The 72,089-nt window shown below is 35.0% G+C and overlaps 1 long non-coding RNA gene across 2 annotated transcripts; it reads left to right on the forward strand.

Moving 5' to 3' along the window:
• Nucleotides 1–14,200: 14,200 nt before the first annotated feature.
• On the forward strand, nt 14,201–55,287 carry LOC125692447 (uncharacterized). 2 transcript variants are annotated; one of them, XR_007376669.1, is made up of 5 exons: nt 14,201–14,248; nt 44,292–44,415; nt 46,655–46,766; nt 50,018–50,168; nt 53,211–55,287. It is a non-coding gene; the product is annotated as an uncharacterized LOC125692447 (long non-coding RNA). The 2 variants fall into 2 exon arrangements; XR_007376668.1 differs by lacking the exon at nt 14,201–14,248 and adding an exon at nt 25,953–26,004.
• The last annotated feature ends 16,802 nt before the right edge of the window (nt 55,288–72,089 follow it).

Consider the following 72,089-nt stretch of genomic DNA (forward strand, 5'->3'; position numbering starts at 1 on the left):
TCATTGCTTAAAATCTTAATCTTAATTCCTACAGCAATTTATATCTTGTTATTATTCAATTGCTGGTGAAGTGCAGGCTACACTGTCTTAAGTTTTATTTCCAGGGACAAAACTGTATAAAACCTGTCCAGATTCTTTACTTCTTTTTTTCATGTCAGAAAAGAAACAGGTAGCAAAAAAGGATTCTTTTAATTTCTTTTAATTTCTGAAGTTCTCACCTCTTGCTACCAAAATGTTTCAGTCAAACATCAGTACACAAGATTTGTCAGACTAACTTTAATATTGCAAAACTGGATTTAATCTTGAAAGTCTCCATGTTTTCAAGGATGTCAGTTTCAAGGATGTGGTCAGTTTTGTTATTCACAAAAACATTACATTGCATAATGGTGCTACGGAATACATCAGGTATTTACCTCAGAAACAGTAGCCCAAAAAGCAAAGGAAAATCAGAGCAAGCCCCTAGGTCACTAAAAACTTTCTCCAAGCTGAAACAGGTAAGAGTTGAAGGAACATATGTGTTCCTCTAGGCCCATACATATTTCGTTGGCAGTGATAACATTATCATGATAAGGATGAAAATTCACAGAAGGATTTCAAGAATATTTATAAGGATTGCCACACAAATTTGTACCTTGTACCACAGTACCTTGATAAGGAACTAAGGTTCCTCGGCCCTAACTTATTTGTAACGTAGAGAATTCTAGAAAGATATGTTCTTCATTATTCCCCTTAAAATAGGGCTTGGGGCAGTTCTTAGTTGAATATTCTTCCTTGCAACATCAGGCAGTATCTATTTTGGTCCACTGCTTACAGATATTTCTAGGGACAGCCACCCCTCCAGAATGAGCTAATCATTCTAATTTCTATCACTACACAGATTTTTAAGAAAAAGGAGAGGTCCAGTAAAATATCAGGGTTGTATCAAGATGCTTTTCAGACTTCTCATTCCTACTGTTCAGTTTCTGTCTCACTTAGCACAAGCTTTCATAGGCCCTGAGCTAAAATGCTTCTCAGTTCAGTGTTTTGGGATTGCTTTCTGTACTGAGGAGAAAGCTTTACTCCCTAGGTATTCCTTTTCACAGGTAATTCTAAGTGATGAATATTGAATGAGCTGCAATATAGAAACTATTTAAGTAGTGTGATTCCCATAATGATGAAGGGGTTAAAAAAGATACGTTTTTATTTCTGACATTTTTAGAATTTTGCATGAAAGATAAATTATTTTTATGGACTTGCAATACATGTATAAATACGTATATCGTATTGATTGCAATCAAGCTTTTCGAAAATATTAGCCTTGACATTTATTTCAGTATAGTTTCAAAAATATTTCTGTGAAAATACGTTATTCAAAAATTACTCTATTAATAGTCTGATATGGAATTTACAGGGAACTATTTTTATTGCATGATGAAAAACCTGTAAGAGGCATTTCATTTATGATGATTGTTATCTTATTTTAAATTCTGTACTTTGGAAAGCTATTGTGCTAATGGTTTTCTGTGGTATCTTTTTATTTAAATAGTGCAAAATGTATCAGTAGAGGCATGGAAATCAGCTCAACTAAAACGCAGACACAGTTTTTGTTCAAAATGATTAAATTTACATCATGTATGAAAAACAACAAGAAAAACTTCAAAATGATTAAACTTTGCATCATGTTAAAAAAAAAAAAAAAAAAAAAAAAAAAACTTGGGTTTTGTTAAGTCATTCTTAGGCTGTACATGTAGCATGGAAGTAAAGAACTTCGATAATTTTGCCTTCAGTCCAACAGATACAATATAATAAAACTGGAAGCAGATGACAGGTATGTTCAAATCAGGTATTAGATGTTCCTAAAAGCAAAATAACCTCATTTGAATTTTATTTAACTGGAAAGCTAATTAAGTGCTTTGGTTGATTGGCCATCATTGGTTATTTTTAAATCAAGTTCACATGCTTTTTTTCCTAAGTGAGGTGCTCTGATTCAAGTGGAATCAAAGCAGAAGAGACCTGTGTTATGCACAGTGATGAATTAGATGAGTACAGTGTGTACCTCCAGTCCTCTAATTCATGGAATTGAAAAATAATTCAGTCCAGTCTGACAATAATGCCAACTAAACAGAAATTTCTTTGGCATAGAATAATTTGGAATAATCAGATCTCTTCCTTGCTCTGAAATATAAAATTAAGCAAACAAGATGTTCAACTATACCATGTTATATGCTATAGCATGTAGTGTTCTGCTACATCTATGATAAGAATACACAGTATGTTTGTAATAGTACAATTTTGAAAAAATTTTTTGTCTAATGTAAAAGACCAAGAGAATTTTTGGTTGAATCTGACCATGCTAATCAACCCTGGTGACACACAAGATAACAAAAAAGGCATATGAAAACTCTTTTTTGGTAGGTGACATAAAAAATTTGAGCTGATCACTTGAGGGATTTATGTTTCTTCGTTTATGTTGCGAAGTAAATGCCTCTATTAGAGAATTGATGCTGGCATAGCACTTTGTTTTATTTATTTATTTATTAAGAATCATCATCTTGATAACGTCAGCGTGAGGGCTCATTGTCTATAGGTCAAAATCTTAGGTATCTAATTTGAGCATGGGTAGGTCTGTTACACTAAGACCAAGAATCCAATGATGAATATGAAGAGTAGAGGAAAAATAAACAAACCACCAAAAAACTATTTTTGTAGCTTTAGAAAGGAGGAGATGAGCAAAATCAAATAACTGAAGGGCACTTAATTGTTTTCCTTCATCTATCTGCACTATATTAAAACAAAACAAAACTTATATTTGGAGGTTTTTGCAGCTTGAAGAAATTTTTTTTTTCCAGGAGTTTAAATTCTAGTGCCTTCTTCAAAATACAGATAGTTACAAATGCTAAGCAGAAAAATGTGATGCATGGGTTTTAATGGCTGTCTTTATGCTTGTGCCTGTTACATATTTGCTTTATAGATACCACAACATCTTGAAGCACCACTTATTCGTGATACAAAGAATTAATCTAACAGGCTTGAAAGAATGGAAGGAGTATAGGTAACAGGGAAGTGTCACAGGCTACTGCCTCTGTTGCCCCACTTTCATATTTAAATTCATGTCCTATATGTCTTACTCTGTATGGTTAGTATAACTAACTCTTTTCTTTTACTATGTTCTTTTACTTTCCTAGTCATGAAACCATTGTGTAAAAAGCAAAAAGCTTTGAGTAATTGCATAGATGTTAAACAAGCTGGGTAGGGGTCAGGTTGGGTTAGTTAGTTATCCTGTATACCTCTGGAAAAAAATAAAACAGCATAACATTTATTTTTGTAAATGAGGCTGCAACTTGGATTTAAACAGATACAGCCTATGCCACTGATAGGCCTGTGTGGGGTGTACTATCAGGAGATGAAAAGCTGTAACAGTGAAAAGAAATTGCATGAATTTCATTATCATCAGTATGGCTCTACCGCAGCACTTAGCAGTGCTTGTATTTTCTGATGGGAGATGATCATTTTATATCATTCATTTTAAAGTCAGATATTGTTTTTCAAACTAGGCAGAAAAGTGAGTTACCACCTCTTGCTTTTATTCTCTCCCATTCCCCTGCTCTGCACCTCATTGCTGAAGAAGGATAAGTAGATGACATGATGTTAGAGGCTGTTGTTTTCATACCAGAATGAAACTCTGGGTGGACATGTCTGTTATGGATCAGATTACAATAGAAATGCAAGAACTTCGTTGCATTTATATATGTGCGTGTATTTTGAAGTTACCTACTTCAATTTCTTTGAAATGTGGAGTTTCCACAGGAGAACTGGGTAGACTTGTGTTGTAGTATTTTGACTAAATGAACAGGAAGTTTCTAATAAACAAAACAGTAACAATTCCCCACCCCATACTGTTTGTTAGCTTAATCTTCCCATGGTTTCCAGAAGGCATGCTGTTATAGCCACACCTCTGTACCCTGACAGCAGAGCAGAAGTTGCATTTTGAGAACAAGCCACGAGTTGGAAGCAGTAGCTGATTTAGCACGGACAAAAATGTGAATATGTCCCAGATGGTCTCATGTATGAAAGCATGCTAATTTACTGTCTGATACCAACCATATCTGGAGTAAACAACACTGAAAGCAGCTTCCTAAAAAAGAGGATGAGTATTCTCAGTAGGTGTGAGCCTAACCTTAAAAGCATATGGACCAATAGGGTAGCCAAGAAACTCTGTAGCCTGCTAGTTTTCACATGGAGTGGGCGACTCAAAGGGATGTGCAACAGCTGTTGAGCCTCATTCTTCTGTGTTTCCCCACCAGCCAGCATCTAATCACATCCAGATTCTGACAGGAATACTAGGGGGAAAAAGGATAACAAGCATCTGTCTGAGGCTTAGGCTTTCAGTATGAGGAAACATCATCTAAGCACACTGTAAAACTCAGAAGACACTCTGTTCTAACAAGAAAAGCAAATGGAGCATCTACCTGTGAAAATATTTGGAAAGATTGAAGTAAGATTAAGAGGGAAGCAACAGGGGAGATGTGGTTTGGATTGCTGGAAATTAGCAAAGATGGGACTGGCAGACTAGAGTAGTAGAGGAGAGAAGAGGGAGAAGTATCTGCTGAACGGTACAAGCAGTGTAAGTTAAAGGTAGGTATCATCTGTCTGAGCCCTCATCTCTTTCTATTTGTAACAGGGAAAATGAGTTATCCATTACTCTAGCGTATCTAGGTCTCACTTGACTTTTCTTTCATATGAGTTGCAGATCACAGATCGTAGTAGGATTTTTTTCCAGAGGAGAATCTATCTTACCGAGTCATCAATGTGGAGTTACTGGTGAGCTTCCTATGGGCAAAAATGGGTAGGTGAGAGGTAAGGTAAGAAGTAAAGCACTGTGAGAGCTTTGAGTCCTGTATGAGAATATGAAAAGATCAGGGTTAAATGTAAATTCTTTTTTTCCTCCCCTCTGTACTGAGGGAATTGTCTTTTTTTTTTTTTTTTTTTTTTTTTTTTCTCCAGTTGATGGGTACATTCTTCTTTCTTACTCCTCTGAAAGCTTTTACTATGAATTCTTTCCACACATATGCACAGCGATTAATCAGTCTTTAAGGAGCTGATCTCTCCCTTTCTACTGATGGCCGACATAAGGTAAACCACACTCCTCCCTGAAATGGATTTAGAAGCGTGTCTCCAACTTTCTCTGAGGTGAAGTCTTCGCGCATTGTATTTTTGCTCTCTTCTGTGGTACTCAGGATTGAACATTACCTCACAGATGTAAAAGGAGTTCTGCTATGAGGTGCAGAATGCAGTGTGTTTTCAATCTCATTGTTTTAAAACACTATAATCATTTAAAAAAAAAAAAAAAAGAAAGCACATAATTATCCCTGAATGATGTGGCACTGGCAAATCTGTTGGGGAGCCAAACTGAGAATAATCTGAGTTTTATGTCTTAAAATAAAGTTCTTAGTTTTTTTGTTTGTTTGTTTGTTTTTTGTTTTTTTGTCTCAATTTCTGACTTGAGCAACATGCAGCTAATAAGTCTTGGTCCTTAGATTAAGAATGACAACTTGCCTCATTGTTCTCCTGTGTTATAAACATACTTAGGTGCGTAATACCTGGTATTTATGTAATTATGTTCCAGGCAGATAGGCATACAAAATAAAGTAAGAGTAACAAACATATTCAATTCAGTAGTTGACTTTAAAGGTTTTTCTGCAACTTTCTCAGAGCTGAAGACCAAAATGTAGTTAAATTATATTTTCAATGTTAATATTACAGTTTTGGGTTTTTAGTGGCATAAAAATATGAAATTGAATTAAAGCAGTACGTAATTATGACTGAATATAATAATAAGGATAAATTATTGATTATTTTTCAAAAGGAAGAGAAGCGATAAATGATACTACAAGGTTTAATTGACTTAAAATATATGCTACAACATTTTCCCACTTAAAAAGATAATGGAAGAATGGAAGATTGTCTGAAACTGAAGGAGTAGTGAACATCTCCGTGCTCTAACACAAAGCCAGATGAATGAAGTAATGACAGCAGATGAAATGAAACTGTCTGCTTATAAGGAAGCTCAGGACAACCAGGCAAATATGTTGTGTGATAGCATAAATATATCATAAAGAGCATACCAACAGATTTCTGAAGAAACAGTGAAATGGTGTTCCTTGATTGTCTGTGGTGTGCTATTTGTGTGAAGTTTCTTTTTATAAATAAGTACTTAGTGAAAAGCCAGCATTTCCCAAAATAATTATTTTAGTTGCTCAACAGGAAAGTCAATGAAACTATTTAAACATGATTTTGTGAGGACAAAATACAATCAGAAGAAAAAACTGTAAAATGAACTTCACCTTAGCTATAAAATGGCTGAATTACAAGCAACTCAAAAAGTAAAAAAGATTTGCCTGAAAGCTGTAAGAGATTTTGTGATACCTACAGATGTGTCAGCCATGAAAGCCTATGATGATGCTACAATTATGCCTTTTGACCTCCATAAGTGAGGGGCTCAGCACCTGGAAATGGTTGCACATTCACAAATCGGCAGGAACTCTGTTCAGTAAAACTCAGAGCTTGTGTAAAAAGGTTGCTTAACTGCAGGCATGATCAAAGCCCTCCCAAAATGCGTGTGTTCTTCATAGTTCAAAATTCAGCTCTTGTTTTGGGTCTGCAGAGTTCTATGTATGATTTAAGCCTATAAATAACCACAGGAGGTTTTGACCATTGATTTGAGTGGTCTTTAGATAAGGCTCTGTGCGCATCAGTGTGCCTCACGCAGCATGTAAAATTCATTTTAGCTTAAAGTTTATGCATAATTTAAACTGAAAAACACCCTGGCAACTCGCCTGTTGTTTATTTTTATCTTCTGTTTACTTCACTCCTCATCTGTTGTCTGTGCCTCCAGGTTTGTGGTGGTGCCTTTTTTTTTTTTTAATTAATTAATTCATATATATTTCTCTTTTCTGGCATTTAGTACTCCGTTGTTGCTGGTTTTAATGTCCTTCCAAAGCCTCCTTTCTTTATTCTTTTCAGTAACTCTTTCTCCTTTTTAAAATCAATCACATTTTTTCCTTATATTCGGAAGACAAACATTTCCTTTTGCCTCTCTGTATCTGCCTAAACAAGCATAAATCCTTTCTCTTCTTTTTCCATCTCCTCAGTCATATTCCAGTAGTTCTCCATGGATCTGAAGATCAACTTCTCTATTCACTATTTGCTAATATCCACTTTCCAATTTCCCTTACTTTTTTTTTGATGTTCATATTTATCTAAATTATTACTTCAGTCCCCTATGGGAGAGGGAAGGATTGGTGAAAAATATCTTATACTTAAGACCACCATTTATAATTCTCATCTCAGAATATTTGTTTAGACCCTTTTGAATTACACCTAACAAATTCTTTCACCTTTGGAACACATTTCACTTCAGTGTTAAGGTTTAATGCTTAAAAACTGCTTTCCTTTGAGATGTACATTACTTACATAGAAGCTTAAAAAGATGACTAAGCAAAATATACAATATTTAATTAATTCCCTTTATCAGGATTCAGCTGCAATATTAAAAGACTTTCTGAAACATGGAGAATGTAAGCACTGAAGAAATATTCAAAATAATATGACTAACTATAACATATAATTTTATATTGATATAACATCAAATGTAACCTGGAAGGATGAATATGATGATCCCATGATTGTCAGAATTCAATGGGATTTTGAGAATTAGGTTTTATGATACTGAAGTTGGTAGTAATTCTAGTGAAGTTCAAAATTCTGAAGTTAGGAAAGCATCAAGAATTCAAAAAATTCTGAAATAATAAGATAAATTTGTTTTAGGAATAAAGGTAATGAATAAATTGCTAATTTGTATATTGCTAAAATTGTAAAAGTATTTGAGCACAAACAGTGGGAAAGATATAGGGTACCTCAACCATCACCTGAAGAGCCAGCTCTTTAGTCCAAGGAGACTCATCCTGGAAACCATCCTAGGAACTGAACCTGTTGAAGCTGAAATACTTCCTCAATCTACACGGGGTGAGAAGTACACTGTGAGGATGACATACAGCCTTCATCCCTGCAACCACCAGGAGGCACCACGCATGCATAAAAGCATTAGTTAGGGGTGGAATTTGGGTAGTAATGGGAGTGGAATATTGTAATGAATTTCTAGAATTGTAATAACCCCTCCTTGTCTTAGAAATACTACAAATATGCATGTATTCCTTCTATAAATAAAGATGTTTACCTGTTTTTGGTATACAGGTTAGGAAGGGGTTATCCACCCTGTACCCGATGTGTGTGTAGCACTGAATAAACATACATGCTTTATAACTACTTTGTGGTTATAGAGTTTGATTCTGCGACTCAGTAGAAAGGAAGTACTAGGCCAGACTGGGACAAATTATCCATATTTCTCTATGTAGGATATGTATAGAAGAATCTTTACGATACAGTAATAAAATTAATCAGTAATCTCTTCTTTTTTTTTTTTTTTTTTTCACATACATCTGCATTATGCTCATAAGATAATAAGCAGTAGTAATCCTGGAAAATTATTTTGCAAATTTCAAAGCTTTTGTAAGCAAATTTATGTGTGAGTTATTGTATAGAAAACATAGAAACACTCAGTAATACTGCAGAGCTCCAGAACTGTCAGCATTAAAAAAAAAAAAATGGCTAGCATACTTGAGCAGACTTGATTAGGGACTGAAGCCCAGTTTCTCAAAGGTGATTAAATGTATAACTCCCACGGAAATCAGTTTATCTACATATGAATTTAAAGTGTCTGCGGAGAGGTGTTTTGATATAAAATTCATTTTACGAGCGTATATATTTGCTCACCATTGTGGTAAGTATAACAAGTTTAAAACCTGCTGCCATCAGCCGTTTAAATTGTTTTAAAATTTAATATTGGCATAAAAAATTACTTAAGGATACCTGCCATTGCTATAGCAGTATTTTTTTTATGTGGTATTAAATTATCTAGAAAACTTATATTGGACAAAGATAATGACACCACACTAATGATTGCTTGATGTTTTCTGAATTTTTTCTTTATTTTCTCAAACGGTATTTCTAGTAAGAATTGTTAAGTATTTTGGCTGAGAAATAAATCAGTAACAATTCTGTCTTGCTTCAATTACAGGAGGGAGAGAAGGTTATTTAATATGTATGTGTACCTGATGGTGAGATGTCAAATGTTAGCCCAACCAGTTTATTACAAATCCTACTTGCTTAGAGAGGTGGGGAAGGGAATACAGGTGATAGAAAAGCAATAGGAAATAAAAGAAAGAAGTCATTGTGGAAAGCAAGAAAGACAGTCACCACCAGCGTGATTTGTAGTGCATCCATTGATTCCCCCCAAAAAACTCATCTGGTCATCGAGGGGGATGGGAGATAGACAGGAAGTTTTCCACTGCAGTAGCAAGCAGGCCCCAGGTGATTCTTTCCTAAGAGCTCTTTTTTCTCATAGGGAATTCCTCTGCCAAAGGTTTATTTGCTTTGGGAGTTTCTCTCTAAAATTTCTTATCTTTGGGAGTTTTTTCTCCTCTGAAGTTCTTAGTTTAGCGGGGACCTTTTATCCCTCCACTTTTCGGTTTCTTTTTTTCTTCTTCTTCTTTTCTCTCCATTAGTGTGACACCCCTGACCCAACAGATAAGCCAGCAGGGAGGTGCCTTCATGTCCATGCACAAGCATTATCACGTTTTGCAATTGCCAGCTCCTTCAATCCTCACCCCAAAAAAGACTGCTCATCCCACTTCTGCTTATCTTTACAATCATATGCAGAAATACCGTGGCATGGTGACATGCATTATTCAGCCCCTTAGATAGTTCACAGTAGGAGTTAGAGTCTTATCACCAAAAAGACCTCACAAAGCAAACTTTGAGTCAAAGAAAAAAAGAAAACAGTCTTGTCTTTCTCAGGTTCTAAATATATTATTGACTTCTTAAATCATTCTGTTAACTTATTCTTTTCTACACAAACATGTTAAAAAGGATTGTTAATATTTACTAATGAATTTCAGCAGAAAGAGCTTACTGCGTACTCCTGTGTTACAAGTTTCCTCTGCTCTCCATCATGAAAATCAATATCCTACATTATGAACAGCTCATATGCAAAAGCAACTGACAGGTGGTGAGGCTGTAAGTATACTACAGCAAACACATAATGAGGTTGGCTTTTCTCACTTTGGTCTTCAGCCACAGAACTAGAATCTAAAGCAATTGCTCTGTTCCCCGTTCTGATTTTTAACTATTTGTACAAAGAGTTAAGGAATTCTTCGTAAAAAAGGAAAAAATGTAAACCTTCTATGCTACAAGAATTAAATATTTATGTCCACTGACTTTTTTTTTTTTTTTTTTAATTATTATCATTGTTACTTCATATTCATGGAAGCATCTTTTCCATTTTCGTAAGAGTGTATACTTTTCTTAAAAGTTTTTGATAGGAGATTGCCTGAAGTCTTGTGGAACATTATATCGTGAAGATGACTGACCATCTGTTCCCAGAAATCTGTGAGGCAGGGGTTTCCCTCTGCAAAACAAAACAAAACAAAAAACAGCAATACAGCAACAACTAAACAACTGTGATTACTCTCTCCAAGTGCACTATATGTATCAAGGTAAAGTTCCCAACAGGAGTCTCTACCAGGACACTTGCTGTTCGGGGTACGAATAAACAACATGATTAGGATGACATAGTTGCTGATGTCAGAAAGTTATTTGAGACCGTAAATGCAAGTACCAGCTATGGAGAATTGCAGAAGGACATTGTGAGGGAGTCTGACCTGACAATAAAACGGGAGATGAAATCAGTGTCTCTGTAAATATTAAGTAATGCACTTGGCAACAACGATGGTGACTTCACATGCAAAATAAGCTTTGAGGCAAGAGCAATACAAGGCAACCTACAATGTCAGGACACATAAAAGGGAAAATTTCTTAATCCATATACCTCTGGAATGTAGTTTTTCTGATGTGACTGATTTTTCTCCTTGATCTTTTTTTTTAGCACCTGTCCTAAAAAGAAACATGATTATCCTGTGTATGTAGAAATAACTGTATCATTTTTATATTGTCTACTTCAAATCACATCCTTAGCTTAGTGGCCTGCCATGTTTCTGCTCTGAGTGCTGATGATTTTGAATCTTCTTTGCCAATGATGATTAAAAAGATAAAAAAAAAGAAAAAAGACAAAAAAATCCCAAGCATCTAATAAATAGAGTAAGAAGAGATTCCTGAAAGTAAGTTTAACTCTTCTTTTATAAAAGTTAATAAATTAAAATAAAGGAAATCAGAAGAAAAGAAAATCACAGGAAAAAAAAATACTGGAGTTGTGACCACAAATTCAATGTTCCAGATGATTAAGATCCTGTAACATGTTGATAACTGTTATAAAATATTTAAAAACATTGACTGTATATTAAAGAGTTGAAAGGCTGCACAGTTCTTTTTGAAGTTTAATAATCTGTAGCAAAAGATCATTAGTTTTCAGGTTGCTTTGGAGCTGACATCAGCATACAAACTTTGCACTAGGGTAAAGAATGTAGATTCACTTATGATGTAATATGTATGGACATACTATATATATATGAATATTATACTTATGGATATATTGTGTGGATTCACTTATACTTTAACAACAAACTGTCTACAAGGAAAATAAATTTTATACCATCTAATTGCCTGTGAATTAAAATACGAATACGTTAAGAGATTTTACTTAGATGCTTATTAGGACAAGTATTTTGATTTGCTCTCTTTAACTTGCTTTGTATTTGTTGCTGTGAATACTTTTAAAATCATAATTAAAAGAAAATTGCTTCGTATTTTCACATCTTTCTTCCTCTTTGATACAAATAGTAGCACAGTATATATTGCTTCCTAAAAATATGTTTTCCTATTGTATGGGAACTGCTGAGTCACAGCCTGAACCTCTGACTGATAACCTGAGAAGACCAATGAGTCATCCAGAGGAGCACAGGTGAAGGCAATTCAGGTTGAGCCAGGCTCCACCCCTCCTAGACCTATTTAAGAGCTGGTTACCAGTGGGGAAGGTTTGGTTGGTTGGTTGGTTGGTTGGTTGGTTGGTTTTTTTTTTTGGTTTTTTTTTTTGGTTGGTTTTTTTTTTTTTTTTTTTTTTTTTTTTTTTTTTTTTTTGAGATGTGCTCTGCTAGAGTTTTGTAAGTTGAGCTCAGGATAGGGGTAAGTTTTCTATTTATTTTCTTTTGTTATCATAGTCTGCTTTGCCTAACTCTTGTTTATCTTGTGATTATAACATCCTAATATTCTTTGATTATACATCTATTGTATTAAAATTGTGAATGTGCTTTGGAAGTTGCCTGTCATTCTTGATGTTTTCTTTCTGCTTTGCAGGAGGAATGTAGACTCACTAGTAGTGAGAGCTTTTCCTCCCAACTATAGCAGTTGGCACCACACTGATATTTAGCAGCAAGAAGCCTTTTTCTGAGAATACAGCTCCCATGTATGTCATCCTGGAGTTCAAGCATATTTCTTTGTTTAGCTCCTCTCCATTTTGTTCCTAATATCTGGAGACATAAGAGATGGAAACGAAACTGAAATGCACCACCTGCCACCTCACTGTGCTCTCATCCACTGTTTGGTGTCCATAAGCATTCAGCAAGCATCACTGAATATCAATAGGAACTCCATTTTCCCCACGGAGGAATTCAGTGACGCACCTTTGCTTCAGATGCACTTCCATATCGGATGCCATGTGCTGCATGACAATAATATGCTAAGGGATATTGGCAGTAAAGTTCAATCTATACTGCCATACTATCAATATCTGCTTCTGGTATCATGGGCCAACATGATAAAACATGTGAGCTGACCGTGTTTTTCCAGCCTATTTTATTTGCTGCTTTTATCTTTTTGGTGATGTGGGAGGAAAGGCTGAGGTTACGTTGGAGAACAAATAAATGAATAAATGCTACTTTCTCCTCTGCTAAAATGCAGCGTAGAGATAAAAGCATGTAAAATGGTATCACATTGCTATCCATTCCTGAGCTCTATTCTACCTTGTCAAAAAAAAGGTTCTGTACTATGACAGATAAATTTGTCTTTATTTTCCTATTTCAAAACATCTATTACATCTCATTATGATTTCCATGTGCATCATGGACGTTCACAGTATTCATAATTTAAGATAAAAATGTTAAAACAAAAACTACTTATTAGAGTTGGTAATCTAATCAGTTGGAGAATAGCTGCCAGTAGTGGAATAAGCTGGTTGTTTAGATAATACTCAGTGAATGAAATTTTTTCCCTCACTGGGTAGTTAAAAGGTATGAATTAGTTTTAGAAAGAACTGAAGACTGCAGTATATCCAAAAGACTGATGTTCAAGGAGAGGAAAGATGAACACAACTTGTTCTCTAATCTAGGGAGTCATATATCCTGAAAAATAAGAAATAATATCTTTTCTTATACTTTACGTAACAATTTTATTGGTATCTTTTAAATAGCATCTACCTGCTCATATACCACATAAAGAAGTATTACAGAAGTCTGATAATTAGAATCAAGTTATCCTTATACTAAACCTTTATTGCTCACTAGAGAATGATATCCGTTAGCTGTGCGCTAGAAAATAAAGGTTGAAATAATGATTTCTGAAATCAAGATTATTAATTAGAACGTGTCATAGAGTAATTGTCTTTTATTCTGTTAAATCTTGTATCTTTGGTTACTTGAATTTCAAAGAGTACAATGGAGATAAGTAGTTAATTTAATTTTCCCAACTGATTTCTGTGCTTGTTACTTGAGTAGTTTCTTATTTGTTTATGTATTTATTGTTTTTGATAGCTTAAAGTTTATGGAATGCTAATGTTAAACAAATTTAATGTAGATGGATTTCCTTTACTCATGCTTTAAAGAAAATTGTTTATACATATGTGTAAAAAATTTTCTATGTAGATTTCAAAAAGTAATTCCAGTCTTGTCATATTCTGTTTTTTTTTTTAAAATATATTTTAAATTATTATTACTATTTTCTAATTTTTTCATTGCTTTTACCTTCTCCCTTTGGACATTGTATGGGAACTGCTGAGTCACTGCCTGAATCTCTGGTTGATCACCTGAGAAGAGCAATGAGTCAGCCAGAGGAGCACAGGTGAAGGCAATTCATCTGTGCTGCCCGAGGGGGTGGAGCTTGGCTGCACCCCTCCTAGACCCATTTAAGAGCTGACTGCCAGTGGGGGAGGATCTCTTTTGGAGATTGCTTCTGCTGGTGTTTTGTGACTGAGCCCAGGATAGGGGTAAGCCTTCTGTTTATACTCTTTTGGTATCATAGTCTACTTCGCTTAACTCTCTTGTTTGTTTTGTGATTATAATATCCTAATGTTCTTTGATTATACGGATGTTCATGTTTTTATATATGAATTTAACAGATTTATAGACATACTAGTTCAGGATAAAACGGTAATTGTCTAAAGTTTTACAGAGAAAAAGAGAGGTAATTTATATTTCTTAATTAGATGTTGCATTTCTACTCACTAGGAGAATGTGAAGCGCTGGAAGAAGTTGCTCAGGCAAGAGAGGATGTTCAGTCCTTGGATGTGTACAAGACTGGGATGAACGGGTCTTTGAGCAGTATAATCTAGGGAAAGCTCTTCCCTACTTGTGGTAGGAGGAGTTGAACTAGATGATCTTTTAAGGTCCCTTTGATTGCAGTCTGTTCTAAAATCCCTAAAGATTCCATCTAACCCTAACCATTCTATGATCCTGATCAATCATAAAAGTTCAGATGGTACCACTAGCTGTATGGTGCTTTATTTAGGTTCTATGTATGGAAAAGAAATATTATAAATAACAAAACATTTAAATCTTTGAAAAAAAAAAAAAAAACAATTTTGTGAAATACATATCTATCCTATCAGTATTCATTCTATTAGTTACACTTATCCTTTCATATTCTATGTTAAAAAAAAATGTTTAATTCTGCTTGTTTAATGAAACTGAAGCATGTTTTTAGATGAGCACAACTAGTTAAATTCAAATTCAGTAGATTTTCTTTACACTTCTCTGATAGACTCATGTGTACTAGGGAAGTCTTGAATTCAAGTCTCTGATGAGGGCTTCATTGATACAAAATGTTTGTTTCAAGCACTAGCATCTGCTATTATCATTCTGATGCAGTTCATCAGTGTTGAAAATTAATGCTAATCACAAGATTTGCTTTGAACTTTCAGAAACATATACTTCTGTCTTCTGAATTTCGAAAGTTCAGGCATTCTCTTATATTACACAACACTAGTCTTTAACTCTAGCATGGACAGTGGAAGGGACGGTGGGAAATCAATACCCTTGAAATAGGTAACTAGGAAATTCTTTTGACTTGTCATTAAAAGCACCTGGGATATGTGGTGTTTAATTCCAATATTAGTGGTATACAAACCTTGTTAAGGTACCAAAATCAGAACAGGTTTTTTGTTGCCCCTTTTGTAGAGTCAGACCTTCCAGCTATTAGCCATCTGGATTTTTGAGCTTTTAGTCTGTTGTCAGCGTGCTACAGATTTCATATTTCACAACAGAATTGGCTCTTGGGCAGCACAGCACGTTAGGTCAAGTTAGTTAGCTTATAATCTGTCCTTAGTCTTATCGTCCTCAGAATAGTTTGTCCTAAAAGCTTCCAGAAATTATCATAAAATATACTGTATATCAGGAAGCATTTTATAATCTCTTTTAAACACGTGCTCACAATTTAAAAAGCAGAAACTCAACATAAACAGGGTTTAAAATGTCCTATGAATGCAGCAGATCCTTCACCTACTTCACTGCTGAAGGTATTCCCAAAAGGTTTGTATGTGCAAAATAGAGTATGTAGCACTGGGTGTGAGACTGTAAATTTTTTTTTTGCTGATTCTTTTTTTGTTTTGTTTTGTGGGGTTTTTTTTTCCACTTTCTCCTGGAGAAAAACTGTGAGCACAAAATTCTTCCGGTTGTAAATTTTCTCCTTCACCACAGATTGAAATACAATAAGCAGTGAATCCATAATTTATGCAGCTCTAATGTGGACAATGACAGCAGGAGCCCTTCTTTCATTGCTTCTCACAAGTGAACAAACAGAACCTCAAACCCATGTCTAATCTGTGTGTTCTTCCAAGGCTTGTAAAACAACTCAGTTTTGTCTGTGAGCATTTGTTTTTGTATATGTCTCTTGAGAATGATGCCTTTATACAATAAGTGAAAAGTTCTTGGCACCGAAGAAACAACAGAAACCAGAAACATTCATGCTGGAATTAAATAGGGGAGGTTTCTTCATTATCAATATCACTTTCTAACTGGGGTGAGTCGTTATCTGGCTGGCCATCTTCAAAGTGTAAATTATGAAATGTTGTATTCAGCAAGCTTCCCAGAGGAAGAAAAAAGCATTGGTATCTGTCCGTCTTAAAAAAGTGGTTCAGAAAGAGCTGTGTTAAATTTATCACGTAAACCTCTGTAGGTCAAATGCAAAGATTAGGAAATTCATCTTAATTTACCAAAAAAACTATCCTGAGAATTACTTGTTCTGGAAAGAGAAGGAAGATTTCCTTTCAAACATCTCAGTTTGTGCTTCAAGTTTTTCTCTTTTGCAAAGAAACCTCAGATGATTTGTTTTTATACTTGACTAATCTAAGCTCAATTTCTCTACAAATCAAAGTTTAGCCTTTTTTTATATTCCACAAATATTCACATCCAATTACTCAGAGTGTATCTGGCCTACTGGAGAACATTTTATTGCTGATAGTAAAAACTGAAACAGAAAGATGAATATTATTTTTTATGTGCTTAATTCAAATATGTCATTTGTTCAATAATTTAGAATAAAGGTTTATGTAGGGGAAAAATGAATATTATTTATCTTTCTCTAACAGTTTTTTACAGCCATCAACCTTGTAGTAAGTGGCTGAGCTCCAGAAATCAATATTTATTCACAGCATATTTAAGCTTCTTATCTAACTAGAACATTAAGTTTATAGAGCTTTGTAAAATATCTGATTTTAAGACTGTGACAAGTGTTTAGTGTGGTATAAATAAATTCGTGGTGTTTGTTATCCAGTGAGAAATCTATTACATGGAAACAGTTGTGAGGGGTGAATCTAACAGTTTCAAGAAATAAAGAAAAAAAACCCTTTCTTTTCCCTAATTCTCTAATAGACTATCATAGAAAATATCAACAAAAAAACCATGAAAATTTCAACATCTGCACATATCCATTGGAAGCTCAGTTTTACTGTCTAATTTTTTGAACTCTAGTTCTAGTATGTTTTTCTGTAAGAATTAGAAGGGATGTAAATAAGGGAATGGAACCTGGATGATAGTTTTCATACAGTTGATATAGTTTTGATAGATTTGATAGGTTTGATTACTTGGAAGAGCAGTTTTAAATCTAACTTCATTTGGACAAATTATGCTCTTATTTATACTCAGGAATGAATTAGTTCACAAGAAGCTGTTTTCTTAGTCGGCTGGAAACTGGGGCTTCAAGTCAACAGATTTTACAGCTTTGTGTACAGTCCTCTGTAAGAGTTGAAGATGCAGATGTAGTTCAAATTTTAAAGCTGTATTTTCTGAACACCGTCTCACTTTCAGATAATTCCACTTGAAGTAGAAACTGATAGTCAAGCTCTCATTATAAATTTTTTTTCTTGTTATTGATGTCTTCTTTTTTTTTTATTGTGTTGAGAACTGCCCTCTCTCCTTTAGTTCTCAGTAGGTTAGCATGAAATGTATATTTTATGGATATGATGTGAATGTATAAGACAAGCATGTTATTAGAACTTGACTTTATCTTGTTCAGTACATTCCTTTTGTTCTTACATTTCCTGACTATCAAAGCTGCATCAGATTTCGTTAATGTGTTAAAATGTTGTTCAGGCTTTTGATCCTCATTTCTTTTTCCCTAAAACTCACAATTTCCAATCTTTCTGGTCTAACATCTGCCTTTTATCTTGCCTTCTTCCCCATTAAAAAATAACCAAGAAAACCAGAAATATAGAAGGTATAAAATAAATATTGCATGTTCTTTATACATAATAACTACATTGATTTTAATAATATGGCTAAATCCATTTCAATGTAACTTCTCATCAAGTAAGCTTCTTAGATTTTTTTTCTACCCTTTTGATCCTCTTAGAAGTCTCCCACTGTTAGCTACTCTTCCATAGCTTCCCGATTCTACATGTTAAAATATGCATCTCTTTCACATAGAATGTGAAATATGTGTCTATAAATATCTAAGGTGTGGGGGGCAGAATGGCAAGGCCAGACTGTTTTCAGTGGTGAGTGGAGACAGGACAAGGGGAAACGGCAGGTAACTGCAGCATAGGAAGTTCCACACAAATGTGTGCAAGAACTTCTTTACAGTGAGGGTGACGGAGCACTGGAACAGGCTGCCCAGGGAGGTGGTGGAGTCTCTTTCTCTGGAGATGTTCAAGACCTGCCTGGACACCTACTTGTGTGACCTACTGTAGGGAACCTGCTTTGGCAGGGGGGTTGGACTCGATGATCCCTGGAGGTCCCTTCCAACCCCTACAATTCTGTGTGATTCTGTGTGAATTTATTTGACAGAATTTATTTTGAAATGAAATATTTCTGTGAATATCCTTTCTTGCTATTAATTCACATTGGTTTTTTGTTCTGTGTCAGTGGTTTATGGGCTGGTTTGGCCCAGTTCTGTGACTAGGGGGATGGAGGGATTTCACAAAATTTGCACCTCAGGAAAAGAGAAACAGGGGACCCCAAAATAACTAAATACAGTGGGAATAATTTCAGGAGAAATAAAGTAATTTACTAAATATAGTATCAGAATGTAAGATAACATACTACAATACAATGTAATTAGAATTGAAGCTAATAAATCCAATATAATGAGAGAGAGTGTCTGAAAGGTGGATAGGTTTCACCATAACACTGAGGTGAGATGTGCAGTCCAGTTGAGCAGCAGGGAGATAAAGAAGAGTGGAAGAAGAGCACATGAGGTGACCTTGCCAGGGGTTATATCTCCTCTTTGGCTACAGTTTGTCCTCTTCTAACTCAGTATCAGCTCAAGGCAGAAGACCTTCAGTTAAAAGAAGACCAAAAAAGAAGGAAAAAATGAACAAGTGTTCTCTTCCTTCTTCAATATCTCTGGGGGGGGAAAAGAAAAAAAAAAAGTAGGACTGATGACCCAATTTAATGGGCATCAGCTCTGAGTTAAAGCAGTCATTGGCATGGACTTTACTTTTGAATTACGGATTGATTTGTTAGGGATCTCATTTTTGAAAATAAGTCTTTCTGAGAAGATACTCAGGCCACTTAAAATCTCCAGGTTTTACAGAGAAATAATCTATGTGGGCTAAGAAATTACATGTAGACTTTTTGTCAATCCCTGCAAAACCGTGGAATTTATAATGATTTTCCCAATATCTTCCTCCAATGGCAATCTTTCTAAATAGATTTCCCTTAAAGAAATATTGTGAAAATAGGGAAGCAATGGTCTTTATAATGAGAAATACTGACACAGATTATTGCTAATACTAATAATTTGTTGTATTTAAAGTGTATTGTCTGCAAGAGAGATATCAAGATTATATCATTTAGACTATCTTTCAGGTTTTATACTCTCTTCTGCATTGGTATTAATTAATGCCATAATTAAAGGTAACGTGATTATCATGGGAGCAAAGGATGATATGGTAGTACAAGGATAACTGGAAATTAAATGAAAGCAGGAAAAAAAATTAAGGTCAATGAAAATAAAGCTAAATACTTGATTACTAACAGACAAAATGATTTTGTTCATGCTTTATTTATCAAACAGTAACTAGGAATCAACTTAGGCAGCTTAACAGCAAGTAAACACTTAATAGTTATGGTTCTAGGGGAAAAAAAAAAAAAAAAAAAAACCAGGAATAGGTGAGACTACTGTGAGGGTATACAGAGAAAAGAATTGTCTGCTACTTCTCAAAGTATTTTTAGCTTTAGAGTTTTGAAAAAGAGAGACTCATATTATAATAGTGAAGGAATAAAGGTATATTATTTTATGTGAATTCTTAATTTGAATTGAGAATTAAAAGAAGCAACCAACCAATTAGTTTAACAAGAAAAAGTCACTGTGTAAGAACGGTTGTCAGACACCCATAGATCCCCTGGAATATCTCATTCTAGCATGCAAACTCCTGGAAGTGTTCTCACTAGTGAGAGAAAGATAAGAGCTTTCTTGTGAGCTCATAGGTGTAAAGAGTCCTTGACAGAAGAAGTGTGAGTAACTTAGCTAGTGGTCAAGGGCTTCAAGGATCTTTAAAGAAAGGATTTAATATTTATGCTAGTATCAGCCTGTGGTTGCATTCATCATGAATTGCTTCAAGTAACTGCTTATGTCTTTTCCTTATTCATGCTTTATTTTTATTGAAATGCGGCCCCCTGCCCTTTCAGCTTGTCTTAACAGTAAAAAGAACAGGCAGATTGAAGAAGCAACCACCTTGCAAAACTTCCTGTTTGCCTCTTGCTAGTTCTCTTCTGAGTTAAAATAGTGCCCTACAGTAAATTTTTGATTTGACACAGGTACCAAGGATACCAATAGCATCTGCTGCTTCTAACAAAGAACTATGGAAATTTTTTTTTTTTCAGTTGGATTTTATCTTTTTAAAGTTCACGTTACACATGAGCGATGTGAATGAGATTATCATTAACATAGCTGGTATAACTCTCATTAAAATAATGGGTTGTCAGTGGGAACTGACACAAGGCATGCTTTAGTATTTGTGAATGAAGCATTCGATATTACTGAAGCACAGACTGCATGAAAACCATTTCTGTGTTCATGGTTATCTTCTTTGTAAAATAGTTTTTGAGAATTTACTATCATGATGTTACTACATAGAGGAATGTAGCTTTCTGATATTAATGAGTATGCTTACATTGCCATGTATCATGATGCATAGTACTAGCTTATGCTTCTAAAATACTTGTGTTTCATGGTAAAAATCTTCTTTTGAGAGGAATTTCACTTTTTCAGATCACTGCATAAGTGGGGATTGTTCTGAAAAATATTTGTTACATGTATGTTTATTTGTTATCGTGACAAACTTGGAAGTAATTCATTATTGCTGATTAATTTACAAACCTAATTCTCATATAAATTCTTTGGCCTCAAAGATAAATATAGCAATTCTTTGGAACCATGAATAATTTGCTAAACTAAGGAAGTTAATGCCTCATACATGTGGTAAATAGAAGAGAAAGCAGAGATGTATCTGCGGCAGTCTTTAAAGACAGTAACTTGTGGGTTGAGATAGACTGGTCTATTAAGATAAATGTTTAAAAGTGAACAGTACAAAATGAAGTGTAGTTTCCTAATTCAGATACATGACAATTAATTAAATAGAAGGAACGTAGAATAACTACATTCTAGTTACACAACTAAGAATGGTGATTTCCATCAGACAATTGCTTGTTATATATGTTTAAAGCCACATTGTCATTTATAATTAAGAGTTTATTTCTCTTTATGTTCAACTTTTCAGTTGCATAGGAACATACCCATTGGGTTTGGTTTTATTAATTATTTTGAGATTATTTTATTGCTCAAGCAGATAAATTCAGTCAATCGATGTCTTTTTGAGGATGAAAATAAAAATGACAGCAAAAAAAGCTCTCTGCATTGCAGAAATTGTAATAGAAATACTGAAATTGTATTAATTGATAGTTAACTTTCAAAATACTTGATAATGTCACTCAGAATATAAAAATACATTGCTTTATATAAGCAAGTTTTGTAATACAAATGTCATGTGGGAATAAAAGTAATATGAAAGGAAAAATATTTTTTTTTCTTCTTTTCTCTTAGGCATACTCAATTATAATTGTTGAATTAGTTTCTTCTAGTTTAAGTTTATAGCTGTTCTCATTTTGTCTTCCTCCTTTATCCACAAGTTCACCTTTTAAAAAATGTGTATTTAGTTTCTTACTAGGTGTAAAATAGCTCTTCTTAAATGCGCTTGTGTACCTTCTTAAATAAGAATCAGGATATCTGTGTTTCCTATAACTTTCTCATTACCCCAACCACTATTTGATAACTTCTTGTTTTATTGAGCTTTCCTTTTTTTTTTTTTTTTGTTTATTAATTTTGGAAAAATGTCACTGCAATTAGAAAAACTCTCTTAGGACACAAAGCAAAGCCTTGCCAATACAAAATTGTAACCTAAAAGATAGTCCCTTGTGCTTTACTCATTTAATTTAAATTGTTTTGAGGAAGGTCTAGCACATTGTGAAATAATCTCAGGAGAAAAATTGGAAATACCCTTTCTGGCATACAGTAAATCATTTTTCAAATTCAGACTACATTGTTCTTTTCTCAATTTGATCTCATTATTTTTAGATATATCCCATTTGTATTCTTAAATAATTACTCTTGCCCCTTGGTGTTTACCTTGTTATTGCTTTTGACAGATATATCTCCTCCCTCTCCACCCACTTAATTGTTGGTTAGTCAAGCTGTAGATATTTAATATTTTTAAGCTTTTCTTATGTGTCATTCCTTCCAACCCATTAATCCTTTTTTTCCCTCCATTTGCTCTGAGTACTTTTCAGTAAGTCAGTGCGCAAAAGCTGGAGCTGATTGTACTTGACGAGTGCTTTCCAGTTCAAATTTGAAATGACAGTCTGATCTTCATTTATCTGAAAAGAAACGACAAATCTATCTCTTGTTCATGTTAACGTTTTGTTAAAACGTGTCCAGTTTGTTGACACTGGTAATGCAAAAATGTTCTGTAAGCTAGTCTCAGGCATTAAGGTCCTGTTGAGGCTTTATCAATGTAATTTAAAAACAGTCCAAACTTCTAATATTCACATTTTCGCGAGTTTCTTGTGGTGGTGGAGAAATAAGTTGGCAAAAGGAGGATCATTACCATTAAAGGATCAGAGAAGTAAACAAATGCATGTTGAAACATGAGAACTGTAACATTTTGCCCCACTTTAAAGGACGTTTTGAGACTAAATGCATGGAAACTGATGAAGATAAAGTGTAGTGTTTTGTCCAAGAAAGCACTGTTACTCTCTGATCATAGTACACAGATTATGAACAAAATGTAGATCCTTTGACAGAAAAGCTTGAAAATAGTAGAAGAATGAAATTGCCTGTATTTGCTAACACAACATCTGTGACTATTTTGCCTGATACTTTTACAATCAGATTGCCTTAATTTTAAAAGTGTAAATTAAATTGGTAATGTGATATATACCGAGAAACAAGTGAGCAGCTCTCATTTTTTCTCTGATTCATTGTTTTTTATGAAATATTACTAATTTGCTGAAAACAGATCTCTGAATGTAAGATATATATTAGCCATTCTTGAAGAAAAAGCTGGGAAGAGATGGGGGAGGACCTTTATCACCAAATCAAACAAATAAAACAACAAAAATGCACAGAAAGGCAAATGTATTTCAAACTCATATTGCATAAACTAACCATTAGGTTTATACATATCATTTTTTCTCACATTTATTGATGTGTTTCATTTTCTTTTCATTTTTTTAGAGGTCTCATGAATTTACTGGAATATTTTGATTTCTAAAAGAAAAAACATACACAAAATTGTAATAAAAAAATAATTAAAAAGTCATTGAAAATATTGTATTTGCATTTAAACCAAACCTAAATAAATAATCTGTATAAATCCAAAATATTTAGGTAATCTGTAGTGATAAAAAAATGGTAAGGGAAAAAACTAAGAAGAATATTCTGTTCAAGAGGTTAATGAAATCTTTGTTTAAGTGCTCCTTTAAGAAGGAACATGACTGCTGAGTACTGAACATGTCTTCAAATTGTCACATCAGTATTTCAGCTTCTTAAGTGTATTAATTCTGAGTTTTTCTTTATTTCTCTTTGAAAGTTTACCTGAACTCTAATTTCCATTTGACTCATTGTTCAGTAACTCCTTAAATTTACTACTTCTGAGAGATTACAAAGGTATCATTAAGTAATGCAAGTTCATGTCTTATTAGTAGGCAATACTGTTGATCTTCATTTCCTCATGCTCCATCTTGCACTGAATTTTAATGTTCCCAGACTGATTTTATTTTATCTAGTCTTTTAGATTTTCACTTTTAAAAACAAGGTCAGAAAAATATAAAAGCCTTGATCTCACCTTGGACTCTTGGCTTTCCAAGGCAAGCTAAGCGTAATGACCATCATTGTTTTTATTCCTATGTTATTTATATTTACATGCTATTATTTTAATGCAAATTAATCTTATCTTTTTTTGAACACTGTAAAGTGTAAAGGTAGCTTCTGGCCTCACGGTCTTTAGCTTATGGTCATGGTTAGTCAGGCAGGAGATTTATTTTTAAGTCCCACTATTTTTCTATCTCAGCCTTGCCCTTCTATGGAAATAATATATTCGAGCATATATTGGCCTTTCATGTTAATGTTTGATGCTCACATTTCTCTTGTGGGGTTCTTCTCCTATGTAAGACCCACTTTGACTTGCCTTTGATACCCATGATTTGTTTATACCTCCAATGAATAACATGTAAAGCCCTGAAAACAGGCAAGGCCTATCAATAATACTAAGCATTCTATAGAACAAATCTGTGTGAAAAACAGGCAGTAAAATTAATATCAGTGTGTTTATTTTTCCCTTGGTTTGGTGATATTAAGCAAGCTTTCCCAAAGCATATGTTGTACTACCTTGTAATTTCAAGCCAATTAAAAAAAAACAAATCATCATCTGTCGTGGAGATGAAATACTGCCAGCTATCTCAAGATCTTGTCTTTAATCTTCAGTGGGGAAAAATGAAATTAATACTGCTAATATGAAGGAAGGTATGAAACTGTAAAAGTCTAAGCTGTGGGTCTTGATATCACTTAAATATAACGGAGGAGAATAGAACTGTACATCTCAGTATGTATGTATGTATGTATGAGAAGCTATATTGTAATTACAAAGTATGAGGAAAAAATGATGTTGATATTTCCCTTCTCAATAGAATAATTACTTGCATCAATATCAGTGGAGTTGCCTCTTTCACTCATTTTGGGCCCTTCTTTTACACAGAAAATATAAACTAAATAAATCATTTGAATTTCTCAGTTGAAGAAATTTTCCTGTAGTATTTCTTATAATCTGTAAATAGCCATGAGCTAGTAGCAATTGTTTAGTCAATACCAAAAAGGAAATTTTCCACTTTTATAATAGATAGCTTTTGTATTCAAAAATTCTTACAGGCATATACCTTCTCTTTGTAGATATCTTTTAAAATCTTATGCTGTTTCCCAGTATTACACAATGATCTTTAGTTATTTTTAAAATGCTTTATGATTTTGCTTTAAGCTTTTAAAATAACGTTAACATAATTTTTCTTGGGAACACTTGGGAAAATTGACTTTGAATCTAACCTAATCTCATTCCTGTAAAGGAAAATTTTCCTTGAAGTGTTCCCTATTAGGAACAGACATGGAGCTGCTATCTGAGCATGGGCTTACACAGTCTGTAAATATCATCCCTAGGGTTGTTGACAGCCATCTGGGGACAGAGGTCCAAACACAGCAATGGCTTCTCTCATGAGATGCACCTTGTTTTCTGTGCAGCAGAACAAGAAAAGCTAATTTTGCTTTTGTGTGGTATGAATTTTAATAGCCTCATCTGTGTGACGCAGAGTCAAGTTTTTCTCATAATATTTGAACATGTTAAGTGTGTGACAGAAATATCATGCTGAAAATTGCGTTGTAGTTTGGACAGTACTTTCAAATGAAGAGAAAAGTTTTATAGTGAGGAATGGTTTGAGATGATTTTAATACATTCAGCCTCTCATTCAGAGAACAGCTGTATGGGAACTGCTGAATCACAGCTTGAACCTCTCACTGACCACCTGAGGCAAGCTATGAGTCAGCTCTGGTAGCACAGGTGAAGGCAATTGACCTGTGCTACTGGAAGGGGTGGATCCTTGCTCCACCTTTCCTGGACCCCATTTAAGAGCTGACTACCACTGGGAAAGGTTCTTTTTTCCAGGTCGTTCCCCTTGGAATCTTCTCAGCAAGCCCAGAATGGGGGTAAGCTATCCTTCAATTCTTCCTTAGTGTGGTTACTTGTTTAGCATGACTTTCTTGTGTAGTTTTTAATTATATCAGCTGTATATTAATTATACAGGAACTGAGTCCATCCTTGAGAGTATGGAGCGTTCATAGATAGAGGCCCTGTAATAAAGATAACAAAGTTTAGTAGAATCTTTCTTCCCTGTTGGATTATGTGCATCTGCAGCACGCTCTCTAAACATTTGTCTGTGAACATACAGGATTACTGACATGAGATGTTGTTTAACTAGCACTAGAAATGATCAGGCCCTCTAACAGTCTTCTGTAGTTGACTTGTATGGATTAATTTGTTTTCTTTAATGTGTGGGACACTGAGATGTATAGCTTGGACCCTGTGCAGCTTTGCAGAAAATAAAAATGCAAGAAACTGAAAAATTTTTTTAGCCAACCCACTAGAAATCTCAGGAAATGAAATGCGTTTAAGGATTAGCAGAAAGCTTTCTTTTTTTTTTAAATGCTTTATTTATTTATTTATTTATTTTAGAAAAGGGGGGAAACAAGGAATATGTGGTTCTTTGTTATCTCTGGAGGTGAGACCATGGTAATTTATGTCCCTAACATGATAGCAGTATGAGAGTAATGACATTAATTTACGTAACTTTAATGATGAAGAGTGAGAAAAGAAGAAAAAATAGGGCAATGATATCATCAGTGAATTTAATCGGACTTTCTCACATTGAATGTAAGGGTGGGAAGAGGAACCCAAAAAGGAGGTTTTCTTCCTAACTCTCACGTCTGTTTTGCCTTGTTGCACAATACAGATTGCCTACAGAGTAGGGTACAATACGGACAGCAACTGTGTTTTCTGCAGTATCTCATTGTCCGTAGAAAGGTGATAAGGATAGTTTACATTCATGTAACTCTTCAGGTGTTTTTGGCACATGGAACAAGGGAGGTTCAGAGGAAAGGGTATATTCTCTGGGTAATGGGGGAATAGACACAAATATAGATGCTTTCATCATGAGGTGAAAGAGGTTTTCCAAGGGACAAGTGAGATTTAATGGAGCTCCTTATTTTTTCAGCATATTTATTTGTAAGGAGAAAATAAATGTTCACAGTAGCTGTATGTTAATAAGTTACAAGCGTGGTGAAGTAAAGGAGAAATACCAGGAACCCATAGAGCAGGGAGTAGGTATGCACTGTAGGTTATTTTTCAATCCGCTCACTACTCCTAAAATATCAGTACAGTTACTGAGATTGCAATTGCTGTATGCCCCACGAGTTATTCAGAAGGATCAGAATAAACCTAGAAATGACCTGAGGGCTTACAAATACAATTCTGAATTGTTAGATGAAAATAAGTCAAAAGAAATATGTTGTGAATCCTGCACTTCTGTTTTGTTTCATTTTGAGTAGCCTGGTTGCTGAATGTTTCTTTCTGAATGATTTTTCTTGTCTTTGTGGCAAGAAAAAAATTAAACAAAATAATTACAATTTGATCCCGCCCTTATCTATTTTTTTCTGACTGAGCATAGATGACTTCAGCAAATAAATAATCCTTTCTACCGTTGTAGCTGTTGTAAGTCATTTTAGATTAATCTTTTTTTTTAATTGCTGCTTGATTGGCAAACTAACACTTTTACATATTCTTTTTTCTTAAAGACATTAATGTGTCCTTCACTTATGAAATGTAATTACACATGATCATGTTGGAAACTACAGGAAAAGTGTCAGCTCAAGAGTTAAATTGACTGTCAAACAAATTACTAACTTTCAATATCATAACCTCTGAGCAAAAATAGCATGCTAGTTCCCTGGGCAATCAAAGTACGCACAAAGGATCAGGTTCTCATCATGACAGATGTGTTATTGTGCAAATGGCTGCTTTTGGCTCTGTGATTATTTGTTCAGATGTTTAATCTTCACACGATAGCCAGCCTTGCAGAAATTAGTTGCAAAGCTGTTTGTACACGCCTGGGCTGATAGCATCATGAGCCTTGTGCTCATTGATCTTAAAAGTGAAACAATGGGCAGTTGAATCCATCGCCCTGACAATGAGGCAGCACCGGAGATGTAAGAGGGTCAGGCTATTGAACTTCCCATGCCAAATGGGACAGACCTAATCACAGAGACTGAGTACGCATTTGCACTACCCAGTGGACCACAGCACAGCAGCTTTGCAGTAACTAACTCAGGCTCTGAGCTGTGCTCATGCAGTTGTATTGCTTGTAGTCTGGGCACTAGATTAACCACAGCTAGGTCAATGAGGTGCTGCAGGATGAAAATGCTTCCTGGAAAACTTTGGCTTCACAATAAGTAGAAGCACCGAGATGTGCTTCTGAAACCAAATACGTCCTCTAACTGCCCTCTAAAAAATCAGGTATTAGAAGGAAATAAAAACTGCCTGAAAATGTGGAGATAATGGTTTGTGCCTACCAACTTGACAATGCCAGTACAAGGAGGAAGACGGCTCAATCAAATGTTTCACGTGGATTGGAAATACCTCTATGTTTTCCCAATAGCTGGCCATTTTTTGTTGAGTACTGTTTGGTGTTGATTTGATTTGGTTTTTTTTTTGTTTGTTTGTTTATAAAGCATTTCATCAAATGAGCTCAAATTGTTTCAAGACAAGGGACTTAGTTTCACCCATTCTTTGATGTAGCTATGCCTTTAGATGTAGGTTTTCCATTTTCAGCTGTTTATGTCTTTCTACTGTGATCCCTAGCTAAGTTACCTGACTTATTTCCTATGAATAGAGAGATTATTGGTTTTGGGTCCGGATATTTGAATTGGTTAATTTATTTATTCATTCTTCTATTTACTCATATATTCCGATACCTGTGATGTAAATGCCAGGATGGTCTTGTCAGCTGAACTAGATTACTGTAGCCCCATCTCAGCATATGTAGGCACAGTGCACTCAGAAGCATTTACCACATTGCACAGCCTCAGCCTCCACAGAGGCAGAATTGAGTGCTGTGCTACACTTTTAGCAAAGAAATAAAAAAAAAAAAAAAACTAAAAATGCTTGCTTCAAAATAAAATCCTGCCATTTGCACCATAGGATTGTCTAAATATAAAACTATTTTTTTCTTGACTACTAATTTAATCCCCTCAATTGTCTAAAGAGATTTAGCAGGTAAACATGCAAGGATGTAAAGAAATAGTCAAAAGAATCTGTGTGGTCCTACACATCCAAATAAAATAGCATTTGCATAAATATGACATGAAATGGGTTAGTCTTAATAACTTAATAACATCTCTAGTACACAGAGGTATCAATACAACATGTGTTGCATAGTATGTGAATTACTTTCTGATCCTATAGTTAAAATTTAATTCACATTGTGCTATCTTAGTCATTAAATAATAGTATTCATAAGCATCAAATAAATGGAAGGAATTATGTGGCTAATCTACAGCTTTTAATTTATGTATTTTAAGATTGCTTCCAGTAACTGTATATTCAAAAAAATACTGTGAAGTAAAATATGCTTTTCAAAGAGATATGCAGTACTTCTGCAAATTCCAACAAAGTACCTTCAGATCAGGATTCAAGCTGTGCAAATCACAGCAGTGAAACATGTTTGTGGTAAACACATGTGGTGATGTATATAATAAATATGTAGACCATTTATATTTTATGTATATAATTTATTTCTAGATGATTAAACAGTGTTGCAAATATTTCTCAAAATAAACAGTTCCTAAATAATCTATCCTCTACTTATCTTTTGATGTGTCTGTGTAACTTTTTACAACGTTGGACTTGATTCTTGATTTCTCCTATTATATGTACTTTACTGTTGTTGCGTCTGATCTACTCCAAAATTGGCATTTTGGAGTTGTGGTATGTCTTAAAGACATACTTCAGGTTTCAGAAATACTATTTCTGGAAGTTATCCTACTAGATGTAGTAACATACAGTAAGTAGTGAGTGCAGGTGCTGCTGTGCTTTGGTATCTTTCTAAGCTGTTTTAAAAAATTCATAGAGAATCTCTTAGTGGTAAATTTCTGTTTATAATCTACGTTATAAATTTGAACTTGGGACTATTGTAAGTTGCTGTTATTTTATTAAAGCAATTCACGTTTTCAAATTGCTAAAACCCATTCCTGAGAATTCTGAGTGCCTCAGAGGTAGGGTAACCTTTTCTGATGTTTATGGTGCATTACTGTAAAGGCTGTAAAGGGCTAAGAATATCCAGATATAAAAGATCAATATCTAATCCCATGAAGGACAGACGCTTTGAATGTTTTTTAAAAACTGTTTTCAGGATAAATGCCTATCAGAAAACTTTTATATTGATACACAGAAATTGTTTTAATCTCAGAATATTGCTAAACCAGGAAATTACTTAGTGGAAATTACACAGTGGAAACTCACCTGCCTGACAGAAAATAACTGTCCTTATGTACGAGGGCATATGCCAACAAGCTGGGAGTCCAGCCAAGATGACAGATCAGAAAAACGAGGTACCGGATTTGCAGCACCCATAAGGCATCATGGCAGAAGACCGCAATGCCAAAAAATTCCAAGCTTGGTCTACATAATTTGTTTCATAGAATGTCATTCTCTTTCCAAGTAAATTGAAAACATGTATTTGAATATAAAGAATATCCATAGACAAATCTCTATTTTTAATGAGACTACAAGCTGGAATATTTTTAGCACTCCCAATGTTTAATATTTACACAATTACATTCATATAAATCTATTTTAAATCCAATCATCTGCTAATTTTATGCCAAATTCTATTTTTAAAGAAGTCGGGGGTAATTTAATTTTTCACATTTTATGAAGGAAGGTGCTCTTATTTTGCAGACCAACCATGAATTTTAGGAGAATAACTTGGATAACTTATTGTAAAAAATTCTTTACTAAATCAATGAATTGCTCTTTTTCTGCCTACAGACTTTTTTTCTCATCCACATCAACAAATAGCTGATAGTTTTAGGAACTTCTTTAGATCAACATGAACTCTAATGATAGTTGCAAATACAGTCAATACATCATGGAAACAGTATAATAAAAGTATGTCTCTTGATTAGATTAGTTGTTATTCTGTTTTAGTAATTATCTTTTTTCCTCGGTTTAAAACTTTTCACTGCTAATTAATGCTTTTCATCTAGTTTCTGTAATTTTCCATTCCATATACTGATAATTAATTTCAGTGAACACTGAAGAGAATATCTGTATCTCAAAAATAAAATGAAAAAATCCTGCCTTGGAAAAAGCTGCTACATATAGATCTAAGAATAGTAGTCACACTGAATTTCTGTATTTGAATGATAGGAAATAACGTAAGGTTAAAACCTATATGAATCGAAATAAAAGCCTGTGAGCCTTCTGCTTTCCTTTATTGGTTTGCGAAGAAATAGACTGGTTTTTCCCCATCTGGTTGATCCATTAGTTGGAGGATTATGGTTTCAAAGGTATAGCCTTCAGAATGTGTAGATGTTTTTATTTTTATTTGGGATGTTTTATACTCAAGGTACAGACATGTTCATTCCTCATTCCACCATGTGTCCTGGAAATATAAACAGTAATGAGAAAACCTATAAATTTCAATCCAAGTTGTTTCTAAGTGATAAGTTGGAAGAGCTCTTCTCTGTAAAACCTTGAAAAGTTTTTCCTGCATATTTTTACCATTTCCTTGGAGATGCATTTAAATTAATCTTTGCCATACTAGCAGTGTTCTGGTCATGACCTGCTATTGTTAAAGTTGCATAACAGCTTTCCTTAGTTGCTCTTTAGTTTCAGAAATCTTTACCATGCAGACTGAAAACTGTTTGGTCTCTTCTCGGGGCTGAATTTTAATAGAAAATTTGAGGAAAATCAGTTTTGCCATTTGCCAGTAAGAGGATAATGAATAAATATGCAGCTCTCTTCACTGCAAAATTGTTGCATTTCACTTAGTCTTTTGTTTGAACAGAAATGCAACGACTTAGACTTCTTTTGTCAGCTGCTAATGTGCAGTTATAGTTGAATTTTAAGGCATCGAGTTCAATTTGTGAGGATCATTTCTTGGTTTTCTTCACTTCAGTCCTTTTATAGTGCAAACGTTTATGCATATAGCTGTGAGGAAAAGCACTGGGAGGGTGATAGTCTTGTCAGAAAAGCAATGAAGCAAAACTCGGGATACTTGGATTTAGTTTTTAATGAGGTTATGCATGCCTTGAATGGACAAACTGCTTAAGGACAGCTTTTCAAAGGCACCTGAAAACTTTCCAAGTGCAACTCGCTTTCTGGAAAATAAAAATAGTAGTACTATTCTTCTGTATGCATGCTTACAAGGCATTTTTGATGCCTTTTGAGGAAGATGGGCATGCAATAAACATTTACACAAATTCCACTGAAATTACCTTGCAAAAACAATACTGATCTGCGCAGTAGTTATAATAATACTGTTGGAAACCTTGTACTTCCTATGCTACCCATTTTACAGCTCGAAGGAACTGAACTACAAATGGCAAATAAGTTGCCCAAAGGCATCAAATGTGAGTAAACTAATAAGGGTGCCAAGATAGCTAAGTATTTCTGTGGATCTCTGTAAGAACAGTGATGAAATAAATATAAGGGACTGCATTCATTATGGACTTAAAAACTTCATCATGAGTTTAAAGCTTCAATTAGGGAAACACCTAAAAACATACTGAAGTCCCACCACAGGCAGAGCTGCATTGAAGTTCAAATCTTTACTGGACTGCATCTTGCATTTAACATTAAATATGAATTAAAGGCTGCTTTTTGTATGAAATGTTCAACTTCCAAAAGGGAAACTTTGCTAATTTAGGAGTGGCTGAAAGCAATGTGATACGTAATTTTATGCAGTTTTAACTTAGTAATCATTATCATCTCTGCTTCTGCAAGTGTGAAAATACCATCAATAGTACTGTGCTGCAGATACCAAAAACAAAACCCACAGTTATTTAGAGCAGAGTATCTGCTATTTTTATTGAAAGTGAAAAATGATTAACAGTTGATATATTTATTTTCCATGTACTGGGAATGTGAAATTAATTCTGATTAGTTCTGAATTTTCCTGATAATGTTAGGACTGTAGGTCTTGGATCTTGTTCTTCTTTTGAAATCTGTTTCCCTTTCATATATGCATTATTGCATACTTTGTTCAGGAATTTTCAGAGACTTTTTAAAACATATACATGAGCAAAAGTTGTCAAGTGTTAGAGTATCATCTGGCTTTGAACTTCTTCAGTGGAAGAAATACCTCTGGTATCTTTGCATCTGTTGTCAGTGAATTCAAATTGAGATGGAAGTGGTTATATTGCTGACAGTAAGGTATCAGAAATTTCCTAAATTTATCCTGCAATGCTGTTCCAAACAGCTGATTAAAACTGAAGAGATTTGTGCATTTAGACAACAGTCATTTTTCTCAGGCAATTTAAGGAAGTAGGAATTATGTCTCTCATGCTGTTACTTTCATTTTTGCATTTGCTTTGAACAGTCTTGAAGTTATTTAGGCTTAAGAAAACAGTGGATGAGTATGTAGAAAACACTAATTTAAAATTTGTGACACGCTGCTTTTCCTTCTGGTTCAACCTTCCAGATTCAGAGGGGGGGAAAGGATATCTTTGGTGGAAAACGTACTGCCAGAGCATTATTGCTTGTATGCTGTAATGTCTGCTTGAAATGCTGTAACAAAATTCTATGTGAAACACTGCTAGCCCTCCATTTCTTTAGGCCTTTGGTAAATGTGTGGTGGTACTTAAAGAACTCCTGTTCTGCAAGAGTCAAGTATAGAGCTGGAGGGGCTTGGATTCCTGCTCTTGACCAGGGACAGTGTTCTTAGTAGCGCTATATGAAGACCATCACATCATGGGATGCCAAGCTTTTTGAATTATTTCTCAAACAGTTATTATGAGATATAAATTGAACTGGTATTTAGGACTGGCTTCTTCAACCAGCTGACTTTTTAAAAAACCACACTTTGTTCAGAGAGAACACTGTAAGATCTATTTAATCATAGGCTAGAGAAATGAAACTTCATAAAAATCAGACTTTCGGCACATCCACGGTTGGAACAGGAGCCCCCCAGATGGATTTATATGACAGAATTTTAACAGCTATAGCTTTTGGCCCTTGTCAATTAACTAGGTAAATTATAATCTTTGTGAAGTGACTGTTCTCAAGCAGTTGCTAGTATATCCTGACTTCAGGACATTTTCTATACCTCCCTGTGACTACTGCCTCTCTTTGTAAAAGGTAGTTAGTTAGATAAATTTTTAAGCTCTCTTCAGTTATTCAAATGTCTTGTTTCTCCTGAGTAGAATAATAGGAGATTTTATGAAACCAGTTTCTGGTGTACACAAGAATCCTTCTTGCTGTCATTTGATCACCCTGATTTATAACAATGAAGCAAATAAGGTTCAAACTAATGTTTTAAAGCATATATTTCCTCTATGTTTCATTTGCATATGTTGAAATTATATATCCTTTATAATAGTTCCAAGTGATGCTTACAAAGTAGAATTAAGATAAAATAGAAACATTTCTCATGCCATTTCTCCTCTTGGGTATAAACAAACCTATTATTTTTTTCCTTTAAATGATTCTTAAGTATGTCAAAAAGACAATTGGATTCTTAAAAAAAAACCAACCAAACAAACAAACAAAAAACAAAAAAACAAAAAACAAACAAACAAAAAAAAAAAACAGTTCTTGTCTGCTTTCAGAGTAGTTTTGTTTTTGCTTGTCTGTGTGGCTTGTTTTATTTTTGACTAATTTTTTGCATCTCTAAGTCATTCTTTACTGTAATGGAGCATTTCCTCACTGTGTCATTGTAAGTTATAACACTAATCCAGCTGAGTCCTCAGAAATGAGTGTAAATTTAGTATTAAAGTTTCTTGGGACTGTAGAACTTAATGAATAGGAAACTTATAAATGATTGTACTCTACTAAGCAGTATGCTTGTAAGCTCTTCGTTCGAAATACCATCCCTTGAGCACAACCTCAAGAAATCTTCTGGGGCTGATGAGTAAAACACCACAGTGAACAGAAGCTAGATTTGGAGAGAAGTCAGAATGTATCTGATCACTTCGGAAAGAGACAAAGTCATTATTCTAAGTGAAAGCCAAAGAAATCTATGAAATAGAAATTGCAAGATAAAACTGAGGGCTTTACTTTAAACCCTTCATCCACATACTTCAGCCCCTTTAGGAAGATAGTGCTAGTTTTACAGACATTGTATTTTAAATTAATTAATAGAAGATATTAAAAAATCACTCTGGCTTTAGGTGATGTTTTTAATGTTCAGCTCTATTTGACACATCTGTGTGGAGCCATGGGAAAATCGCAAATTAAAAAGATCCATAAGATACGCACACCCCAGTGTCTGGGAGAGACTAGTCATTTGGGTAGAGTTTTTCTTCTTTTTTTTCTCCTAACATGCTTTGACCCAAATAGCTTATTTTTCCCCTTTGGTTTAGAAGACAGTGGAAGTTATTTGCTATTTGCAAATCAGGTTATTTGGGTCAAAGCATCAGAGTAGGCCTAAAGTATCTACATGACCTAAGTCAGAATTTTTTGGTTTTTTTTTTTTGGGGGGGGGGGCGGGGAGGGTTGGGGAAGGAGATGGACAGAATTGTTTCTGTTCTACTTCATTTCTATTCAACATGACAGCATCAGCAATATGCCCCAGATGCCTGATCCCAGCACAGCCAACCCCCATCAGGTTTCTTAGTACAGGTGGAATGTGTGTGTGCATGTGTGTTTGTGTCAGGCACTTCACTTTACGAACAGAATTAAAAATTAGTTGCTGAAGAATATGAGATGCAAGTAATACATGTGGTCTTTAATATGCTATTTGATTCAGCATTTCCAAAGTGAAAGCATTATTCAAAAATTATCTTGTACGAGGGCTCTGCCAGTAGGCAATGACAAGTAAAGGTTAATGGTCAAAAAATACTGTAGCTAGCAGAGAGCTGCAGGAGTCATTGCTTAGTCTAGGTATCCTTAACATCTGCAGAAGAGCAAGAACAGCGTATTACTATAATGAAGGGGATAGTTAGTGGGGAATTATTGAAAACACCCATAAAACATAGAGAGAATTTTAACTGGAAAAGATATCACCTATTGGTTAGAGAATTATGAAGCAAGGGTAACATGGGGAAAATGTTAGTGACGTAGACTTCAGAGGAGGAAAAAATATATAGATACGTTGGGCCTCTGCACATCAGTGACATAGATAAAAGTAATTTGGGCTTAATATATGTAGACATAATAAAGTAGGAAAGAAAGAAATTATAGTGAGAGAGCAAATACAATGCATATGTACTATCCAAATTGATGAGGAGTACGATGACTTTTCTTGTAACTCAACAAGGGGGAATCTCTCAAGTCATCTCTGGAAAGAACCTCTGCATTGGATTTGGTCACTGAAGTAGATGTGATTTTTCAGTCTAGCAAAACATAGTTATACATGCCTCACCAAGTATCTTGTAGCTCCCTTACTGCTTTCCTTTTCTTTACTGTTTTCATCGTTGTCCCACTTGTAACATCCAAATAGATGATTTAGACCTGCTGCTCATCTTTTACAATTACCTTCCTCGTAGGCTAAGTAAGTCTGGGAATTTACTTGGAAATGCTGTTTATCCTCTATTTAAAAATATGGAGAGTAGCTGTGAAGCGACACCACTGCTGCATCTCTGGTAACTTTAGGGTTTCTGAATTTACACTGAAGTCAATTTCCTTGTCTTTTCAGTTTTTATTAAGGTTATGAGAAAACACAGCAATTGTGTATGTGAATTTTCATAGCACATGTACTCTGCAGAATATACAGGCTAAGTTAGCTTTGTTTTTGAAATAGGGAAGGAAAAGGATCTTTGTAGTAAGATGCAGAATTTCCATCTAAGTAAATTGTCCTGGTTTTATGATTTTTAGTTATCGGTATTCCACATCATAACATTATTTAGTGAACTGGGAGTTGAAGTTTTAATGCTCAAGTTCTGGGCACCTGTCCAGAAGAGAAGAAAAACTACATTCCCCAGGGGACTTTGTGGTCAGTGAGGTGATATAACCCCTGGCAAGGTCACCTGATGTGTTCTTCTTCATCAGGTTCACCTGCTGCTGAACCAAACTGTGCATCTCTCCTCAGTGTTATGGTGAGGTCTATCCACCTTTCGGACACTCTCATCAGATTTGATTTATTAGCTTCAGTTCTAATTATATTGCATTATAGTGTGTTATCTTGCGTTCTGATACTATATTTAGTAAATTAGCTTGGAATGATCTTCCTCAGATCATTCCCACTGTATTTAATTATTTTGGGGTCCCCTGTTTCCCTTTTCTGGGGGCATGGATTTTGCAAAATCCCTCTGCCCCACTAGTCACAGAACCAGGCCGAACCAGCCCGTAAGCCTCTGACAGTAAATGAAGGTTTTTATCATATCCTCTTATGTATTCCCCTTCCTTCCTAGCCCAGAAGTTCCCAATGATATACAGGAACATTCCTCCCTCTTATTCACTGTGTTTGGATATTGGCAAAATGAGTAGCTTTTTTGCCAGCCTTTGTCCCATAGATCTCAATGTGTTCTTTTGGATTCCTTTGCTCTTTTTCATATCTTTAAATACCTGAATTAGGGTTTTTTTATTTTACCAGTAGAGCAGCATATATAATAGAGAATACATTGGTTTCAATTGCAGTGTTTTGGTATCAGGCATGAAGTAATGAGCAGGAAAGGGCTGTACCTAATATGAACACTGTCAGAGAATGCTTCCAAAGAATTCTTAGATGCATTTAAGCTTTAGAGAGCAATTGTTGAACAGCATGCATACTTCTGCTTAACCATTAGAAACATCATGGATTTAGAGGAAAAACAATCTTTCGCCAGAAACCAAGGCATTTTTGCTTGTGTAAAAGCCCAAAGGTGTCATTTGGCCTTCATTTTTCAGGAAATATAGATGTTTAAAAATTTACTTGTATAAATAACATGCAAAATATGTGCACTTAAACTACAACTCATCCATGTAATATTGTTAATTTTGCTCAGTTTTGATGTTATAGGATGTCAAAATCATAGATAAATATTGCAAGAAAGAAAGAAGAGAAAGAAAATACACAACAAATCCTTATTGCTATCAGCTGATTCAAATACATTTAAGGAAATGGCCCTGTAAAATCAAAGGATTTTTTACAGACTGTTGCAATGTTGCTTTAACATACCAAATGAATCCTCCTTGCTATATAAAGGTTTACTCTGTGATTCAGTAAGTGATTATATTACCTTCAGTGATATTTTTCAGAGCCAGCTGTTTAACATGCATTTCTGTTAGAAAGAACAAAGTATTCAGGATTAAGATGAGAGTGCTCTTTAGTGGCCTCAATAGCTGGCTCATTCAACTCTTCAAACTGTCAGTATGACAGATATTTCTATGTAGTGTTCCCATTAAATATTTTAATCAAGAAAACTACTGTAATAGCACCAAATTGGGCATATAATTAACAGAGGAAAATTTCATATTTCTCTTTCATGTAACTATACTAATTCTCTAATAAATTTCATAAAGTTGACTCATAATTTCTCTTTGGCATTCTGACAAAAGAACAGAATTGTTTGCAAGTGTTTGCTTAATTTCCATTTTTCAAACCTAATTTCAATTTTTATTGCATAATTTTGAATATACTGATTAAAGTGATGCTAAGTCTTGCAAAGCTTTGCCAAAGAAAATGAAAGAAATTACGTATATTTAATTAGTTACAGTCCTGATTTAGGAACAACTTGTTCTTTTTCTAAGGTTGATTTTTTTTTTTTTTAATCAACTCTACATCATTCATTAGCCAACTCTGTGAAAAATAAGGGGTATGGAATTGTCAAAAAAATTTTTTTTTGAATTTAAATCTTAATAAATTAATATATATCATTTAATGAAAAAACAGATTTTTTTTTTTAAAAGCTCTCTGTCCACCTCAAATCTCCAAGATCTGTATTAGATCTTGTACTAGTTAAGTATTAGCTTCAGCATTGCTAATTCTAGGTGACAGTCTTCTAGAGAAATGAAGAGTGAAACATGGCAACATAAGAAATATGTTAATAAAAACAACTAATAGAATTTAACTTCTGAAATTTCTGATCATTAATTTTGGTTTAAATTATATTTTTCAATACATTTTCTATTAACCAGTTTCGAGCTTTGTTTGTTGAAATGTTTTCTGTCATTATAGAGTCTTTGATATACTTAATGTTAGGTACGTAACTTGTTTTCTTTCTTTTTTAAGTATTTTTATTTTCATAGTCCAATGTTTTGTTGAAGTGAGAGGTGTCCAGCATTTTCGCAAGTAAGTCTTAGATGACCAAATTGCGTTAAACTGAATCTCGTGTGTCATGTTACAGCATTACTGGTGAACAATAATTAATTTTAAAAAATGATGAAAACAATATTCAGTTGAAAACTGAAATAAGTTTGTACTATTGTAATCAGAGAGGAAAAGATGTAAAACTTATACATCCTCACAGGTCTAAGGGCATAAACTGGTTAGCAGTTATCTATAGAAACTATTTGCGGTTGAAAAAGGTAATTCCTAAACAATGAAATCATAAGGTTCCTTTTTTTCATCTTTCTCTTAACTCCATGAAGAAGAATAGAAAATGGAAAGTACTCTATTTTCCCCCAGATCTGGTAAACTTTTTTCTGCATTTGAGCAGAGATATCTCAATTTGCACAATACGGAACACTAGCTTCCGTAGGTTCCGCTTGTATGTCTTAATATTTTATTCTTAGAGGACACTAATTAACTGGGTTTTATGTAAAACATAACATGGCCAGTGGTGGCACCACTATAAAGTTATTTCATCTAATTTCCAGAATACCATTCTCAGTTCTTCATTTTTTGTTGAATACATTCAACATGTTTCATGTGTGTAAGTACTATACTAGCTAAGAAGGTAGGATGCATCTCTTTCTGTTTTCTTTGTGTATGTATGCTTTTGAGATCAAATACTTTAGTTCTTCCCTAGTTATTGTGTCAAAGTTTTTATGAGAGCAAGAGCTGGAATCATGACTCTTCATTTAAGGGGGGTACCCACAGCCTTTGGCTAAGGAATAGCTCTCAAGTTTAGTCTTTTTTTGGTGCACTGAATATTTAATTAGTTATTGCAAAGTGGAACAGCTCTCAGGCTGAAATGGGAGAAGGAAAATATTTTTCTCCCTCATGAATATCTTATGGGATATTCTCCTGGAAGGTAAGAATTCTGGTCTTCTCAAGCAGAGAAGAGTGAACCCAGGTCTCTTATATTTCAGCTCAGGGCACAGAATCAAAACTAAATTAACTAGAAAGATGCCTAGGTCTAAATGAGTCAGCCTGTGTGTGAGTAAAAATATTCCAAGCAAGTTCAGTTACCTTACTTTGGCTGAAATGGTCAATAGAAGAACCTGGCTGTTCTAGTGGACAACAGGTTACCATGAGCCAGTAGTATGCCCTTGTGGCCAAGAAGACCAATGGTATCCTCAAGTGCACCAAAAAATCATGGCCAGCAAGTCGAGGAAGGTGATCCTCCCCTTCTACTCTACCCTGGTGAGGCTGCATCTGGAGTACCATATCCCTGGGTTCGGCAATTCAATATAGACATAGAATTTCTAGAGAGAGAGAGGAGTGTCACAGATATCTGGAGCATCTCCCTTACAAGGAAATGTTGAGAAACTTGAGGCTGTTCAGCCTGCAAAAGAGAAGATAGAGGAGATTTCACCACTGTTTATAAATATCTAAAGGGCAGGAGTGAAGTCAGTGGAGACAGACTCTCTTTGGTGTGCGGCAACAGAAAAAGGAGCAATGGACAGAAAGTGTAACACAGGAAGTTCTGCACATACAAAAAGACAAATTTCTTTTCCAGTGGCAGAGCACTGGAACAAGCTGCCCAGGGAGGTTGTGGAGTCTCCTTCTTTGAAGATATTCAAAACTTGTCTGAATGTTTTTCTGTGCAAACTACTCTAGAGTACCTGCATTAGCAGAGGGTTGCCCTAGCTGACCTCTAGCGGTCCTTTCCAACCTCTGTGATGCCTGATGGAAAGGGATCTCAGTGTACTGATGGACAATTGGCTGAATATGAGCCAGCTATGTGCTCAGGTGGCTAAGGAGGCCAATAGTGTCCTGGCTTGTATCAGAAATGGTGTGTTGAGCAGCACTAGGGAAGTGATCCTGCCCCTGTACTCAGCCCTGGTGAAGCCTCACCTTGAATACTGTGTTCAGTTTTGGGCACCTCAGTACAGAAAGGACATTGAGGAGCTGGAGCAAGTCCAAAGAAGGGGGCAGCAAGGCTCTTGAAGGGCTTGGAGAATATGCCCTACAAGGTGCAACTGGGGCTGCTTATTCTGGGGAAGAGAAGACTGAGGGGAGATGTTACGGTTCTCTTCAAATACCTGAAGGATGATTACAGCGAGAATGGAGCTGGTCACTTCCCAGTGGTGACAGGATGAGGGGAAATGGCCTCAAGTTGTGACAGGGTAAGTTGAGGTTGGATATCAGGAAAGATTTCTTTACAGAAAGGGTTGCTAAGCAGTGGAATAAGTTCCCCAGAGAGGTGGCTGAGTCACCATCCCTGAATGTGTTTAAAAACAGTTTGGATGTGATGCTTAGGGACATGGTTTAGTGGAGGGTTGTTAGGGGAGTATGGTTAGGTCATGGTTGGACTTGATGATGCTTAAGGTCTTTTCCAATCTGAGCAATTCTATGATTCTGTGATTTTTTTTCCTTGCAAACCCTATTTGGAGGAAGGACTCCCTGGCAGAGTTATCTGAGGCATTTTTGCACCATCAGGATTTCTAATTGTTTCCTTTAGCATGAATGCTGAATTTTTATCCTACTGTTAGAGATGTAGCACTTCCCCTACAATGTGTAATAAACCTCTTAGCCAAAATAAAGGTGTAGATTCCACTAGGTTGCTGCATCCCAGAGTAGTGGTTAAATTTAGTCTCACTTCTGCAAGTATGCACAAAATCTGGCAAGTTTTATTTTGTATGTACAAAACATATAAAAAGTGGTAGTAAATTTTCAGAAAGGAAATCCAAGTCAATATCTCAGTGAAGAAATCAGTCTGAGATTTTATGAGCAACATAGATGATGCTATTACCAGTGTGACAAGCAAAGATTCATCTTAAAAGAAAAATTTGCTGAGGAATGTTGAGTTCATAATTCACTTTCTTCCCCAAAAGATTAGAAATATGCAAAGCCACATACTGATGCCACACTTGTAGGATAAAGGCCATGAAAGCAGCATTTGAAGTCAACAAATTGGAGTTCATCTTGGGAAGTCATCTACTCTGTTCTCCTGCCTGAAAGTAGGATCAGCAAGCATGTCTGTATGAACAGATGCTTGTTTAATCCGTTTTAAAACGGCTGAAGATAAAAAGACATTCTGTGGCCTCCTTCATCACAATCCTTAGCTGGTTCAAAATGGTTCGAAAGATTTACCTATCCTAATTTCTTTCACACCTATTTACCTATCCTAATTTCTTATTTGGGAAGATATAAACTCACTCCAGAATGTGAGAGTAAGGCTTGGGCCTGAATATGTAATGTGATTCTATAGTTCTGAGGAAGTCCACAAGTTAGTTTTCAAAGAAAATCTGGAGTTGGGATAAGTGTTGTCTTTGACAGAAATAGTTGTGTTCATATCTTTGAACTACTCCAGAAAAGGGAATTTCAGGTGTTTTCCTGGAGTTACCAAAGGATAACAGTCCTTTTGATCTTTTATCTATTACTAGCTGTAAAATAGTTAATAAATGAAGAGAAAGATTAAAAAAAAAAAAAACCCTCATCCATTTTATGAGGTATAAGAACTATGGTAGGAGATATTATAAAAATGCTAGAACTTTACACTAAGAATATTTCATTATTCTCATGCTTTTGTTAGAGTAAGAAAGGATCAAGTAAACCAACTGATGGACAATACATCAATACATCAAGTTCATAAAACAAAAAATAACAACAAAAAACTGGGCCGAATGATCCATTTCAAGACTTTTCAAGGTAGTTTAAGGCAAAACTCACTTTTTCAGTCCTATAAAATTCTACAGAATAAAGATAAGCTATCTTTCTACACCATTTGTGAAATCAATCTATGTTTATTAACAACACGCTCAACTGGTAGATGATATGTCTGTGTCATCAAGCCCTTTGATGGACAGCTTTTTATCTCTAAGTTGCAAATGAATATAGTAACACATTCTAAACTTTGTATATCTGTGTATATATATATATATTTATATAACAAAAATGTGTTTATGCAGCTATGCACCAGAAATTTTTAAAAGTATTTATGTTTCCTTTCTATAAATCCCACTTAAACACATAAGTTTGCCAAACTCTCACTGTAATTCGTAGTGACTGTAATTATTAATTATAATTACAGTATAATGAGTTTTCTCTCTTCACCCCACCTCTCTCTTTCTCCTTTAGTCTCTTCATCACCACCTTCTGAGGAAGCCCAGCAATCTGGTTCAGAACTTTGAAGGTCATTGGATATAATAAAATGCATCTTCTCAGAAGTGTAATAATTGTATTACATCTCAGAATTGTCTAGATTTTCCTGTTTCTCTAAGACAAAAATCTAGATTCTTTTTCTAGGATCTAGAAAAAGATCCTTTTGTCTCATTTGTTTTACTAAAAAAATTTTGGAATAGATCAGCAGCTATATCTGTAGCGCCTTGAAAATTCCATGACTCCATCCTTTTCTAAAGAACTTTATTCTCCAGCTGGATACAAAAGCAGCTTTATTAAGCCTTAACTTCTAGTTATGGCTAAATTTTCCATTATGAGGACTCAGCAGAAATTCTATCCCAAGCAGGCCAAGTTTCTGTTAGTTATTTAGTGGATGAAACAGTAGCTTCACTCATCAATGGAAAAAAATTATACCTTCAGAAAAATTACAAATTTTGCTGTCAAGAAGGAAAGCATGGGGAAATGAAACGGACATATTTTTGCTGATTGTATGTATTGTATTTTTATCTGAAAGAAAATTGGTAACAGAAATAAGTTGGGGAAAAATCATTCTTGCTATGAGACTGTGAATGCCAGAAATGGGACAGCAGGTAAGAAATTTTGGCAGATTTTTCTCAGTCTTATGAGCAAAGGAGTGATGTAGATACTAACAGCTCCTTTTAAAAGTAATAGATTATAATCTTTTAACATAGTTCAGTGTGGATTTGCATAAATCATAGTTACAGTTTCTGCTTTTTTCATCTAAACTACCCCTGTTTTTGCAAGTTTTGATCAAGTAGCTTGCAGCATCCATATCACCCTCCTAGCTGCTGCGTACATGCCTGTGACTTTTCCATTTCTTCCCTACCTCAGGGTGCTTCAAATGGTGCATCAAAGTGTGACAGTAACAAGGTCTCCTGAAGAGCTGTGGGGATAAAATTTCAGAGGTCCTGTTGCTTTTATGTCTGCTGCAGCTGGCTAGGAGTGGAGTAGCTTGGTGAGTGGAGCAGAGAAATGGAGCAGTGAAGTGATTTTACCTAACACTGAAGTGCTGGAATCTGTATTAACATCCTGTGGTCAGAGGGGAAACTGGCAAAGCTCAGCCCAGTGCCCCACATAGCACAGATCTGTCCTACATAAGTCAGTATCAGCGTGAGGGAGCAATCTGTTCTGCTGCTTTTGCTCCAAACTTCCAAATCATCAGACATCCAAATCCTACCACAATTCCAGTAAGGTATCTCAAGAAAGCATTTAATAAGACATGAGCCCCATTAATTTGCATTATTATATACTCACATGTATAAGTTCAGGATAGAAAATCAGGAACAATGCAATCATTTTCTATGATTACTCTATGAATGCTAAAAATATTTTGAGATATATGCTATCTTTGTTTTTAGCTAGTAAGCAGTAATTGCTTACCAGTCAATTGTAGTTATAATATTGTTATTTAGTAGAACTACAATGAGAATTAGAGCTGCATCCAGTAGTTTAGTGAGAAATTTGGTAGACTTTGGTTCACTGTGAACTTAATTATTTTATCTGACAGTTCAAGTAAGCAGTAGATCATACTGACTTTTTTAATTGGTCATCTTGAAGAGAATAAATACAGTATTATGCCACAACAAACACCTAATAAACTGTATATGAAATTTCAGATTTGCAGATTTTTTGTGACCTATCCAACCTCCAAATGGTCTGATACGGTGAAAATATTTTCAAAATACTTAGCATCACATTTTCTTTTGTAACAGAGGTTAAAATCTATTGCCAAATTCAGGGATACAATTCAATTGTGATACTCACTTTTTTTGACTACGTGTTAATTTGTCATAAAGGTGCTATTCCAATCAAGTCTGAAGACACAAGGGAATTTTTTCATTGCTAGTTAGCAGATCTTGTTGAAAGAGTTCTTCATATGTGTTATGATGTTGAAAACTTGATAGCTTTTTAGATACTCCATGTATTCTGATTAAACTAAATATTGTAGTATAAATATTAGTTGATCTTTGCAATGTCACTTAAAAAAATTATTTGGTCACACATTGTAGAATTTTCAAAGGAGTTCATAGTGAGGAAAAAACATGGATTTTCTATACTATTTATTTTTGATAGAATTATTTTATAAGGGATAAATAGTAAAGACATTATAACAAAGGTATTGAAATCGAATTGAGCAAGAGGGTGAGAAACAGTAGTAATAATATGAAATTATTTACTTTAGTCATTAAAAAAAAAGCTGACTTCTTAATGGCTGGTGACAACTCAACTCTTTCAAGGCAAAAGGAGGTAAGTGAATAAATTTTGTTGTCTGTAGTAACTGTATACACCTAAGAAAAAGAATAATGTGCAGAGCATGACTGAGTACTGAAATTTAGAAGTCCCTTATTTGCTCTATTTACTCTCTCTTTAATGCTAAATAAGAAACAACTTTATATTTATTACTGAGAATTATATAACCAAAGTTTTCTGTAGAATTGTCTGTTTAGTGACAATATAGTGAAAAAATACATTTCCGGGATTTACTGAAATTGTGATTGTTTGTTATGTGTTCTGTAACTGATTCTGTTATATGTTATGTCAAAAAGTGAACTGTAGAAACGTCTCATACTACGTGTTGTTTTTAGTAGCCATTTCCAAATAGCTTTTGTCTGTTTGTGTGTATATACCTTATTTAACAGTAGAAGTTTTGGTTGAGTTTGCTAAAATTTGTTTTCAGAATGGCTTTCAAATGCACCACTTGTGTGCATATTGAAAATGTACGCTTGTCATTGGCATTGCGTGTTCTGCTTTTTTGCAGTTTTCAAACACTAAGGTCATATGGGTATTGCTGGCCAACCATCAGTAGTTTATTCGTTGCTTCATTTTAAGTGGAATTGTAAATGGAATGAAATAAAATGGATATGGAGGATTACCAACTGCTGTTGGCTTACAACTACATGCTTAAAGATGTCTTCATTCATTAACAGATTATTATGGTCTGCCAAGGTTGAAAATGAAATGCAAGTCACAGCTTGTACATATATCACTGTAAGGAAAGCATCCTGCCAGTGCTAGTTAGGCAGAGGGTACTTGTAAACATTAGTAGTCCTGTCTGATTATTGGGCTCAATCTGTTTCTAATGGCAACCTTTGCAGTGACAGCATTGTCTCCATCTGTGCTCACATAAGATATTTAAAATCTTATCATTTAAAGTTCTGAAATAACCCTACAGACACAATTATTTACTTTCTTAGGGACTGTTCCAGCTGGTATGTGGCAACCTGGAATACCTGCAACAAGCAAGCTGGCCCTTACCTTCTGCTTAACAAGCTAAATAGCAGACAGTATTGCCTGTAATTATGACAGGTGCGTTGACTTGATTTTTTCGGTTGTTATGGTTCTATGTTTTTTGTTTGTTTGTTTGTTTGTTATTTTGGGTTTCAGTATTCCACATCAAAACATCATGTAGTGTACGGGGCATTAAAGTGTCACTGCCCCAATCCCAGCTACCTATCCCTGTACATTACAGCAGTCACAGGATCTGGCCCTTCCGGGTGGGGGGGGCGCTCTCTTGCTGCCTTGCAGTGGGTGCTGGAGGGTGCTTTCCTAGCCGTTCCAAGCTTTTCAGGTTTGAATCGGTCCCAGAAACTCTCTCTCTCTCATCTTGTCTGATTTATTAATCTCAATTTCAATTAAATTGTATATATTGTGTTATCTTGTATTCCAATATTATAGTAAAATAAGTTTTCCTCCATAGATTGTTGCCGCTGCTCTTTTCCTCCCTTCCTTCCTTCCCATTTTCGTGGGACTGGGGTGGGGGGGGGGAGGGTAGAGGCCTGTCGCCCCTGTCACGGACATAGATTGATCTGATCAACTCCGTGACATCGGTTTATTCTCTTGAACTATCTACAGTTTTCCTATCCAGCGTCATAGTGAATGATCTCATTTCTTCACCTTTCAGAGAGAGAGCTGTTAAGTGTTAAGTGCAAAAAGCTCAAGGGAGTTACTATATGTATGTCAGGAGAAAAGTGAAGTGGGGCTAGGTGTAGACAGGTAAAGCAGTAGGGGGAGAAAAAGAAATACAAAGAGGGCAGTGGTGAGAGCGTGCTGAATAATCCTAGAAAAATATGAGGCAATATACGTGATGAAAGCATGTAGAATAATGTTTTTCCTTATTTTTTTCTCATGTGTTATTCTTGGTATACCATTTTAATCGCATGTATGTCATGATTTCATTTCAGCTTTGCTAAGTTAAACTATTTATGGATTTCGCTTTCTTTTTAATATATTTTTCTAATCTAAATCAAATAGGTGAAGTCTGAAAAGATCCAATAAAGAGTGGATGTACCTGTATATTTTTCATGCATTTTAAATGTTAATGTCTGATGTAGTGTATCTTTTGTCTTCTAAAGGGTATCTTTGTAGTAACCGTGGAAGTCAGGAATGATGTGTTACTAAACAATCAAATTATTCTGTAGAATATAGGTAGGAAAAAAATAGGGAAGTTTGCTGCTTTCCAATTTTTACCAGATAAAATTTGACTAGCTTTTGGACTGATGTATTCTATAGGAAGTTCTGATCCTTTTGTCTCGAATAGATTGTGATACATTTGCAACTGGAATCCTTCCATATCAAAGCTATATTAACTTATAAAAGAACAAGTTATTTCAGTTAACCGATCCCAGTAAACTACCAGCACTTCTACTAGGTTATTGATCTTCCAACATAACTGGTCAAATAAATTCCTGCTTCACGTGCTGCTGGTTTCTTAAGAGAAAACTGAGTACTAATAGCAAGTATCACATCAAAATAACCTAGCTGGGTTTGTTATAAATTAAGCAAGCTATGATTGGTGGGGTCTGTGGCAAGCTGAAAGACATGAAATAGGTCTTTAACTGGCATTTCTGCCATGAGCAGCTCACAGCAACTCAGGCACAGGGAGCCCTGTTTCATGTTTGTATACCAACTGATTTAGTAACTCCTTTCTCTTTTATGTAAGGAAATAAGGAAGATATTTTGCTCTCCCAGGAAATACATGGAGATGGTAGCAACTATCTGTATAAATAGATGGTGATCACTTGCTGTGACCAACATGCAAGTTGAAGTCAATGTTTATGTTCAAAGGCTAAAAAGCATATACCAGAATAGGACAAAGTGAGATACATGAAGTGCATATAGAGCAATTAATTAAACAAACAAAAAATATCTGTGTATTTGTCAAGATAAAATTTGCTATAAGAACTCTTTACTGATTCCTCCATCTTCTGTCCCAAAGCAAATTTGAGTTGCAATTTGAATAAAATTATGAAAGAGAGAGAGAACACAGAGTACAGATCATCTGACTGATTTTGGGTACCTATTTTAAGACTTGATCAATTTCATCTTAAGCATGATTTTCCTCATTTTGTTTACTCGTAAGAGTTTAGTGGAGTAACTGAAATAAAGTAACATGCATGGCAATTGTTTCCGTTCCAATAAATATAGTTTTCTGTGCCTCTTTTATGTACTGACATGAAAACTTTCTCACAAGATGAAAAAGTATTGTTTCAGTATATAATGTCACCACTAAAGACCTCATCAGAAAGATTGGAAGAATGTTATCAAAGATTACTATCTGTGGACTGGAGACACCTCATTCTATGAGATAATTCTTTCAGCAATACTCACATGTCCTCATTTGAATGTAAATACAAACATCTGAGTCAGTTATACAATACTTGGAATTCAGTTGGTAACAAAATTATTTCAAATTTCTGTGAAAGATTTTTATATTCCCTTCTCTTACAATGATAGTTGGTTAACGTTTTCCTCTTCATTAACATAACCCAGTAGGGGAACAAAAAAACCAGCACATTCTGAATTAACATAATATGAGCTTTGGCACACTTATTGAATGATGCAGAAAACAACAACACATAAGGAAAAAAAGAATGCGCTCACACCTGTTTGGTATGCTTGCACCAACATTACAGATATGCTAAAAAAATGTATGTAAAGATGGCTAAAGTGCCTACATACGCTCAGCTATATTCAAATTACTTTGAAAGCCTGGAATGATCATTGTTGAAAACTACACCATTAAAGCATTTAATTAAGATTTGTGACTCGCTTCAGTTTTCATTTTATCCCTTCTGCTCTAGAAAATTATGAGCTGCATATCAAGAGCCCAGTGGAGCTCAGGAGGCAATGACTAGCAACCATTTCAGCACATTTCTTTTGCATTAAGACACCACTGACTTTATGAAAAAAATGATTAAGATACCTCACACAATTTATTACATTTTGTAACAGCACTGCAGTTGACCTATTTTTCTTCAAAATACTATGTTTTACAAGGTTTTGAGAAAGAAATGTTATTGATTATTTTTCAGGAACTCAGTGTTTTGGGATTTCGTATGTATTATATATTCTGAGGTTTTTCTTTTTTTTTTTTTTTTTAAATATAAGTGACATGTTTCTAACTTTCTCATTTTACATCATCTGTCGGTGTTAGTTGTAGTGGAAAATCTGCTCTTGTATCTATCTGCTACACATAAAGTTAAGCAGTGGGAGAAAGAAATATGCAGATATATCTGTTCCTATTGCAGTTACAAGTTACGGTATTTCTCTTTTTTTAGGACGTCTCTTCCCATGATCTGCTGAGCTCATGAGAAACTAAGGGACAATCGTGAAAATGTTGGTTGGAAGGTGTCCAGCTCGACTGGAGCAAGTCTCATACCACCAGTAGCTCAAAGAAGCCATGACTGTTTCCCTAAATCTTCAGGAATGGTAAATAATCCATGTGTGAGTTTCATAACCTACCTCAGTAGATTTTTCTTCCAAATGTCTATCTTCCAATGCCTAATTTTCCATGATACACCTTGTTCCTGCAGCCCTTCTTCCTAAAATAACTCCTCATAAGTTTTGAACACTCCCATAATATGCTCCAAATGCCCTGTGTTATGCTTGCTCCTTTTTTCATGAGACCTGTGAAAATTTTTTTCATGTCTTCTTATCAGTAGAGAGACTGGACCTTGCAAAGTGTATAAACTAAAAATAATGGGATCAGATAACATCAGAACACAAGTTGTTACTGGTGCAACTTAGCACTGATGTTCCTTCTTTTTTTTCTCAGACCTAAACAGCAGGTTATAGAGCTCAAGCAGAGGAGAAGAAAGGCAGGGTATCATATTTCATTAGCAATCCCTTAAATTTACCAATGGGACACTCAGTTATTTCACAATCAAATAAGGATTTTTCAGAGTCAGGATCTTTTCTCACTTTGTAAATCAAAACGTGTTAAGAGATAAAGCTTTCTAAATTTTATATAACAAATTCTGCTGCTTGTATGGAATTGTACTTTCCAACAGATACTTTTGGGATAAAATATATTCCAAGTAATCTTTTCATAATGAACATTAACTTCATTTGGATAACGCACTAGCATTTTTGTCCCATAAATATGACTTACAAATTGTACAGTATGTTCTGTGCGTGTACATGAATTTGTATTTATACTTGAATATAATGGATCAGAGTTAAGTGTTTGCAAAGATGTGCAAGTAATACTGGGAAAAATAATAGAAATTTAAAAACTCGTATACTCCGAGAAAAACTAATAGAGCTACAAATGAGCAAACATATTCATGTAATCATAATTATTTAGGCAATATTGTAGAATTTTCTTCCCGATTTCTTAGAATATGATCAACCACCTCAGATGATACTAAGTGTGGGATTGTTCAAAAATTGCATCTATTATTTCCGTTTTCTGAATAACTATTAAGACAGTTCTGAATGGGTCTTTTTCTCCCAAGAACCCATATAACATTAAGATTTTGCTTTTATGAAGAAACACTGCCTTTATAATCAATAACATATGGAAACAATAGTTGAATGGAAAGAAAAATTCTGGATTCAGCTTTTTTTTTTCCTAAAAATCCAATAGAAATCCAATCTGTGTTTCTTTGCACCAGAAAAGGGAGCTAGTCTAGTACTGACCTTATTCATATTTGCTTTATGTTAGTGTGCCAATTATGACACTATCCTGTTACTGTGGAACCAGTAAGAGGAAAATTAGGCCAATTTCTGCACATAGGCAGCAATTAAGAATCTATTTGGTAGTATCACATCTGTAATTAACAAATCTATGTGAGATGTGGACCTGCCATTCAAACTGAGCTCATAAAAGCTGTGAAAGAATAAGAATCTGACTTCCTGCTATCGGTTTAAAAAAAAAGTCACATCAGGCCTGTGAGGGCAAACAAACAGCAGGAGTTCGAATGCATTTCATGATTGTGGCATTGACAAATGACTTCCACATGCTAACTATGGTAGTAAAACATTTTTCTATATGGGACCTGCATAGATGAAGATTAGTATCTGTATGTGGAAAGGGAAGAAAAGGACCACAAATAAGAATGGTGTGAAAGAGAGTAATACTTTGCTCTTAAGGATCTAGAAAAACAAAGTCTGATTGATAGGTATGAGAAACTACACAAAGAAATTACTGAGCTTCTACATGACTATTAAGAAAAAGGAAAAAGATTCATAATGATCTTGTCACCTTGCAGTTTATTTGTAATGTAGCTAATCTAAGCAAGACAAGCTATTTGGGCTTCATTACAGTCAGTAGACGATGATATGCACCCTAAAAAGGCAGTGTCATTTCACCCACATTAGAAAACAGAAAATTGTGGTCGCAGTAGTGGAGAAGTGGAGTAAAATAGGAGGATGCAATCCTGATAGGAAAGTGAAACAACCAGCCACAGGAAGAATGCATAGAAAATGGTTGAATTATGATAATGGTTCTATATTGATTTTACAGCATTCTGCTAAGGAATCTTAGATTTTTGACAAGAAGGTTGTCAGATGCTCCCCCTTCAGCATCAATTGGATCATCACTTTTGAAAGATAACCTCATATGAAGTACTAAGTATAATTCTTTGTATTATACTTATTATATATGTAATTCTGAACATAACAGCAAATTTTGCTGAAAAATTAATGCAGATGTAATTAAATCACTAAAGAAAACCTTTTTTTTTTAATGTTATTTCCAGACAGTTTTAGACGTTCCAGTTGTCTTACAAAAGCAAAACGAGATACTATTCAGCATGACTGTTTTAATTTATCAGTACTGATGTATAAAGAGCACTGTTTGTTGTGGGGATTAGCTGTTGTCCCATTTCACTTTGTGTTCTGAATAATAAATGGTTATGCAAGCTGCCTTCAATATAATTTGTCATATAAACTGTATATAATTATTAAGATAAGATAATATGTGACAATATTTATGGAATAATATCCTCCCAATCTCTCAGCTGCTTCTAAATGCTAAGGGCCAATTAGATGATTTTTGCCTCTGAGATCTGGTAATCATTTGTTGACAGATATTAAATGATTCAACTGTTTTCTCCCATGAAAGATATGCTATTTTTTGGTTTTCCTTTTTTTTTTTTCCTTCTTTTTTTTCATGTTAATATGGATGCAGTAGTTAATTAAAGCTGAAGACATTGACTACATCCAGTATTTGAACTGCAGTACACTTCGCTTCAAAACTATGACCAATTAATGCATAGGGAGTTTTAAAATTAATTGCAAGCTTTACTATCAACATAGTATTTTACTTCATTAAAACAAGATTTTGCTATCCAGCTGCTTTGATCTGCAGCCAGTGCTGTAGTCTGGTCCACAAAGAAGCGCATACATCACAGGAAAGACCTTCCAAGACATTTACTGAGGCATATGTCTTTTATTGGAAACTTGTATTGCTATGTAGTGTAGCATTTCCCTAACAGCTCATCATCTATACTCCTTTCCTGTGGCCAGTTGCAGATGATTCCTACGGCTGGAAAAGGGATTACGGCTGAAGAAAAAGAGTGGTGGCCTGTGTCACCTGTTCCAGTTTCAGTGTGCCTAATAACTGACGAAACCAACAGAACTTTTGGGCTCTTCTGACTAGGAATGAACATGGAACAGAAGGTGGATGGGAGAATAAAGCTCATCTTTGTAATGCTTAGTCTACAATTTATACAGCTGACCCAAGGTATGAGGTGAAGGATGCATAGCTGAATGTCAAATAATTTAGTGCAAGTCAGTAATAGTCATATTCCATTTTCCTTGCCACATCAAATCTTACAGAATTTAGCTTAAGGTAGTTTTGCAGCTGAGAAACTTCAGCATTCATTGTTCCCTATTTATTTAGGTTTTTATTCAGGATTTTACTCAGTTTTTATTATCTACTGCTGCCTATAAAAATAGAGTAAACTGAATACCTTTGATAGCTTAACACATAAAATTTGCATTTCAGGTTCATTTCAGTTTTTGTCACATATTTGTATGACCAAATGACGATACTTGCTATGTTTATAAAATCAATATAGCCTCATAAAGGAGAGATTTTTTTTCATTTACTACAGAAGCTGTTACTGTTCATTATACAAAAGAATTATAAATGTATTGCTTTTTCTTACTGCTGGTTTTTCCCTTACATTTTTCTTTTTTATTTCTCCACCGAAATTCCTTTCAACAGAAGAGAGCAGAGGTATGTAAGATATCTAAAAATGTTGCCAGTTAAGCAAGAAATTGTTAGTAGGCTTTTTCTGCTTTCTGTGATAGGATCTGGTCCATCAACTTCTAAATACTAGGCAGTGATTCTGAACACTACTGATGAATTTCATGTCCTGTTAAAAGGGCTTTTTCTGCCAAGTCTACTTATTGGTTTGCTTGTCATCAAAATTCAACTGAGGATGTGGAGATCCTTCTCCATCTAAATAAAAGGATTAAAATAGTCACTTTAGCAAAAGATCAAGTGATTACAAGTATACAAATTGTACCCACCATAATCCGAGGCAGTGATTTGACCTTAAAGTACTGTATCCCACCAGGTTTGATGCTGATGGAATACTGAATGTTCATACTCTACAGGAGTATGCTTCTACAGGAAGGTTCACGAACATCTGCTTCTGCCATTGTGGGCCAATATAATTAAATAAGAGGCATTTCTTTTGGAGCAGCTTTATTATATCCTGGGACGCCTCATAGCTTTATTTTTCCCCCCCAGTTTCTAATAGAGAACACAACAGTAACATTCTGGAAGTTCCAGCAAAACAAATCAGTCTGTCTCATGTCACATGTTGATGGGCTGAGTTAAGAGTTGCCATTAACTTCAGCTAACAGAAATGTGGTGCAGCAGGCACCAGCCACGCACCTGCTTGATTTTGTTCCAGACCTCCCACAAGCTTCTCAGCTCTGCTTCTGACATATGCTGTCTTTCCACTGACAAAGCATCTCCTTGGTTTTGAGCTACAGTGATACCAGCCATCCAACTTACAAATTCAGATACATTGTCTGACTAAATGCATGAAAGAGAAGTTGTGTGTGAGTTAATTACTCCTAGAAAATATAATGTGGCATTTGACAAGACAAGGCAAAAAAACTTCCTATTCCTAATGATGTATTTCTGAGTCTTCTTTTCATATGATCAGAAGGGATTTAAGTTACTAAAGCATCGTGATGACCTAAAAGAGAATTAAGTAGTGTTTGTAAGCTGTGGTATTCGGACTGTTTCAAGTTTGAGATTTATTTGTTGATGTTGATGTTTTGTTTTTATTTTTAAGTGCTATGTTTTTGAGAATCAAGCAAAGCATAGGGCTAGATAAAGATCCAAGAAAATATACCTTTCAGAAAGATAGGGATTTTTTTGTTGTCAATACCATTTTTTTTCCTGCTGGATACAAGCTGGATATTTTCAAGCTATTGATTTATATATATGCATGCATATTGATTTACATTTGTACATTTATACGTATTGATATATATAAATGTATATACGTGACTACAGACCTAGTTTAAATTGTTTTCTACTTGCTAAGTATTGTTCAGCTCCTGCTAGAAGTAAATTAGCAAATATATTAAATAGGTCATGTAAAAAAAGAGAATGTGTAATTTCCTTTTGCCAGTTTTTAGTTTTCATAATACTTATTCATTTTTCAATTTACATTTATACTTGATCTGTTCTTCGTTGTTGTCTGACTTACTGTTTTATACTAAATGCTAACAACAGCAAAACTTTACCTGTTTAAAAATAAAGTGAGAAAAAAAAAGCAAAGATTTTCTTGCAAATACAAACATATCATATTATTGTTCTCAATTTACATTGACACCCACTGAGAAACTGGAGGTGAATTTAAGTCATTAGTTTTTCACACATGTTTTTACTGATGCTTTTAACTTTCCCTGTTTAGCCACAGCTACTTGAGATGCCTCCCACATTCACTGTAGAAAGCACACTGTTAACTAACTTCTTGTTTAAATGAAAGGCTATGCTGACAATTAAATGTGGGATCATGCATGCTTCAGTGCCATACCTTATTATAATCAACGTGAGTAGAAGCAGAGTGCTGAAATTATGGGTTTTAGTCTGCATCTGCATGGCATTATTATGCTTATCAAGGTGAAAATGTCGACACTGAAGAATATAATTGTGTACCTTAAGCTGCAGCAATATTTAAACTGAATTCCTGCCTCCACTATTAATGCATCAGAGCACTACTCTTAAGAGACTCTATAACTGAAAGCACAGCTTTCAGTTCATGAATTTATTTCATTTCTTGCTTTTTTTTTTTTTTTAATTTTCCTATATAAAGATTTTGTTTGTATATTAATTCAATATAGATTTTCTGGTGCATTTTTTTTTGCCTTTCAACAATGTCAGAGACCAGAGAGAATAGCGTACGTTTCTATATTGCTCCACTGCCCTCCAGAAGGTCAAGTGTGAAATGGGTTCAGAGACATATTGACAGTTCATGCGTGAGCTGAAACAAGTTAAGCTAGTTATCAGTAAGTTGGATCTGTGGCTGTAGTCTTCATTCTTATTGTATCAAATAAAATAAAATAATAAAATAATTCAGCAAATTATCTATGTTTAGTATATTATAATTTTCACCTGAACGTTGTTTCATACAAATTATGCATGTTTTACGTGTTGATTCTAATGTTCAATCATCTTGAACATTTTGAACTGTTATTCATTTATACCACAAAACAAATACGGTTTACTTAATACAGTATATTGCTTTTTTGAGTTTCATATACGTGCGTTGCTTGTAAGCAAGTCACTTTAAAATTATTTGTTTAGATGGAGTATAACGTTTCTCTTTACTCAAAGAAGAAAAGAATGTTTTGCCTTCTGGAATCACAGTGACTCTCTTGAGCAAATTAGAATATGCGTAACCCATAGCATAACCCACAGCAATGCAACATAAATATCAAAATCCAGACCCCTGCTTGCACGTAAGTTTAAATGTCTCAAATTTAACTGCAAACCCTGTAGCCCTTCTCCTCTTCACCACTCTTTTTCTTCTCAACTCTTCCTTCTTACCCCAATTTCCTTTCATAAAAGAGTTTTAGCTAGAAGTCAGAAGGTACTCTATAAATAAATTCAATAAACAGTTTGAGATTATTTCTGTTTGAATTTCTTGAAGAAAAGAATTTGCACATATTTCAGTACTATGAATGATTATTTTTAACTTATTTACTTAGTTCTAACCTACTCTTTGGCTATTCTCAATCTGATTTTACCATGAAGAGAATAACAAAGGCCACTTAAGTTCTTTCTTATTACATATATGATGAAAATTACCTTCTCTATTCCTTTGTTTAAGAAGGAAAAAAAAAAAAAAAGCTAGGAAACACATGCGTTGTAATGGAAATACTATGTCATATCTTAGACCATGATTGACCACCTGGTGAGAACCCAGCGGAGCTCAGGTGCATGTAGTGTACTTCAGTGACCAGAAGAGGTGGAGCCAGGACCCACACCTTCCCAACCTCATTTAAGGTTTGGCAGTGGAGGCAAGGGTGTCTCTTTGGAGATTCTTGTGTAACTCTGGTCTCCTGCAAGTAAGTAGTTTCTTTCTTTTGTTTCTGTGCCTACTGCTGTCATGTTTCAGCAAATTCTCGCTGTGTTTAGGGATCTTGTTGCTCTGCTGTCATAGCTGCATTTTCTATTTCCTCACAATCTGTTTTTTAGAAAGCTTCAGTTTTTATGACCTTTGCTGGTAAAATTAATCATAGCTACAGAGAATGTTTCACTTACTCATGTTTATATATTTTGTAATCTAAGTGAAAGAGCAGCCCACTTGTGCATTTGTGTAGCTTTAACGTGCAGTACTAACCACAGTAGTGACGGAAGGCTGCAGCTACACAGTAAGCATAGGCAGAGATTGAGAAAATTAGTGATTCTAGATTTACTCTGGCATAAATTGTGGAAGTGAGAAAGTTATTTGTACCACTCAAAACAATTAAGAAAAACTATTTTTCTTTGAAGCATTGAACTTTGGCATGCTTGTCAGTTGTAAAGACCCAAGTTTATACTTAATGTGTGTAGTTTATGTATATATTCATTCATACACAAATAAAGCATGGTGAAAGCTTCATTATACTGTTTCCATCTTATGGCTGTTTCTGTCTGTAATTTTATGTTATAAGGACTGAAAGATCTACTTAAAGATCCTTGCCTCTGTATGAGGTAGCTGTTGAAGACAAAAAAAAATGATGGCTGCTCACTGACTCTCTTACAGTGGGCTACTTAGGTCTGGACCCACAAATTTCAACTGTTGGCATGTTCATTCTGCAGAAAGAAACAACCTCTAAGACTAAGTGAGAGAGTCAAATTAATATTAAATGCTATACTAATAAAAGTCATAAAAATGTATTGTTATTTCACAGAAAACATGTACTGTGAGTTCAGGAGATTTGTAACGTTAATGGGTCAGTTTAAGCATCACAGTTTTGTTAATTATAAACGTAAAAGTTGCTGGTTGAGTTCGTTTCTAGTCTTTCTTATGTTGATATAAATCTAAGAGTTCTGTGAAACTGATGAAGTAAAACTAATATGAATCAGTATTTTAAAATGGGACTGATTCTTATTACGTATTAGTATCAGAATGGTGTATTTCCACAGATTTTTATTAGTTATATGTCAAGGTCAGATTTTTTTTTTTAAATCGCTGTAAAATCAACCCTTTTGCTGCAATGACAGGTTAATCCTTTCTATTGCATACGTGCAAATATATGTGAGAACTTATTACAAGTTTTGTAGTTAGGGCTTGTGTTTTTACATTTTCTTATTTATTCCCTGTATAGGGCTAGAGTTCTGTGTGCAAGTCAAAGCCCATATTCCTGTACAGGCAAATCTTATTACCGGCCACCAGGAGTACTAAGCTATTTGGGACCAACGCACAGAGTGTTATAGATTTCAAGGAATCTCAGGAGACCAGCCGGGCCAATCCTCTCTAAAGTAGGCGAAGCCACAGCCAGACAGTTTTTGAGTATCTTCAAGGAAGGAGACTCCACAACTTCTCTGCACACCCTCTTTCTTTCTCACAGTAGTATTTAACCACGTGCACCTTTTGGTTTCCTACTAAAGCTACAATTTACAAAACTGTAGTGCACAAAGGTGTACAGATGCATCCACAAAATCATTCTGGCAAAATCCCCACATTTATGAGCCAGGCTCCATTATAGCAACTGCTGCCAGTAAGGACCTTGGTTTTCACCAGGGCAGAATGTCCTCAAAGATATTGACTGTCCCCTCCAACTGGTCATATGTAAAATGTTTTGGAGTGTAAGTTGCCTATGTTATAATGCAGAGTGAAGAATCTCAGTGTCACATAGCTAGAGGGGAATTTTGTGCAGCATATTCCTGTAAGTCTGTATGAAGGAGGTAAGAGAGGGGAATAGGCTGTGACAGTGACATTGCTTTGAAGCTCCTATCAAGTGCAAATAAGGCTCATACTAAATAAGGCCCTGCTAGGAGCTGTCAATTGTTATTTGTAGTGTTTAGCTTACAACCAAAAAATCTGTTTTGGTTCAACTCTTGCAGCTATCATAAAAGCATCAGAGTGATGATTTAGCTCTGGTACAGGAAAAATAAGTTTGCATGATTTTCAATTTAACTTTGTTTGGTTTGATTATGTATAACTAAGATTTTAAACTATGGAGGTTTTTTCTGCCAAAGGATTGGACCTCATAAATTTTTATCTAAACCCTTCACTTTCTTCATTTATGTAACCCATCGCCGCCTTTCCTGCTCCTCTTTTGATAATGAAGTGCTGACAAGACATGTTTGATTGTCTTTGGAAGAGAGAAGATCAAACACATACCGAGTATTAAAAAGAATTAAGAATGTCCTTAGGGAGCAGAACTGCGCAGATCATGAATTCACTTGTACTTGTGAACAGACTGTCAGTCACCATGAAAAACATTTTGGGGATGTCCTGCCACTAGAAAGTAACAAGGCTTCTGGTGCTGCTGTGGAGGAAACTCTTCTGGGAGGTGTCAGGACTGGCTCTTCTCAGAAGTGAGGAGCTGAGTGTGGCATGAAGGAAGGGAGAAATACTACTTACAAACACTATATAGCCTGTTTTTATGCTTTGCCTTCTCACATGCAGAGAAAAAACTTCCTTCTCGAGCTACAGCAAAGGTGCAGAGCCAATACTCTCATTTTTTTTTCTCCAAAAGTGCACTCTTTCTCTCTATCTTTCTCCTGATTGTTTATTGTTCTTTCATGTGATTTGACTGTACTATTGTATCTTGTTTTATTCTAGTTAAGGCTATGCTCCAGAGAATGAAAGAAACCAAAATAAATTGTCAGGCCTGTGAGATATTATGAAAACAAGTTTGGGAATTAGGCCTTCATAAGCGATGAAAAAGCAGGTAAGGGACTTGGTTTACAAAGTCTGACAGAGACAGCTGTAGAATTACTGAGAGATGTGTAAAGCATTCTTGTAATACTTGTGTTTTACGTGTAACTCCATATAGAGAAGGCTGAGCATCGTGGGGATGGATTGAACTATCAATTAAAACACAGATTTAGTCAATATATATCTGGAAAGGATTTTTCTTTTCCTTCAGAAAATAGTACTTATTTGTATGAATTCGATCAAAATGCTTGCATTTACTGTTCTGTGCAGGTATAAATTGAAAAATCTTCCAGAAAACTTTATGTCTGAAGCTAAGGCTTCACTGGTATTTTTGAGTTTGGTCACTCTCCTTTGTCTTATCCATGTTAGCTTACATTACAAAAATGTTCATTCACCCCTCTATTCCCACACTCAACTAGAACTATTCTGTAGTTGACAGAACAAAGTAAATGTAGACTTAAAGAAATAAGAGGGAATGTAATAAAAGTAAAGTTTTTCTTGTGAGAAAGAACAAGAAAAAGAGGTCAATAGTCTTGCATTATTCACAGAGGGTCAAACTCTGGTTCATTAGCACAGTATCTAAGTGGTCAGTTTATTCTGATAATGCAATTACTTTATGTGTGTGTACACATATACACACCAAATGAAATATTCAGAAAGCTTAGAAAGAGAACATTACAGCCTCAGAGACAAACGTTTATCTTGAACTTGGAGGGGGGAAAAAAACCTTTAAAAGTTAATGTTCTCGCTTCACTGTTTGCATCAATACCTGCCAAGTCAGTCATTTTCATCAGCAGATAATCTACATACATATTAAAAAATGAAAAGTATGCCAACCTTCATCTTTCCAAGCTGAGTAAGGCAGCATTTCCTTTTAAAATGAATGAAACTTTGACTAGTGCTTGACTTGAGCTTAATTTGAAACAAAAATTTCTCTGGCATCTTGCAAGGAACATAACTTCCAAATGCTAGCTGACAGGCAAATCAGGTGTAGCTTTGCTCCTTCAAGGTTATCCTTTCCGGGATAAGCTTTCTATTTGGTATGCATGCTTACAAATGCACCCTTTGAAGATGCGTTGTTGTCTTGTTTCTGCATGATCTTAAGCTTTCTTTAAACTCTAGTGAAGTTTGGGTAAAAGAGTTCTAATCACCAAAGAATGCCTTTAAAGGCTCGACGTTTTCAGTTGTTAGATCACCTTGTAGAAGCTGCAGTGGAGAATTAAAGCTCTTGTCCAGTAGTGTATAAATCTTGATTATGTTTACAGGGCTCAAAGCGAATATGAAAGGCATCTAAGGTTGGACTCTGACTTGTTCTTGTGTCAGTCATCATAACAAAGTCTAGTGTTCTTTGTCTTCAGCTTACAAACTCATTTATTACTGATAGACCAAAGCAAAGTAAGGAAACAAAACATTTTATTATGCGCAAGTTTCTTATAGTAGAATAATGCATCCAGAAATGCTGAGGAATATAGCAAATATTTGCAAGTTTGGCTAACATTTGCCTTCATATCTGGCTGAATTGATCTTGGTGGGAATACATTTCCCAGATATGAATTATTACCCCTTCTGACAAGCAGGTCTCATAAACATGTAGCCTCTCCTTGTCAGATTTCTAAAGAAAAGCAGTTGATACAAAATAAAATTTCTGAGCAAGTTAATTTAAAGTGTGTTAGAAGGAAAAGTAAGGTTTCAGCTGAAAAGAATGAAAACAAACAAAAAACACTGTTTTTTTTTTGTTTTTTTTTTTTTCAATCCTTTCTTCTGGAACTCCACTTGTTTGTCACATCACTTCAATAAATCTGATATTGGCATTACATTGCTAGCATCTTTGCAGATATTATTTTTTAAAAAAACTTCAATGTAGAAATACATTGGTGAACGTATTTGGTATAGGAACCAAAAGGAATTTTAAAATTTCACAAGTCACTAACATTTTAATTGCTCAGTTCACTCAAGTTTGCTTTATCTCATGTTGTCATTTGCATCTCTGTGAAGAAAGTATTAAAAACCCAAGTGGAATGTTAGAAGGTAAGATGATTCTTTTCCTATGGACATTGTACTTAACATAGTTGTTTTAGTATGTTATGAACTACTGTGCTTGTTCATCAAAACACGTGCAAATGAATGGCAGAGAAGTATGGATGATGTTTCTTACGTATACCAAGGACAATTTCAGATATTCTCCAGCTACTTAAGTTGTTTGCATTATGAGGCATGACCAGAGTCAACTAAGATTATGCCCTGTGGAACAGTAATATAAAAGTTTAGAAATCAATATTGATTTTGTTTTAAGCCATAGCACCACTGACTGTTAAACATTTCTGGGCTTGAAAATTATTCTGCCTTGATTTGGCTTGTGTCCACCCCCAACTGTTTGTGTTGGGGCAGGAGAATTTGCATGTGAGGTGCAGGGAGAAACATCCTAGTAAACTTACATTGTGGATGTTAGCCTGAAACATAAGAATGCTTCTAGTGAGAAGATGATGGAATTATTCCATTTCCCAAGCCAGGAAACTGTGGAGAACATAATCTATTTTTCTGATGGAGTGGGAAGTCACTTAATAATCACGTAAGTCAAATAAGGTCATCTATTACAAACGATTTACTGTGAACAAAGCACTTCAGGATCCCATATGAAGACAAAACATTATTCAATTTAGGGGAAAGCTATAGAAAAATTTTATATTGCTAGTATAATGCAATAATACTTTTTTTTAGGAACTGGCTTGTAAACAATTTATTGAATCAGCTTTGTAGTTAAAACCCTTTATTTTCCACGTCAAACCTCAAAGGAATGTAAGAAATAGCTTTCTTAGCCTTTACTACTAGCTTCAATTAATTCATTTGACCACACAGTGAAATAAAGCAGCAATACTCACTAAGTAGGCAGATGCTTAAGTAATTTCTTTCAGCTGACTTGCTGTGGTGGTGTAAGGGGGATTTGCTCCTTCTAATTCATCCAGTAGGAGACACATAGCTGCATTATGAGAATCTTGGCCCAGTTCCTCCTCTGGGGACTGCTGTTTACATTAAGCACTGTAAGAATTATCATCTGTATGGTGATACATAGTATACTGCCATGATGACAGTGCTTTTTTATGCTTCCTAAGATATTGGCATTACCAGTGATGAGGCTTCACGATCATCTTAAACTGATCTAACAGTGGGTGTCACCTTAAAGTGTTTCTCTCTACCCGGTAGACACATAGATTACTACAGTTTCTCAGCATTAGCTGCCTGCGCCCTTACCTTGAAGTTGAACAGGACCATGCTCAGACAAAATGTATTTTGTTCCCCACAGTTTTAAATCAGCTCTGCAGTCCGCCTTTTCGTGTAATCCTGCCAGTGCAACTCCGAGTACAAACAAGAATGAAGAAGGCAACAGGCAGGTGTAGAAACAGTGAGTAGGAACGCCTTCGTACACTTTGTCTCAAATCTTGGTTACCTCCAACGTGTTGGGCTGCAGTGCTATCTGTACTATCTTTAAAATCTGCTTTTCATTCACAAGACCGGAGGGAAAAAAAAAAGATTACAGCACAGAAAGCTTAGAAAAACATTTGAAAGTATAATTAGCTTAACAATTCACAACTGTTTTGTCTTGCTGTACTCGGTAATTATCATTTAGATACAGAACAAACAACACTGTATACTTGCCTTAAGGTGGATTTTTGAGCAAAAAATACAGGCCAATTAACGTAAAGCATTTTGATCAGGTTTACTGATTTTTCTGGCATAGCACATGCATGAACTTAGCATCAGTTGGAGCATTACTGGAAAAGAGGATATAACGTTGAGTTTTAACAAAGAAAGGCTACTTTATGGGTGTGTATTTATATAAACAATTGATGAGCTAAAGAAAAGAGATGCAATAACGTTGGAGAAAGGACAAAAAAAAAAGATAGATGTGCTAATACTGAAGAGGATATAGGAAGGTAAGAAAGTGAAATGAGAAAAAAGATGATAAAATAAAAATAGCTAAGTTATAAAGGTGGATGGTATCTTTGTGATGTTGTATAATGGAGTAAAAATGGAAAGAAAAGGGAATTTTTAACAGCTGCAATTTAAAGCCACATCTATAAATTCTCTTTATGAGAGGGGCAAAAAATTGCTGAGCTTTATGTTTTAGTAGATGTTGCTATGTAAAATCAAAATTCCTTTGTAATTTTACTGACTTTTCAAATATTTTTTTTTTCTCTGATAGTATTCAAATATTTACCATGCATCTAAATACGGCTAAAACGGTTAGCTGCTAAGAATTATTTTTCTTATATTTTATAGCATGCATAGTGCAGTAGGCATAATACGATATGCAGATGATTGCATTTCTTGTCAATTGTTGCTGAAATCTGAGTAAACAAATAATTATGGGCTTTGAAACATGTTTTTTATTCATTTATAGTCAAACATTAAGACCTGGTGTGGTAATCTTAAAGTAACATATTAGAAAACCTTTCAACTTGCAGACAATTAGAGTTACTGTGGGGGTCAATGAGGGTTAACAACTTGTTCCTGAAGTGAGTGGGAGCTTTGTCATTTAATAGGATCATTAAAGAACACTTCGCTTTTTTTTTGCTTTTTTTTGCTTTTTTTTAATTTTTTTTTTTTGTCTTAGTTCATGTGAACAGTACATTATATTCACAGAATAGTCGATCTTACTGGAAATCTAGCTCTGGAACAGTGAAGCTAAGAAATAGATATCCTTAGACTCTGAGCTGGTCTTTCTGTACCCCGATGTACTATCATTATAAGAATGTTTGAGGTCTCTGTTTTAACCCACTATAAACGTATGGCTGAATCCAAGAAAAGAGAACAGATTGGTATACAACAAATTTCTTCCAGTTCACGTGCTAGCAGAAGTAATATTTCACCTTTCCATTGCAAGTACTTTGTAAGACTTTCAACCAAGGAGTCAAATGCATCCTCGTCACCCTTAATTGTTAGCGTGCAATGTCATCTGTTTCCAGCATATTCACAAGGGTAAGCACATGCATACAACATTCATTAAATAACACTGAAGTACATATTAATTAGTAGTGATCCCCAAGTCTTTCTCTGCAAGGTTGCTCTCAAGGAGCAGTTTGTATAAATACCTGGGATTGCTCCAGCCCAAGTGCAGCACCCTGCACTTGGCTGTATTGAACCTTACTATGTTCTCATTGACCCACTTCCCCAGCCTGTTCTGGAGCCTCTGCGTGGCTTCCCTTCCCTCCAGTGTATTGCCTGCACCGCTCAGCTTGGTGTCATCTGCAAACTTGCTGAGGGTGCACTCAATGCCATCACCTATGTCATTGATGAAGATGCTGAAGAGCACGGGTCCCAAGACTGACCCCGAGGGACACTGCTTGTATCCAGTCTCCACCCTGACACAAAATCATTAATCACAACCCTTTGGCTGTTTAGCCAAACAGTTCTTAATCCATCAGAGTCCATCCTTCAAATGCGTACTTCTTCAATTTAGAGAAACAGATATGGCGAAGAGACCATGTCAAAGGCCTTGCAGAAGTCCGGGAAGGTGGCATCTATCACCCTTCCTATATCATAATTTATAAGTGGGCAAAAGTATGCTTTTCAGAGTTCTGCTTTTGTACTTCTTTACAATCCAATGCAATTGCCAAAATGAACAAATGTTTATGTAATAAAATTGTGAAACTATGATCCAATCTGAATTTTAAAGTCTATCCTGTTTACTTCCATATTTTCATGATTTTATTTTACTCTACAATAGCATAGTGGAATATGTAATTAATATGCATCTGTCCTGGTTTCAGCTGAGATAGGGTTAAGTTCCTTTCTAGTAGCTGATATGATATCATGGTTTGGATTTAGATTGAGAATAATGTTGATAACACGCCGATGTTTTAGCTGTGATAACAATGCTTACACAGAACCAAGGATGCATCAGCTCTTCACACTACGCTGCCAGGGAGGAGCTGGGCAGCACAAAGATCTCAGGGAGGGGACGCAAGTGGGACAGCTGACCCAAGCATGCTACAGGGATACCCTGTAATGTATTGCATCATGAAGAGCTATGAAACTGGAGAAACAGGTCAGGGAGGCTTTTGTTGTTTGGCAATTGGTTACTCTGTGTGGTGAGAAATGTCTTTGTGCATCGCTTTCTTTGGGTATTTTATTATTTATTATTTTCCTTTCCTATTAAATTCTTGCTGTCTCAACCCGTAACCTTTCCTTCCTTTCTGATTATTTTACCTCAATCCTTTGTGGGGGTGGGGGTGAGGAAATGGCTGTGTGGTATATAGGTGCCTGCAGGTTTAAAGAACAACAACATTAAAATATGTAATTACTGCATGCTATAATATAATTCATAGAATTGATGAAAATGATGAGAAGTGCTCTAAGGATGCAAAGGACTATTCATTTATTTAGTGTAGAACATGGTAAGAAATGTATAAAGTTATCAGGCAGTATGCTGGAAGTTGATGGATGGATGATTCTTGTTTTCTCAGAATCTTGTATATCTGGAAGTCCATCTAAGGAACTGATATGGAATAACTAACATGTTATATACTTCCTTACTTGCTACTGCATAAATGAATGTTAAACATAAACAGGAATGGAGTCAACTACTTAAGTCAGATAAGGTTGGTTTTTTTTTTTTTTTTTTTTTTTTTTTTTTTTTTTTTTTTCTTTCAGAAAATAGAAACTTTAATTGAGAGGAAAAAAAAAGGCAGATAAAAACACGGTTGATTCCTGACTGTAAACACACTGAATGCCTCAGTGTGGTTTTTGATTGAAGAATATTTAAGATGGATGGGGAATGTCTCTACAGTCTCAGCTTCCGAAGAGAGGAGCTTGCAGGCATGGACTTGCTGGAGGTCAGATATTTTGTATCTAGAGTTGCAGGGTGCCAGAGCCCATTCTCCATCTCTCAACCAGGGAAAGAGTAGCTCTTGGGAAGAAGGGAGATCATATTACTATTAATGGCGAAGCCCATTACAGAATATTTCAGGCAAACTTGTCCTTAGCATTGCTTGAATCTCCAGTCTTTCCTTTGGAACATCTGGAAGGCTTTGGAAGAAATAAGTTTCAACTTCGTGATACTTCAAGGCAAAGTAAGTCCTAAAGGGCAGGATTCAGGAGAACACAATGCATCCCTTAGCAAGACCAAGTGTTAATCTGCACTTGTACCCTTCAAAATGGAATTTGCAGGTGTCCACACACTTGAAAGACTAATTTCTTTGGGATACTTTGCCTTTAATAGTGATACTTACCCTGAAGCTATATGAGGTGTCTGATACTACACTGGATTCTAGTTTATCGTAGGCTGGGAGAATGGTTTAGGTTGTTCACAGTATGTATGTTCAGTGAAATGTGGACTGCCTTGCCAAGTCTAGGCCTGGTCCCTGCATCATCTGTTAGCCGCAGCTAAAACTGGTGGCATTGCTAACATAACTTCATTGTTTGGATAACCTAACTCCATCTTTCCAACCCACCTTTTCTAATAGGGAATTTTTGTTTTGATCTCAGGCATTCCCTTAAGTGGCAATGCTAATGCGGAAAAATTAACATATCTATCAATTCACTATCTGATCCCATGTCAGTATCTGTACAGCTAAAGTCTCAATCTGATATGCGTAACTGATAGCAGAATTTCATTGTTCTAGTACAAATAGTGATAGTCCAATGAAAATGAAAGGGATTTCCTTTAAAAGATACTGAAAATGATTCTGGGATTGGCTCCCTGCGTGCTCAGATCAGCGTAAATGATAAAAAGCAGGTCCCACTTACTACCAATGCTCAAAGTCCAGACTCTGCGGGTATCTCACCTCTTTGGTTCTCATTCTTAAATCTGTTCCTTCGGGGGTTAAAGAACATTTGTAATGTTAATTGCTTTCTTGAGAGGTATCCTTAGAATTTGTTCTTGCACAGTTAACCGCTCTATAAAAGCAATTTATCTGCTATTCGTCTCCACTGAAGCGTAACTTACCTGTGAAACTTCTTCAGTTTTATGCATGAGCGCATGGTTAGGCTAGGGCTACCTCAGAAGGTACTGATTTGCAAATGAAAGGTGATGAAAAACCTTTCACAATCTCCCGCTGAAAAGTGTTCTGGTTTTTCAAAGTGCTGAATACAATCGTATTTAGATAAGATTTAACCTTTACCGTTATAAATTACTGACTTCAGACAAATATGATAGAGATTTTTTTCGAGATTATATTAACAAAACAAACAAACAAAAAAAGCCAACAAAAAAAAAATCTATCAGTGTGAGTAATTTCCAAACTGATTTGAAATTACTTACAGTATTGATTATTGCTGTTTAAAAAATAATGAAAATGTTTTTTTAAAAAGTGAATACTGCCTTTTTTTTATAAATAGCAATGAAAAATGGTTATTTTGAGAAGTAGATAGAAATGATTGTGTAGTGCTCGATCTCTAATATTCTTTACTTAGCCTTCATCTCTCCTCAGGTTAAGATATTTGGTAGATTTCTTAGTTCTGTTTATCCTGTATTTTGAGTCCCTTACTTTTACAAATTACAGCTTAACGATCATTTAGTTTACAGAAAGTTTTTGCTTTCCAAATTTAACATTAGACTCATTTTTTTCTTTTTATTCAGCATCTTTTCTTCTGAACACTGCAACAAATAAATAGTTTTCTATGTCTGTAAGACAGTATATTCACTAATAAATGTTAACCTATCCTCTTTTGTTGAAGAGCATGAGAAAAAAACATTATTGAAAAAAAAAAAAAAATGTCCAAAACCCGCTTACCTATTTCACAGCATTGAATTGAACTGGGGACAAGTACTATGTATGTCTGAAGAGGTTTTTATCTGAGGAGGTGAGAATAGGTTCCTGTGCAAAGCCCCCAGTTTTCCAAATGACTTTGGTAAAATAAAAGGTAAGGACTGAAACAGAAAATCAGCTGCAGTCAGCTTCAGTGGTACCTTAAACCGAAATTCTGTGCAAAATGTTTCTTGAACAATTTAACTTTGTTTTTTTATTGGATACTAGGGTCCCTACTGCACAGAATGGAGAAAAAAATCTTATGAAGAAAAGTCAACTTTTGTCCCAGTTTTGGTGAATTGATGACATTTTTATGTCAGACTCCATCAGGGATAATCTGCTCAGAATAGGAAATAAAATGGTAAACTATGAATTTTTTTTCCTATTTTTGCTTTATATCTCACAGTTGATACTTTTCCAAGTTAAAATATTGTTGTTCGGTTGTCTTATGGGATGATTTTAATGTTATTTTTTTGCTTTAAATAGAAGACTTCAACTTTTTTTCTTTTTGCTGCATCTATAGAAGATCTTTAGAAGTCAGTACAGTATCTACTTGTCTGTGCATGTAAACAGGAAGAACTATCTGGGGAACATAATCATGGCAATAGGTCATGTTTGCCTTTTATTTGAAATACTTTTAGACTGTCAAGTGGTTTAGAAGTCACTCGATCAATAGTAGAAGTCAAGGAAAACAGTTTGTTTTATCAACATTAATGCATTTTGAGTTTTCTAAGGCTAAACATTATTTCCCTTGGCATTTTAATTGAGCCAGAAACTGAGAATTCAACTTTATCTGAAGTATTTTGAGTTGAGAGTATGAATATAAAATTACTGGAAGATTTTTTTTTTTTTTGTCTTTCCTTTTCCTGGATTATCTGATCATATTTAAATTTTTAGGCTTTAATTCATGTACGTCATGGATTAGTTTCCTTATTACTCTATTTAAAGAACAATTTTCTCACTCGTTTTCATTGACATAAAAGGGACCTTTGAATGTGCATGGCAAGGCAAGAAAAGCCCTTCTGCACATTTGTCTGCTTAACAACCACAGTATTTCTTATAAAATCAAGACATATAAAAAATGTATCTGAGATTATGGGTTATATGTTTTGAGATTATTTTACTGTATAGTCCATCAGAATAATTTATTTTAAAGGCAATTAAAGCAATTTAAAAAAAAAATAATCTGATGTTGTCTGCAATTCTCTACCAAAGACAATATTTTTTTCATTTAAGAAATGATATCATGTTAACAACTCCCAGAAAACAGAACCCGCAATTCCCTACATCTTAAAATTCCCCAAAATAAAAAGATTTAATGGATTGAAGGATCATACCACATAAAGTTGTATAGCCCTGAACTAGTTATTAAAATAGCCTGGATTTTGGTAAATTCCCTGTATCTTTCTAATTTTATAACTGAATTGACAATGATGTTATGAAATGGGAGAGTAATGTGTCTTGAAAGCATAGAAGCAGAAAGAGTCCACGAGGACAAGTGTTAATATGGGCTACCAGAGCTTGTGAACCATGAAGGGTTATCTGAATGAATTATGGATGCAGGATGCAAGGATAAAATTAATATAGAGAGAAGGACTAGCAGAATACAGAAAGCTGCTTATGTGCCTCTAAGGCCATGGCTGCCTCTGCAGTGCTTTTCGTTACTGCATTTTGGTTCAGCCTATATTTCTCCAATCAGACAATCTGAATTGGTAGGTGGAAACCTGAGTGAAGAAATGAGTATGTGCTTTTGATGGGACTGGGGACCCCATCAGTCAGATTTGTTAAGTAAATTTTGAGTCACTTCTGTTTACCTTTGAGTCCTATCTCATGGGTTACTTAAAAATAGGATTTCAATACATTCTAAAATCAACTACTTTAATTACTTTATGAACCCCAACCATAATTAGAACCTAGTTCTTCCATTTTACTTTGGCAATCTTTTTATTTAAAAAAAAAAAAAAGCTATTAAAAATATCTGTTATACCATGCTATGAAATATGTGCATTAAAATGAAAGACAACTTTGAATGAATTAAATGCTCAGCCTTTGTGACCATTATCTTGCATAGTCTTTGCCTAAAAATTGGAATGAAGAATGAAGAGCCTAAATAGCTTATTAATAGACTGAGACTCCTTAAACTTTTACATACTGGGAGTCAGATCTGTAGAATATTTTGAAAAACCTCACTAAGTACCCATCTGCAGCAGCTTTGGGCGCTTAAATGCCTTAAAAAACTGGTTCCCTATTGTACTTTTCTCAACAAATTTCGATTAGGTTACTGGCATTGGAAAAAATTCTCATTTCTTCACAGATATAAGAACAGTACTCATACGATTTTCCTCAAAGCCACTTTAAGGCACATGTGAATTTAACTTCTAGTGATTATCACATCAACTGGTAAGATCCCATATATTGCACGTATATTTTGTTATGTCATTTACCTGATTTTACCAATGTTCCTGTGAATTTAAAACCATACCCTGAGCCCTGCTCCTTGCCAACATAGTTGTTTTGGGTTGCTGAAAACGTCCTTCAAATTTATCCAAAGCCCTGAACAAAAAATTTCAATTATTTGAGCAACTGCAGAAAATATTTCCAAATCCTTCCTTCCATCTACGTGTACTACAAAATATAATCACATGTAGGGCTGGAGTGTGCCTAGACATAGAGACAGAGATCACCAGGAATATGATGATGTTCCTGTCGGAATTTTGTATGCAGTTTCTAAGTGAAAGGAGTTCAGTTTCACAAATAGATATGGGACAAATCAGGTAAGCAGCATGTGGTATGCTCCAGATGTTAGTTATATTCGGTACTGAAGGGTTAGGTGGTGAAACCCATGAGGGTAGGAAGAAAAAGGATGCTTCCTTCCCCTTCCAAAGGTACAGTACAGCCTACATACCAGGGTAGGACTTAGTACTGCTGCATGTCCTCAGCACAGAATTTGGATTCTCAGTACCTAAGGAATAACTCCATTCCCTTCCAACTGTGGAAGTTACTGTTAGGAATAGGCTCGATCTCAGTACATTATAAGGGAATTTTACTTATACTTTCTCTCTTTCTTCCCTTCTTTCTCAAAATCTCAATTCTACTGCTATTTAATGCTTTATATTTCAGCAGCTCATAATTGTAAACAAAGTGACTGAAAGCTGTCTGTTGGAAATCTCATGCTTGCTGTCAATTGTTCATGAATAACTGATACTCAGATTACCTAGAAAAAGCTGCAGTTATCCTGGCTCATTAACATATGA

This window comes from Lagopus muta, chromosome 4 (genome assembly GCF_023343835.1).
Source record: "Lagopus muta isolate bLagMut1 chromosome 4, bLagMut1 primary, whole genome shotgun sequence".
NCBI lineage: Eukaryota > Metazoa > Chordata > Aves > Galliformes > Phasianidae > Lagopus > Lagopus muta.